Raw genomic sequence first — 51686 nt, forward strand, 5'->3', positions numbered from 1 at the left:
AATTTTATTTTCTGAAATAGTTTTTTTTAATGGAGACAATTATATTTTTGTTTTAAAATTATATTAGATATTTTTTTATGTGAGAAGCAATTCTTAAAATTATTTATTTTTGCTCTTGCAATTTATGTCATAAATGTGAACAATGTTGGCTTATGTGCCATAATATCTCACTTGCTATGCGTCTTAAGGATCTCGTTTAGAAATATTAAGGTTTTGGAAATGGAAAAAATATGACTTTTTCAAATTCATAACGCCAGTGTCGACTTGAATTTAAGTATTAAAAAATTGAATTGTTTAAAAAAATTATGAACCCAGAGGGACCAATGTTTGCATTTACCCGCAATTATTGCAATTCCTTGTCAAAATCACAGTCTTATGTTTGAGTTCTAAAACTTACGGCTTTCTTTAGAATTTCCGTAATAATCAGTATAAAATGCATTTTTAACATCATAGATCAGTATAAAATCAGTAATCAGTTTAATATCAGCATAAAAAAAGCGATATACAAATTTTAATTAATATATTTAATGAAATTGCGATTTCATTTTTAAAAGTTCCTTATATTGAGGTTCGAAGTGAGATGTACTTCTTCTAAGGAACGAGGCTAAATGCTTGTCTGTTAGTCTACTTCAGAAATGATCTTTTTCTAAGGTTCGATAGTTGAAGACACTTGTTCACATACATAAGATGCGGGAAGCGAAAAGTTCTTTTCTTTTTTTTAAAAAAAAGGAAATAAAATAGAAATCTTAATTTTCTAATTCAATCCTAATTCAAGCCATTCCGAAACTTCATCCTTTTTCCTTAAAGAAAAAGAACGTAAAGTTTACGTTCTTGATTTGGGTTTACGTCGTAAACCCAAATCTGAAATGCTGCAAGCGAAACAAGACAAGTGCAGGATAACAAAATAAAGGCAAAAAGGACTAGTTCTAAGTTTAACTAAAACTTGAACATTATGTATTCCAAGTTATCTACTTAATTGTATCATTTAAGAATTAAGTATAAAGTTTCAGTGTTGTATTATTTGTAATTTAGTACTTTCATCTAAAAGTTAAATTTTTCTAATAGTAAATTTTTGTATAATTTTATTATATATAAACATTAAAATTGCACTAATTTTATTCTGTAAATGCATATTTTACTGAATTATCCTACTTCTGATAGAAAGTTGGCACCTCTGGTATTCATTTAAGGTATTGAATCTTGGGCTATTGAGAATTTTTGATATTTTTACATTTGTTTATTTATGTTTATTGTATATTTCTTATATCAATCAAAAAAAAAATTATATCAGATCTCTTCACTAATGGAAAAAAAACAGACCAAAACAGCGATAACTCGATTCTGTGAATCAGATTTAAAAGTAAATTGGATTTGACTGTCAGTCCAAATCAAAACAAATAGGTTTTCCTTAAGGAAACTTCAACAGAAGGTCCACCCGGGACATTTGATGACTACAGCTACTCTACCAAACAATTAACATCTACCGAAAAAGAGGTCAAAAGATACTTGATTGAATAGTTCATAAAAATGTGTGACTTTACAATGCTCCTTAAGTTGTTGAAAATCTAAATAAATTTAAAAAACCCACTTTTAATAGGAATGTAGGATGTGTGATATTTGAATAATCATTTTTCACATATGTATATATATATTTGCTAAATCAATTATTGATAAAAGGGAAAATTATATTGAAAAGTATGTTTTTTTTTTAAAATAAAGTCTTTTTTGATGAAATTCTAGTAATTAAAATATTTAATTTTCCTTATATATACAATTTTTTTACTTAAAAATTTATTGCTAGAACCCTTATAGGAGAATTTTCATATTTGGAACAAACTTGATTAAATGGATCATGTTATATGACAGTTAAGTCATTTAATAAAATTTTACTAATATTATTGAAAAAAAATTGCTCTTATTTTGGCAACTATTTTCATGCTTTAGGCTACCAAGAACAACTATTTTGCTAATTTTATTCTGTGGCAACCCTGTGTTTGTTGTAAATATATTTCTCATTGATAATTTGAATTTTTTACTTAATTTGTTTATATATTTCATAAAAGATTTAAATCTGCAGATTAAACTTTCTGGTATTCAAGCAACTTTTCCAAAAAAAAAAAAATTTCTGATAAATATTGAGCATGAATTATGTGATTCTTCTCTCTAATCGATGCTTTACTTCAAAATAAATATGGTGTAATAGATAATGTTTAGCCAGCAATATGAATATTAAGGATTCACAGTGAATATTAAGGATTCACAGATGTCCATTTCTGCATAGAGGTCAACTTCACATTATACTCATGATTAAGTATGGAGTTTAAAATTAAAATTTCGAGGATTTTCAATTCAATAAAAATGTTCAATTGAATTTAAATTTGTTCGATTCATCAAAACCAACAGGAATGAATCTTTACTTTAAATAAATATGATAAAAGGAAATGAAATGTTTTTCTGAAAAAAAGTTGCTTAGAAACTTGTACTTTGAATGCATGCATACTCCATACAACGAGTACTGTCAGATTAGTACTGTACAACACTGAAAAGTAAATACACCCGGTAAAAAAATAAAGAGAGTTAGGCGAATAAGAGACTTATATAAAGCAAATAATTATGAAGTGTGATTTATGCATCCAAAGTAAGCATTCAAACTTTTACTAAGGTAAAAGAAATCAGTATCGAAGGATAATTTCTTTTAGGAGAAATATCCTTTCAAAGTAAATAAAACCTATCTTTTTACTAAATGAAATATTAATAAATATTGTAACTAGCAAAACATCTAATGAATCTAATTTGCAGAATATTTCAACGAATAAAAACTTTGATAACTTTCAGTTTCTGAACTTTCGCTAATATAATTCCAAATTTAAGTCAAAAATATTAAAAAATTAGCATAACTTCATCTAATAAAACAAATAGTTAAAATCATCACACGGCGAGAGATTTTCAAATGTGAGTCGAATAAGCCACTTAAAAGTTAACATTTATGCAGAGTAAAAAAAAACATTTTGGAAACATAAATATTGAGATCTCAATCTTTTGTTAATTAATCCTTTTCAACGCGTTGTCCACATTTAAGAGAATGTTGAATATCCTTTATTTGAATTCATTATTGATTATTTCATTTTGGAAATCAAAGAAAACTTCTTTTTTTACGATTTTCACCTTTAAAAAAAAGGGTCCCGCAGTGGACTGATCGTTAAGACACGGTTCTCATCAGATCACCGCAGTCAAGCATCACTGGCTGCTGTCAGTGTGCGGGTGGGTGACCCACTTGGATCAGTCTGCGTAGGGACCGAGGGTGTGCGGTATGGGTCCTCGTTAAACTGTGCTACCGTAAAGTGCTCGACTTCGCGCGCAGGTCGTCGGGCTACCGAAGCGGGGGTGCCATCCCCTCCGCAGAGGATCAAAATTGTGATGGCATGTCTCCGGATCATCCTCCGGGATGTTTCCCAGACCGTCGCCAATAGCCCATCGTGCAGCTCTAGTGCGACGTAAATTAACAACAACCTAAAAAAAAGGAACGAATCAATGTTTCTTTAGGAGCTGTGTATCAAACCCAATGATGTTAATCATTTATACTGGGTATCTGCGCACCTGGAAACTCATGAAAAAAGTGATGAATTTCGGTACTGAACAAAATTTGTCGTGATTTCAACTTTTTTAAAAAAAAAAAAAAAACATGGAAAGTCGAATTTAGAAATCTAGTTTTTAAAATGGAATTTACCATTTCATGGTGTTCCGAATATCTGAATTTGTAACAAACTCCCCACTCAGAGTCATATTTTATTAAAATGTTTTTTATCATGTTCTTTGAAAATTATGGTCAGATTCACTTTTCAAAATCTTTGCTTTAAATAATGCCCATTTAAACCACCTATTTTTAATACTATTCAGCCTAATTACTTAATTAAAATCAGTCACATATAGAATGGAAGACATATAGATATAGGGGTGGATGATTTTAGTCCCAAATGAGTTCTTCTGTTCCACCAAGTCCGTTTTGGCCATACGGATATCAGAAAAATATTTTGAGATATAATTATGAAATTAATGCCTCTGGGCCTAATTTGAAACTCCTCATAAACATTGGAATGTTATCAAATTTTGGACAAAAAATAATACTCCCAATGGTGACTGATGCACGTTAAATCTGTCGAGTCGCAAAGTCCTCCATGTTCCCATAACAAATCAAAACCTCTGGGGGTACTGAATTTGAGATGGATCGTTCTCTGATTCAGGTCAAAATTACGATCTGTGGATGAATGAATGGGTCCGCCCTGTAAACGGGTGTGACGTATGGGTGTGGCAGAAGTCGAATTCTAGGACATAGATGGTTTCACTGGAAAACAAAAACAATCGCACCAGAGAGAGAGCACTGTAAAGAAAATGATACATATTTTTAGAAATAGGAAATAAAATAGGAATCATATCGGTTTGCACTGTGAATGTATCATTTTCCTGGGAAAACACTTGATACCAAGCAGTTCTATAAATTTTCTAATGTAGAAGTACAACACGAAAATTCAAATTTATGGAGACTATCAAAGATTATTTTTTAGGACCTAGCGTAGACGTAACGGATTCCAATATTTATAAGCTAAAGAATACTAACTGATTGAGCTTATAGAGACAGAATGTTTTTTTTTTTTTAAAGTTTTAGTTCGGGAGTTTAATAATAATAATAAATCTTTATTCGCGAATAAACAAACCGAAAAAAAGCTATTATTTTGAAAAGATTTAATGTGAAGAATAAAACATTTTGAATTGTTAATTTGTTCTGCAAATAAATAATTAAAATCATGAATTAAAGTGTATACTGGAAAATGGTTATAATAGAAATATCCTGGTAAAACGTCTTGGGGTCGGCTTCCATACATTATCAATTGAGTTTTAAATTATTGAAAATTAGGATTATTACTATCTTAAATTGATACCAAGTTTGACCAAGTAAGCCAATTGACACCAAGTCAGAGTTTTAAGGTGCAGCCTTCGTATTCTTATAAAAGCTGGCTCTTATCAGAGAGAAAATGGTCTGTTAAGTTTAAAATTTTACCAATGCATAAAATGTCCCTTTTTGCAAGCGCATATGCAATAACCTTTCATAAAATTTAAGAAGCATAAAAAAATTATGTGACCAACATTATTATCGAAACAATACAAAATAAGAACTCCCTTGAACAAAAATTCTCAATTCTGATTTTGTTTTTCTTTCATTTTAAAGCAACATCTGGCAAATTGCCAAAGTAATTTAGAATCACCTGCAAGTTTTATTTTTGAAATCTTAAATTCTTTGACTACTATTCCTTTTAGATTGCCACGCTATCATCTTTATCGTTTAATGTCATTTGGCTTCTTTTGCGTTTATTCACATGCTCACTTTAATTTAATTGTTTTCATTTTGTTTAATTTTACCAAGGTTTTCTTTTTGAATAAGTACGATTTAATATCAATTAAAGATATAATTTTCATAAAATGAAAAATTAACAGTTCAATTGCGGCCGGGATAGCCTGTTCGGTAGGGAGCTGGGCCCATGTCCGAGAGTTCGTGGTTTCGAACCCCGCCTGCCGAAGACTCCCCATGTAGTAAATGGTGACTGATGCACGTTAAATCTGTCGAGTCGCAAAGTCCTCCATGTTCCCATAACAAATCAAAACCTCTGGGGGTACTGAATTGGAGATGGATCGTTCTCTGATTCAGGTCAAAATTACGATCTGTGGATGAATGAATGGGTCCGCCCTGTAAACGGGTGTGACGTATGGGTGTGGCAGAAGTCGAATTCTTGGCTATAGAGGGCGCCACTGGAAAACAAGAACAATCGCACCCTTCTGCCTTAACTATAAATGTAAGTTTTCATGTTTGCGTATCTTAAGTCAATTCTTGTCAATTTAAAAATTTTTTAAAAAAGTATTTCTGGTTATTAAGAGCAAACACTTTTTAGAATACGATCGATGAAGAATACTTTTTAGAATACTACACTCGCCGGCCAGGTGGCCGAGCGGTTAGCGTGCCTGACTGCGAAGCCATAGGCTGCGGATTCGAATCCCGCTCTGGGCATGGATGTTTCTCTCTCTCTCTTTGTGCTGTCCTCTGCTGTGTGTATGATGAGTGAATGTGGCCCACCCTATAAACGGGTTTGTGGCAGTGTGGCGTGGGCAATGTTGCTCGCCTCCGTGACTTTGGTTCACAGGTGCCCACTGGGTAACGCGAAATGAGCAACAATTCTGGCATAGTATAGGCAAAGATTCAAATTCAGTGTCTGCCATTGGAAAAAAAAAAAAGAATACTACACTCGACTATCGATTCCTCGTTTTGAAGAAGAGAAGTTCTAGAATAAATAAAGGGACTAACTCATATTCGTGGTGAACTCACTTTCATTTGCGTTACGCAGTGAAGAAAAGCACGAAAATCTTGTTGTAGCCGGTATGTATGTTGTACTAGTAGCGCCACCTACATTAATTAGAACAAAAAGTTACTTTTTAGTTGGGTTTCATTGTGTCTACAGAGATAGAGGCTGTTCTTAATAAACATATTAATCCGCAGTTCACTATTTTAGTTGTCATTTATCCAAAATCCGATCAACATTATTTTCACGAGCTCGTTATATACGAACCGCGCAAATCCAATAAAAAATATTAATAAAACTGTCGCGTTAATACAAAGAGACTCGCTATCCCTTCAGACTTTATCAGAGTGTCCATCATCTATGTGATTTCACCTGACCGGTCCGGCAAAGTAACGAACTCTTTTTAGAGGTGCCGTCGTACAAAAAGATGTCTAGAAAAGCATAAAAAAAGAAGCTTTCTCTGCTAACATTTAATTTTAAAACCAGAGTTGCATCTTTGGCTCAACTTCTTAGCATTGTAATTTTGACCTCAACGCAGAAGACAAGAGAACTCTTGGATCAAGCATTAGGATAAATTAGCCTTCATGGCAGAACTTTCGATAACCGCATTTGCGTTATATGAAAAGGAATATGACGGAAATTACCCACCGTTACCCATAGGGGATTCTAATTCATGAACTGTCTACCACAGCACTGTGGTCAGAAGTCAGCCAGCCATCACTGGGATTGGAACCTGAGTCAACATATCATCAACTGATAAGTGAGCGCTGTATCTCCTGATTTGCACATAGCTGCGGGGACTCTAATTGTCATAAACTATATATATATGTCATCACTAATATTTCAATTTAATAATTCTCCTTTTAATATTTTAGCCACTGGATGGCGCTGTTTAATTATGAAATGCATAACTTTTTTTCTTTCACTTCACTATTCATCTATCCTTCTTGCTAAGAGAATTATGTTTATTTAATAATAAGTCTTAAAAGGCGACCTTTTTCACTGAATGCCTTAGTTATCTTGAGTAAGGTGAACACAGCACTATTGAACACAAGTGACCATACAGCAACCAAAGGTAAGCAATATTTTCACCTTTTATACGCCAACACTAATCTTGACAAACAATCGTCTGTTCAACCTTACCAGTTTCACCTTTTTTCAAGCCAACCATACAGGCCCGTAGCCTGGGGGGGGGGATTCAAACTTTTTAGTCTTTCTTTGAGCCTCTCAGTAAAAAGAAAAACAAAAACAGTCGAATCAGACCTTTTATTAACTAACTTTATTAAGCATATTTTGGAATATTCTGGTTTGTCCCAAGAAAGTAATCGAAAATTTTTTTTCAAATCCCCGTCGCATGTCTTTGTAAACTTTGTTTACAAATTGATTATAATTATTATGTAATATTAATTGAAAAATAAGTATTATGTAATATTTTTAATTACTAGTTTAACTTTTGCAAACAACAGAATAAACAATATTTGTTACAATGTTTTCCCCCTACTTTGTATGTCTGAAACTGTCCTTGCTTCTTACCATATCCCCCCCCCCAAAAAAAAATATCATGGCTACGGACTTGCAACCATAGTTTATATCATCATTTGATTTCGCTGATTTCAGTATACGTGATGATAACTTTTCTATTTTGCGCAGTATAACTGCTTCTGACACTTCTAGCATTAAACTCTAAATTCAAACAACCTGTTGTTTTTTTTTGGATATGAATAAAATATTACTTATTATATTAATAAGCTGTTCATTATGTTTTATAAGTTAATCCTTTTTAATAAGCTGTTCATCACCGGGTGATCATGCAGGGTGTTTGATAAGGATCCATCTTTTTTCTTAAACTTGTCGGAAACTAAATAAATAATTACACGTTTTAAACCTAGGAACCTAGTATTACTTTTATAAAATAATTCAAATGACATAGGTCAAGTTATCTGGAATGTCAATTTATCCGAGGGTACTGCGTTTTTTAAATGAATCAAATATGACGTTTGCCAGTTCTACAATCAAGTCAATGATTTACAGGCTTCTGCGCAGAAATCTGAAATAGGTTTTCCATTTAGGTAGATGTTCATAATTACGTTTAACGCTTCTTGTTTAAGACCAGTACGTAATGTGTTTTTTTGGAAGTTCATTGCTGAAAAGCCCCTTTCAACCGCTGCAGTATTCCCAGACAGAGAAAACATCAATTCCACCTGTATTGTGGGTCATTTTAGAAGTGAGGCACTACTAGACTCTTGTAAGATAACAAAAATTGAAATTGTATCACGAACATTAACGGGAAAATGGCCGTCCGCGCGGACGTCGGATTCGAGAAATTCGTTGTCCGCGGGGAATTTTTGACTGCCGAGGACGGGCGGACGGATGGTTTTTCGAGCCCTGAATAAATGCATATAACGGTAAATATTTTGAGTTAAGGCTGTCGGTTTTCATCATTTGATGTTTTAAATATCGTCTGAAAGCTTCCGAACTTTAAACTTAATTTGTTTAAAATAAATATTTAAATTAAAATAAATTTTAATTACATATTTCCTAGCCGGGAATAAAATTTCAAGAATTTTATGCATTGCCAATATTTATCAATTGCATTTGCTCCAAAAATTATTTTGATTTTTATGTAAAGATACTGTGGTTCGAAGGTTAAAGATATTCATAGTTCGAAGCAATCATTTTCTTCTTTTATTTAATATCGTTTGATAGTAATTTCAAAAGTTTTATGCATTTAAATAAAAATAAGCTATGCCTGAATTTGTACTTAGTTATTATTGTAAGCTATTCATGCTACTTGTAGGCATGTTTTTAATGTATGTGGTTAGTTGCTATCTATTCTATAATTCCAGTCATAGTTATCTATTATCAGATAAAAGATTGTTATTTGTAACTAATATGAAAGTATATTTCCATGCTAAAGCTAATGTTAGAAATTATCGGGAATTGAATTAAAAATTAATGTATATATGAGCAAGTGACTAATCATTTAACAGCGATAAATAAAAGAAAACAAAGAGACATATTTTAATTAACATCCCGCAGTAGACTGATCGTTAAGACACGGTCCCCTGCCGATCACCGAAGACAAGCATCACTGGCTACGGTCAGTGTACGGGTGGGTGACCAATTGGATAAGTCTGCGTAGGGACTGAGGATGTGCGGTATTGGTCCTCGTTAAAATGTTCTACCGTAAAGTGTTCGATTTCACGTGCAGGTTGTCGGGCTCCCGAAGCGGGGGGTGCCATCCCCTCTGCAGAGGATCAAAATTGTGATGTCTTCGGATCATCCTCAAGGACGTCGTTTCCCAGACCTTTGCCAATATTGTAGAGCTCTAGTGCGACACGTAAATGAACTACTGTTAAGATACTGATTAGGACTGGGTGATAAATCGATCTATTACGAAAAATCGATTTAACGCATAAATCGTCATGCCGATATAACGTTCTTAAAATGATTAGTATAATAATGTTCAAAGTTCTTATTTGCAATCAGAGTTGCTATTTCGTCAGGAATAAACCTGTTTCTTTCAAAACGCTGAAAAGTGGAAAAAAATGGAGGAAACTAAATGTTGAGACATAAAATTTCTTAATGATAACCAATGTATGAATCATTCATATTTATAAATTTTTTAAAAAAATATTTTGTAACCAAAAAAAATGTTTTAAATTTTTTAAAATAATTTATATTTTAATTTCTCTGGAGAAGATGGCCGAGCGGTTGGCGTGTCTGACTGAAAATTGTAAAAGTTAGATAAGAACCGACACAATGAAACGTGAACCTAAAAAGGTATAAACTAAAGAGTAGGACTGGGCGATATTAGAAATTATATATCGTGATATATCGTCAGTTTTGCATCGCGATATAGCGATGTATCGCGATATAGTATTTTTGAATTTCATTTACTTTAAGGCACAGAAAGTCAGATTTCTATCAAGACTTCATACGCATATTGATTTAAATCAATTTATAAATTTGAAAATATATATATTTTGCTAAAGAAAGATATTAAATAAATTGACTAAGATGTACAAATCTTACTTAAAATATTTATTGAAAAAATGTGTGTAGATACAGAATGAAATATTTGCACTTCTTTATCGCTTATAAGGTATAAGCAGTCTTAATTTAAGTTAACCCCTAAAACACCCTTAATGAAAAAAAATATTGTTATTAAACAAAAGCTGATTTTAAAATTTCAAAATATATTTTAATTAAAATAAAAGTTAGATTGACTAAAAGCCGAAGTTTAAAATTAAAAATGTTCGAATTTTAAACTGAAAAGTAACATAAGATTTGTAATAATTTCTTAAAATTTTCGTTCTCTGAAAGATTTCTCAGTTTAAAAATAAAAAGGGAATTTTATAAAGATATCTAGAAAGGGAATTTTATAAAGATATCTATTGAAAGAAAATTTAAAAAATTAAAAAAAAATTTTGTTAAGAAATTCATTATACACTTAAAACAAAGTGTTAAAAATATTTTTTTTTTTTTTTAAAAAGAAACTTTTTTTAACAAATCAATATTTGCTTGTACTATCATGCGTAAATAATTACGGAATTATTAAGTTCGATCGTAATGTTCAAATTCTTAATGAAGAAGTAAACACAAGTTTTGTTATATTTTCTAAAAATGATCACGCAAATAACATAAGATTTCTTAGTTTAAAAATAAAAAAATAAATAAGAGTGAAATTTATGAATATATTTACCTAACAGCATAGGAACAAAATTTAAAAAATAAGTTCGTTAAAAAATTATTTGGATGCTTAAAACAAAGAGCTAAATAAGTTTTAGCAAAAAAATGCTTGTTAAACACTATTTTTATTATTATTTCATATAAATAATTAAATTAAATTAAATAATGACCGAATTATGAACGAAAAACAAAGTAAGGCAAAGTTTCTTAATTAAATTCTTAAAAATAAAAACAAAAGAATTGTGATATTCGGTAATATATTTAGCTAATTAACTAATAATATAAAACGAAAATTAAAAAAAAATAATGATTTTACTCTCTAATAAAACGAAGTAGTAATTGATAAAAAAAAAAAAAGAAATGAATAAAATTCGCAAACTTTTCAAATTCTTTTTAACAAATAAAGTTTATTGACTTATGTCCAAAAAATAAGTTTTGTTTTAACTTTATTTCTAAAAATAAAAACAACTCACGATTTATAAATTTAAAATCAGTAATAGAAGCCCATTAAATTATTAGAAGTTTTATCCGAAAGGTTTTTAATAAATTAAAAGAAAGTAAAAAAATAACCTAACAAATTTATTTACTTTGTAATTTAATTCCTTATAGGTGCCTTAAATTAGATTTCCGATAATTTTCACATTTAAAAATATAAAAAAAGTTTTGTCAGAAAATAAATAAAAAACTTACCTAATTAATGAAGAAACTTTTCTTTATAAATTCTTTTCAATAATAGATTGCGTTCAGAACAAGGTTACGACGGCGATCACGAAGTTAATCCCATTGAAAATAATCTACAAGAAACGATTTCAAATCGCGAAGGTGCGAAAACGAAAATGTGATATAACGATATAAGGTCTCAAAAGTGATTCTGATTCTACCGCTCATCAGTCAAGGCCGTCTCAACATAACGAAACAATATCGTCTTCCACAGCGCGAGTTGGCATCGGAACGTAAGAGAAAGTCCTTGCGTGTATCGCTATATCGCTATATCGTTATATCGTCTTCTTCACTCGACGGCTTAAATCAGATTTCTGATGCATCGCTTGGAATGAAGTTGCTGTATCGGTTTGCCGATATAGGCGTTAAATCGATATGTCGCGATATATCGATTTATAGCCCAGTCCTACTAAAGAGTCACTATAAGGAGAGCCCCCCTCATCATCCACCAGTTGTAAAAACACAGTTGAAAAAAATTACTGAAACAATTATGCAAAACAACTTATTGGCATTGCATCACAACTGGCATGGGACACAATCGTTCCATGGACATGCAGCGGCCAGCGTCACATACAAACGCATCACCATAACACTCATCATACGTGTACCAATAAGAATTTTAAAATGTTAAATTTACAACCAAAAATTATTTGTTTCTCAAATTATAAGGACAAGCCTTAGGAAAAGTGATACTTGCATCAGTTACATTATCCGAGGTATCAACAGGGGGTTGAAACAACAAGTTTTGTCTCCTATGAGGACACAGACGTAATCTATCAATATGTACAGTTTGTTTAGGTGCATTGGGGGTTGTCTAAAATTTGAATAACATAATCGACATCATTAAATTTGGAAACAATGGTGAAAGGACCGTCAAATTTCGGTTTAAAAACATTAGTGTGCTTTAAATAAACAATATCACCTATATCAAGTGATCTTAACTTGGCTTTTGTAATTTGTTTAGAATTTTGCTTAACTTGAGCCCTTTCTGAATTACTATAAGCATTTTCATATGCGATATTTAGTTGATTTAATGTATCCAACAAATAATGGAATTTATCTAAATGTACAGGTTCTATGCTAGACTCAAAACAATCAAAAATTAATGCCAAATTACGGCCAAAATGCAACATATTAGGGGTGAATTTTGTTGCAGAGTGAATTGTGCCATTATAAATATTTTGATGAATTACTAAACTGGTTGCAAAAGATACACCCTTTTCATGCAAAGTCAAAACAGAAGATTTTATTGCTTGATTAATTCGTTCACTCATTCCATTACTTTGGGGATGAGCTGCACTACTATGTGCTAATTTAATTCCTAACTTTTTATTTATTAACTCAAACACTTCAGCCTTGAACTGAGTACCAAGATCGGTTAAAAGATATAGCATTCTACCATAATGTGAAATGTAATTAATTAAGTGTTTAGAAACTGTTTCCGAAGTTAAATTTAGTAGTTGATTTAAGATTAAATGACGAGAAAAGTGATCAATAATTGTTAGGATGTAGCCACAATTTTTGATAGGCCCGACAATGTCCATTGAGACAAATTGACCTGGTCTTTGCGGTAACCACATAGATTTTAAAGGAGCAGGCTTGCTTGAAGACTGTTTATGTTTAATACATAATTCACAAGATTTAACATAATTAAGAGTATCAGTATAACATCCTTTCCAAAAGTATCTGTTAGAGACCAGTTCATACGTTTTTTGAATTCCAGTGTGAGAAACATGACAAATATTTAAGACCTTAGATTTTAAAGAATTAGGAACCACTATTCTATGATTGTGGGGAGAAGTCTGGGTGGCATACATTAAAATATTATCAATTAAAAAGAAATTTTCAGTTTTTGACTGATTGACTAGGGTTTGTTTATTTAAAAGAGAGATAATTTCTAGAATATATTGATCTTTGCTTTGCTCATGCTTGAATGTATCTAAAGAAATTTCTAGGGGAGAATCATTACAAGTTAAATTATTAAGAACATGATCATCATCAATATCCGTAAAGGGTAAAATTAATGCAGACTCCTTATTATCAATTGCATTTTGATGAAAATTAGGATCCGGAGACCGACTGAACCAGTCTGCTAACACATTGTCAGGACCAGGTACATAAATAAAATCAAAAGAATGTTCACTTAAGGCTAAAAGCCACCGAGTAATTATATCTGCAGGGGAAGTAATTTTCCGATAATGTGCCAGAGGTTTACTGTCACTTCAAATGGTGAATCGTCTATTGTACAAATATGATTTGAAGGCAGTAACACCTTTAAATATAGCAAATAACTCAAGTTTAATTGCTGGATAATTCCGTTCAGACTTAGATAGGGATTTACTAAAAAATGATACCGGGTGAAGAGATTCTTCATGCTCCTGCATTAATACAGCCGAAATGCCAAGTTTGCTGGCATCAGTATTTAGAAAGAAAGGTTTTTCAAAATCCGGTAACCTAACAAATGGTTTTGAGAAAAATGCCTGTTGTAAAGCATCAAATGCTTGTTGTTGCTCTTCCGTCCATTTAAATTTTGATTGCTTTGTAGCAACCTTGGTTAAGACTGCAATTAATTGAGCAAAATTAGGGATTAAGGGGCGATAAAATCCACAGACACCTATAAACTTTTTGACTTGTTTAGCGGTACGTGGAGTGGCAAAAGAAGTAATTTTAGAAATATTAGAATCAGTTGGTTAAATTAGAAATTACAAATCCTAAGTATTCCACATAATCTTTAAAAAAAGAACATTTATTCGGAACCAAAGTTAAATTATACTTGATTAAAATTTTAAGTAAAGCTGATAACCTAGATTGCATTTCCTCAAGCGAATTTGCTCCAATTAAGAAATCATCTTGGTATGCATGGATACCTTTTACACCATCAGCATTTAATTCTTCGATGATTAAATCTACAAGGGCTTGGAAAGTACTTGCTGCCGTTTTAAGGCCAAAAACAAGTCTTCTGTTAGCAAACGTACCAAAAGGAGTGGTAAAAGTTAAAATATCCTGTAAATGCTCAGGCAACATGATCTGTCTATATGCCTCTCGAATATCATATTTAGTGAAAAATTTATACTGAGATATTTAATTGATTATTGTACTAATTTTTGGTAATGGATAGATGGAGCTTTCAACCACAGCATTTAATAGTCGTAAATCAAGGGCAAGTCGAAATTTAGGTTTACCTTGATGATTTTCAGTATTCTTTATCTTAACTCGAACTAATGGAGCAGCCCAATGGCTAACATGCCTATGAATAATACCGGCTTCCACTAATTCATCTAACTCCTGCTTTATATCTTCTCTTAATGCATAAGGTATCTCAAAAGGTAAAGTTTTAATCGCGTTGTCATTTTTAAGTGTCAAAGATGGAATTACCCTATCTGTACAGCCTAACGTCTTAATAGTTTTAGAAAATGCAGCAAAATTAGTCATTAAAACATTTTGAAGAATTAGTTTTCGATCATTAGTTAAGTGTTCTAGGTCAAAATCAGTTGCTTTTAAGTCTTCCTTTCTTAAATTTAAAATTTCTTCAGAGGCAGTAATTAAATTACACACTTCTATGTCATTATCATTAGGTAAATTCAAATTATCACACTTAATGTCACTTAGAGTCAAAAATTACAGTACCTATCTTAAAATTTTTGTTTGAATGAACAGTTTGGTCAGAGTTATTTTGGATAATAGTATTAAAGGAATTACAATTATTTACAACATTAATGGAGGGATGTATAACAATATCAGAATTGGAAGTGGGGGTAAAATACACTTCACTGCCTGTTTTCTTCTTAAAAGTATTAAAACCTAACTGAGCAATGGCAGTCTCGCCTGGCTCGATGCTGATTTTATTCCTCAAAACAACATGAACCTGTTCATTATTGTTATCATTACAAGTTAAGTCATGAAAATTATTTAAGGGAATACTAAAATTACTAAATTGTGCAGATTCATTCTTATAATTTAGAACAACATTCTTCAAAAAATCACAGCCGAGAATGCCCTGAAAGGAATTATTCGTAATATCTGCCACAAAAAATTGGTGTCTAAAAAACTGGTTATTGATTTTAAATGAAATTTCAGCACAAGCTGTAAATTGAAGTTGAGAGTTTACCGTTCTAATCTGGACTTTCCTAGATAAAAATGTAACTTTATTACTTTCCCTGATTTGATTGAAAGTATCTAGAGTCAACAATGACACTGACGAACCACTGTCTAACAAGAAATTAACTTTAACATTACTGAAATTAGATGCAATGGTTGGAAGACTAATCTCATCTGACACAATATTTATGTGCTCAATATTTTCTTTATAGTCACAATTAGTTAAAAACTCCCGAATGGTTACGTTTGAGTTATGCATAGATTTTGACATGAAATCTTTGATATCAAAAATTTTGGATGGTTTGGTGGATGAGGAGACAGGGCCATCCCTTACTGTCTCCTGCGAGAGTTTAAAGGGTTATTTCCCCTGTTAATATTTACATTAACCCTGGGTGGAAATGGTTCATTTTGAACCGGAATAGGTGGTGGTGGATACTGCGGTGCAGTGAATCGGGGAGGCGCCATGAACTGTGGCGGAAAAGAATGCATCACCATGTTTGGGCCCATTGAACATTGTCTCAATTGCCTCTGATATGTGCGACAATTACTCGTGATGTGGCCAGAGCGTCCACAGAAAGCACAGGTAAGGTGTGGGGTTGTTCTTGTCTAACCTGACCCTGTACAGGTGTACGTAAAAGGGGACATGTTTTTGTATCGTGGGACTCTTGACAAATGTTGCAGTTAGACTGCATGGTCTCAATTTTGGTAGTCAACAACTCTAGCTGTTTAGCAATAAAGGTGAGCTGATCAGGTGCAGCAGAAGTGCACTGAGTTACTGAATGAGCAGCGACTAACGAAGTAGTCGAACCAGCCAAAAACTGTTGAATTGACACAACGTGATTTGACTAAAATTTAAAATCTCGTGTTTACACAGAGTCTGTATTGATCCGGAAAATAAACACATTATAGTTCACTAAAAAAATTCACTTTATTTATTCTGTTGAGCATCAGAGAAATTCCATTCTTAACAGGTATGAACGGGGAGCATTCCACCAGGCTTTTTCTTTCATTACCGTGACCGGTAAGTGGAACTGGAGACGGCTCACAATTTTTTTTAAAAGGTATGGGGGATGATTATCGAGCACTACTTTTTACATTAGTTATTAACTGGATGCGGGAAACTCATCATCAACAACATCATAATTTGTTGGGAAAAATCCAACGTCCTCAGTGCACAAAATCACCACGTAGCTCGTCGAGACAGATGCAATGGCGGAGAGAAAAAAACGGCCATGATCACTATAGCTCCTTCTCCGGAAGGAGAGGAGGGGGTGGAAAAATGAAAAATCCCTGTTAAGGGATCGTAGAGTATTGATACAGAAGTTAATTCGAATGCCGCGTGCTCCCAAAAATGGGCAGTATTTATAGAAACAGCAAGAAGTGGAAGTTAAACTCCCTAAAATGGGACTTGAAGTGAATAGACTAACTGCGAAAAATCAAATTACAATTATTCACAAACTGTGACTGCAGCTAACCACCCTCCATGGGCTAACATCAAAGGCTGCCGAAGGTCGACAGACAGTTAGGCGTCACATGAGAGGGGTCAGGGGGTCGGCCTAATTTTTAGGTCACAATCCCAACAGAATATTGAGAATTCGGTGACTCAATGTCACATTCACGTTCTAAGATTCGATCTTAATTGGTTCAGAGAGGTGACCTTTTACTTTTTGCGTATTTTCTGGAGGACGGATTGTGGTCATGACGGCGGGTCAGCTCTCCGAATTCCCAACTGAGGCTATTGATGGCTTTGTGAATCTTTTTGCACATTTCGCCATATCTCGAGAACTTTTCCAGTGAATTGAAAAATGTTAGCTCACAATTATAAAAAAATTCGTACATCAAAAGCTAATTCCATGCAAGAACAAAAATTTCTGTAAATATTTATTATTTTATTTAATAATTGTCGAAAATTTTATAATTTTAAGCTCTAAAGTTTATTTTTATTTTATTTTATTTTTTTTTTTAAAAAAAAGAACGTAATTTTGAGTCGCAAAATATAAAATTTGAGCGATAGCCTATTCGTTTATTGTCATCCAATCTTCTTAATTGAGTTTTTCGAAGTTATACGACTTCCAACAAGATTGCGTTAAACGTTTAACGCTACATTTTTATTGGGCGGGAAATCACGTGGTAGGATCCAGTTTTCCCTCATTTATTTCCATATTGTTTTGGTTCTCACTAGCATAAAAATAATAAAAGTCATAAAAGTATTGTTTTTCTATAAATATTTTTTTAGTTTGTTTTGATACACATATAATTTAATTGGGTAGTATTTTTTTCATTTTCAAACTTAGTGGATATCAATTGTAAAAAATGAGTGAAAACAATCCCACGGACAATGCGACGGATTTAAGGTTATATCAAGGTACGTCTCCTGTGAATTAGGTTTTCTCTTCTGAAATTACATTATGACGCATTCACATACATTATTAATACAAATACATTTTCCAGGGCGAGACGATGAGGCAACCACAAGCACTGGTTCAAGAGGTCCACGAGGGAAAAATATAGTGATCCTTCTACGACTACTGATTCTTCTACAATTAACGTCGCAGGTTGCAAAGCTTAACTTCTTCCGCGCGGAGGGACTCCACGCACTATTTTTTTTTATTAGCGTTTTATCATGGCACAACATTTTTTAAAGAGCGCTTACATCAAACTTTATAGCAATTCTTTTCGAAAAATACGGCAATGCAAAATTTAAATTGAGAATTTCATTATTAGAGTTTCAAACTTGCTTTTATTAACTTCTTTATTATAACGCGACAATTTTTAGGAGCATTTTCGTTCGACTTTTTCTTTACTTTCTTTTGTTGAAAATACGGTAATTGGTAACCTGAGATGTTCAGCTTATCAAAATTTTTCTTTTCTTTGTTTCTCTTTTGTATATAATCTTTACTTTCTATGGACCATTTCTGTGAGAGTGCGGCATTTTCAAAAGCTTTTCTTATGCTGTATCTTTAACATTGTTTTATGAATACGTTTTCCAAACAAATATTAGCATTAAAATTTCGGTTTAAATGTTGCTTTGCTGTTAGAAAAATGTTGCCATCTGGCAACGAAGATAGGGAATTCGGCCGATTTTTATTTTCGAATATTCGGTTATTCCACCAAATCACTTTCGTCACCGAGAAAACAATGGAAAAGTAACTCAGATTTACGATGCAATTGAACGAAATTAAATTGTGTCAAAAAGTGATTATTTAAATGCGCGATTAGAAAATCGCGTGACGTAATAACATTGTAATTACAATAACGGGATCGTGAAAATCACGTGAAAAAACATAGATATAATAATAAAAGTATGAAAAAAATAATAATACTTAAATTTACGATGAAATCAGCACACGTATAAAGTGCGTCAATGATACGCGATTTAAAATCCGCTTGTCGTAATAAAAACATCAAATTTTAAAAATTGTGGGAATGTATATAATAATACTTAAATTTACGAGTCCTTTTATTTTATAACCGTCGTTGATTAGCCGGCTCAATTTTTTGGGTTTACGACTACTAATAACAAGCTTAAGCCCGTCCCGCCCCCGTAAGGGGGCATCCGGGGGCACTCCGAAAGTTCGAAGTGAGCGTAACAATTCAATTACATGAGCAAACATATTCAAAATTTTCAAATTAGAGTTTTAACAAATAGGGGGAATATTTAATATGAAATCCAGAAAACGGTGCTACTTGGAAATAAACTAAGGAAACAAACATTACAAAGAAAATAAACAGTAACAATCAGAAGAGATATTGATGTCGCATCTTCAGTAGGGGTGCAAAGTTAATAAAAGGAAACAATTTCACATGGAATATATAGGATGTTTGTAACTCAGAATATAATTATGGCTGGCACAACAGTACTAAAGTTATCAAATTCCAGTAATTATTATTATTTTTTTGTAAACAGAAAGGACATATATATACCATATATAAAAACTCTAGGAACACAAGTGATTAAAATTTTCAAAATGAGGAATCACATAGGGGCAGAGATTGACAAAGCATGAGACTAAAGCTCCAAAAAAACATTTTAAGAGAAAATTCAAGTAATAATCAAACCATAACAGGTAAATTAATAAGCCGTGATTTAGGTGTATTTTTCCTAACAAGAGGCAGCAAAAGGCCATCAGGATTCAGGGAGATGCCTTGTTACTAAACAATTTTCTTATTATTTCCTCAATTCCCTTTTTTATTTTAGGGTTTGACCAATGCTGCTTTATAAACTCGTAGGTGGTTTTTGAATGAAAAAATTTCTCTCTAATGTGCTTAAAATTTGTACACTGGATTAAAATATGTTCCCAATCCTCAACAAGCTGACAGGTACTGCACAGCTGAGCTCCCCCAAAAAACCTGGCTTGATGTTGTCCTTTACGACTACTAATGTTCAACTCCGTAGCCTTGTACTTTTGAACCCAATCCAGAAGATAATGGAACTTCTGCATCAAATATTGGGAGAAATTTGCCTTCGTGGAGGACTTTTTGATGGAACTAACCCGCATTTGCGTTACATGGAGAGGAAGAACACGAGAACCTCCCACGGTTAGCCTAACGACAAAGGGACTCTAACCCTCTGATCTGTCTACCACTGAGGATATTTCATGTCAGCACTGTGGTTGGTGCAAGCCGGATTCGTTTGGATCTGTCATCGAACTGGTTCACCTTAATCAAAGACGAAAGCCCTAAGAGTTACAGGCAGCCCTAACCTTTTACTTTTTATACTAATATCTACTTTGTCAAAAGCTCATTGTGGTGGTGTAAGATGGCGTCCCACTAGGGAAGCCCAAGGAGTTACAGGCAGCCCTAACCTTTTACTTTTTATACTAATATCTACTTTGTCTAAAGCTCATTGTGGTGGTGTAAGATGGCGTCCCGCTAGGGAAGCCCAAGGAGTTACAGGCAGCCCTAACCTTTTACTTTTTATACTAATATCTACTTTGTCAAAAGCTCATTGTGGTGGTGTAAGATGGCGTCCCGCTAGGGAAGCCCAAGGAGTTACAGGCAGCCCTAACCTTTTACTTTTTATACTAATATCTACTTTGTCTAAAGCTCATTGTGGTGGTGTAAGATGGCGTCCCGCTAGGGAAGCCCAAGGAGTTACAGGCAGCCCTAACCTTTTACTTTTTATACTAATATCTACTTTGTCTAAAGCTCATTGTGGTGGTGTAAGATGGCGTCCCGCTAGGGAAGCCCAAAGAGTTACAGGCAGCTCTAACCTTTTACTTTTTATACTAATATCTATTACTTTTTATACTAATATAATAATTGTGGTGGTGTAAGATGGCGTCCCGCTAGGGAAGCCCAAGGAGTTACAGGCAGCCCTAACCTTTTACTTTTTATACTAATATCTACTTTGTCTAAAGCTCATTGTGGTGGTGTAAGATGGCGCCCCGCTAGGGAAGCCCTAAGAGTTACAGGCAGCCCTAACCTTTTACTTTTTATACTAATATCTACTTTGTCTAAAGCTCATTGTGGTGGTGTAAGATGGCGTCCCGCTAGGGAAGCCCAAAGAGTTACAGGCAGCCCTAACCTTTTACTTTTTATACTAATATCTACTTTGTCAAAAGCTCATTGTGGTGGTGTAAGATGGCGTCCCGCTAGGGAAGCCCAAAGAGTTACAGGCAGCCCTAACCTTTTACTTTTTATACTAATATCTACTTTGTCTAAAGCTCATTGTGGTGGTGTAAGATGGCGTCCCGCTAGGGAAGCCCAAAGAGTTACAGGCAGCCCTAACCTTTTACTTTTTATACTAATATCTACTTTGTCAAAAGCTCATTGTGGTGGTGTAAGATGGCGTCCCGCTAGGGAAGCCCAAGGAGTTACAGGCAGCCCTAACCTTTTACTTTTTATACTAATATCTACTTTGTCTAAAGCTCATTGTGGTGGTGTAAGATGGCGTCCCGCTAGGGAAGCCCAAGGAGTTACAGGCAGCCCTAACCTTTTACTTTTTATACTAATATCTATTACTTTTTATACTAATATAATAATTGTGGTGGTGTAAGATGGCGTCCCGCTAGGGAAGCCCAAGGAGTTACAGGCAGCCCTAACCTTTTACTTTTTATACTAATATCTACTTTGTCTAAAGCTCATTGTGGTGGTGTAAGATGGCGCCCCGCTAGGGAAACCCTAAGAGTTACAGGCAGCCCTAACCTTTTACTTTTTATACTAATATCTACTTTGTCTAAAGCTCATTGTGGTGGTGTAAGATGGCGTCCCGCTAGGGAAGCCCAAAGAGTTACAGGCAGCCCTAACCTTTTACTTTTTATACTAATATCTACTTTGTCAAAAGCTCATTGTGGTGGTGTAAGATGGCGTCCCGCTAGGGAAGCCCAAAGAGTTACAGGCAGCCCTAACCTTTTACTTTTTATACTAATATCTACTTTGTCTAAAGCTCATTGTGGTGGTGTAAGATGGCGTCCCGCTAGGGAAGCCCAAGGAGTTACAGGCAGCCCTAACCTTTTACTTTTTATACTAATATCTACTTTGTCTAAAGCTCATTGTGGTGGTGTAAGATGGCGTCCCGCTAGGGAAGCCCAAAGAGTTACAGGCAGCTCTAACCTTTTACTTTTTATACTAATATCTATTACTTTTTATACTAATATAATAATTGTGGTGGTGTAAGATGGCGTCCCGCTAGGGAAGCCCAAGGAGTTACAGGCAGCCCTAACCTTTTACTTTTTATACTAATATCTACTTTGTCTAAAGCTCATTGTGGTGGTGTAAGATGGCGCCCCGCTAGGGAAGCCCTAAGAGTTACAGGCAGCCCTAACCTTTTACTTTTTATACTAATATCTACTTTGTCTAAAGCTCATTAGGGTGGTGTAAGATGGCGTCCCGCTAGGGAAGCCCAAAGAGTTACAGGCAGCCCTAACCTTTTACTTTTTATACTAATATCTACTTTGTCAAAAGCTCATTGTGGTGGTGTAAGATGGCGTCCCGCTAGGGAAGCCCAAAGAGTTACAGGCAGCCCTAACCTTTTACTTTTTATACTAATATCTACTTTGTCTAAACCTCATTGTGGTGGTGTAAGATGGCGTCCCGCTAGGGAAGCCCAAAGAGTTACAGGCAGCCCTAACCTTTTACTTTTTATACTAATATCTACTTTGTCAAAAGCTCATTGTGGTGGTGTAAGATGGCGTCCCGCTAGGGAAGCCCAAGGAGTTACAGGCAGCCCTAACCTTTTACTTTTTATACTAATATCTACTTTGTCTAAAGCTCATTGTGGTGGTGTAAGATGGCGTCCCGCTAGGGAAGCCCAAGGAGTTACAGGCAGCCCTAACCTTTTACTTTTTATACTAATATCTATTACTTTTTATACTAATATAATAATTGTGGTGGTGTAAGATGGCGTCCCGCTAGGGAAGCCCAAGGAGTTACAGGCAGCCCTAACCTTTTACTTTTTATACTAATATCTACTTTGTCTAAAGCTCATTGTGGTGGTGTAAGATGGCGCCCCGCTAGGGAAGCCCTAAGAGTTACAGGCAGCCCTAACCTTTTACTTTTTATACTAATATCTACTTTGTCTAAAGCTCATTGTGGTGGTGTAAGATGGCGTCCCGCTAGGGAAGCCCAAAGAGTTACAGGCAGCCCTAACCTTTTACTTTTTATACTAATATCTACTTTGTCAAAAGCTCATTGTGGTGGTGTAAGATGGCGTCCCGCTAGGGAAGCCCAAAGAGTTACAGGCAGCCCTAACCTTTTACTTTTTATACTAATATCTACTTTGTCTAAAGCTCATTGTGGTGGTGTAAGATGGCGTCCCGCTAGGGAAGCCCAAAGAGTTACAGGCAGCCCTAACCTTTTACTTTTTATACTAATATCTACTTTGTCAAAAGCTCATTGTGGTGGTGTAAGATGGCGTCCCGCTAGGGAAGCCCAAGGAGTTACAGGCAGCCCTAACCTTTTACTTTTTATACTAATATCTACTTTGTCTAAAGCTCATTGTGGTGGTGTAAGATGGCGTCCCGCTAGGGAAGCCCAAGGAGTTACAGGCAGCCCTAACCTTTTACTTTTTATACTAATATCTACTTTGTCTAAAGCTCATTGTGGTGGTGTAAGATGGCGTCCCGCTAGGGAAGCCCTAAGAGTTACAGGCAGCCCTAACCTTTTACTTTTTATACTAATATCTACTTTGTCTAAAGCTCATTGTGGCGATGTAAGATGGCGTCCCGCTAGGGAAGCCCAAAGAGTTACAGGCAGCCCTAATTTTTTACTTTTTATACTAATATCTACTTTGTCTAAAGCTCATTGTGGTGGTGTAAGATGGCGTCCCGCTAGGGAAGCCCAAGGAGTTACAGGCAGCCCTAACCTTTTACTTTTTATACTAATATCTACTTTGTCTAAAGCTCATTGTGGCGATGTAAGATGGCGTCCCGCTAGGGAAGCCCAAAGAGTTACAGGCAGCCCTAACCTTTTACTTTTTATACTAATATCTACTTTGTCTAAAGCTCATTGTGGTGGTGTAAGATGGCGTCCCGCTAGGGAAGCCCTAAGAGTTACAGGCAGCCCTAACCTTTTACTTTTTATACTAATATCTACTTTGTCTAAAGTTCATTGTGGCGATGTAAGATGGCGTCCCGCTAGGGAAGCCCTAAGAGTTACAGGCAGCCCTAACCTTTTACTTTTTATACTAATATCTACTTTGTCTAAAGCTCATTGTGGTGGTGTAAGATGGCGTCCCGCTAGGGAAGCTCTAAGAGTTACAGGCAGCCCTAACCTTTTACTTTTTATACTAATATCTACTTTGTCTAAAGCTCATTGTGGCGATGTAAGATGGCGTCCCGCTAGGGAAGCCCAAAGAGTTACAGGCAGCCCTAATTTTTTACTTTTTATACTAATATCTACTTTGTCAAAAGCTCATTGTGGTGGTGTAAGATGGCGTCCCGCTAGGGAAGCCCAAGGAGTTACAGGCAGCCCTAACCTTTTACTTTTTATACTAATATCTACTTTGTCTAAAGCTCATTGTGGTGGTGTAAGATGGCGTCCCGCTAGGGAAGCCCTAAGAGTTACAGGCAGCCCTAACCTTTTACTTTTTATACTAATATCTACTTTGTCTAAAGCTCATTGTGGCGATGTAAGATGGCGTCCCGCTAGGGAAGCCCAAAGAGTTACAGGCAGCCCTAATTTTTTACTTTTTATACTAATATCTACTTTGTCTAAAGCCCATTGTGGTGGTGTAGGATGGCGCACCGCAAGGGAAGCCCATTGAGTTACATGCAGTCCTAATCCTTTTAATGTAACCAGTGGCGTAGCTAGGTAACCAGGGCCCTGGGGCAAATAAAAAAATGGGGCCCCACTGCTATGTAAACTGATTAGGTTTTATCAAATAAAAATATGAAATATACAAATACTTTAAAAATGCTTAAGCTACTTAAGCTCTTTTTTGTGCACTGCAGGGCAGGTAATAAAAATATTAAACAGTAACAACATAAATTACAATTAATACTTGGTGTAGGTTTGGCTAATAAAACGAAATAGAGAAGATATAAGGGTTTATTATATAAAGGTCGGGTCTACCAACTGACTAAATAACAATTATATTTACAATTTTTTCTTAGCTTTAGTTTTCGAAAAAATATCCTTGACTTCGTTTAAATCCAGGCTTTATGCGGTTTTGTTTTCAATTGCTATTAGCGATAAATGTCGGAGTCGAGTTTGGCCCATATTATTTCTTAAATAATTTTTTATTATTTTTAATTTGCTAAACGATCTTTTATCTGCTGCAGAAGTGACAGGAATTGTAAAGAATAATAACATTGCTGTAAATACTTCCGTTAGGTCGCATTCTAGCCCTCAATATTTGCTCATTATTTCCTTACATAATTGGTGAACAGTCCATGCTTGAGTTAGTTGAGGTAAAACTGGGTGGTAAATATTAATAAATTGAAGTGAAAAACTAGGGCCTATTATATCTGAATATTTTCTTTGGAATTCGTCACACTTTTGTTATAAAGTTGCTTCATCAACATGTAATAAAAATGTTGGTGTTAGAAAATCGAACATATGACAGACTGCACTCATACCAATAAAACGTGTACCTAATTGAGATATTACTGTGTCTAGTACATTATTGAAAATCTCAATTTTAAATATTTTTTCTCGGTTTTGGAAATCTGTGATCAGCAGCTAATTCATCAAAATGTTTTTTAACTTTTCTTTGCCTTTTTTCCTGAAAATGGGTATCAATACCATATTTTCTTGCAGTTTCACTGTCTTAGAACTTGAATAATTCGAAATGATTTCTATAAATTTGCAACTTTGCTTTTAGTCTCTGCTAAAACTTTACTCGCCTCGCCCAAATTCGCATTTTTGTAAGTTCGCATTTGCCCAAGTCGCATTTTTGTAAAGTTTTGGATGCATAATTGATGTCGTTCAATATACGGTGCATACATTCGCAAAGCAACACGAACTCGAAATTTAGCATTTTTGTTTTAATACTCTCTGCTTCACTACGCTCATCTTTATTAGGACTCTTTAGAACTATTTCTGATAATGCTTTGATGATATCAAAATAACGAAGTTTTATTGCAGATATCGTATTGACCCTACTGGACCATCTAGTCGGATTTAGTTTTTTTAGAGTGGTGTCCGATTCGCCAGAGAATTTTGACAGTAGATCCCAACGTTTGATGCTGTTTCCGAAAAAGTTATACAAATCTTGCAACGTTGCGAAAAAAATCTGTATTTCCACACAACTGCTAACGGCATCATTTATCACCAAATTTAAATTATGAGTGGCACAATGTACGTACTCTGCGTTAGGCTGGATATCCTTAATATGTTTTTGTACACCATTATACACACCACCCATCACACTGGCTCCATCATAGCCTTGCTCCACACATTTTTTTTAAGTCAATATTTTTGTCGATGAATAATGTTGTCACTTGGTTGACTAAATCTACTGCGCCATTTTTGATGGCTGCATAAAAGCCTAAAAACACTTCTTTTACTTCTATATCAATTGGCTGTCCATTTTCCGATCTGGTTATTACTGCATACCTCACAACAATGCTTAGCTGATCTACCTTCGATATGTCCTGTGTCGTATCCATTATGATGACAAAAAACGGTGACGCTCTAATTTGTTCTAGTAGATGGGTTTCGAGTTTGGTCCCCAAGCTCGCAATCATTTCATTTTGAATTGTTGCACTCAGATATCTTGTAGATCCTAAAAACATAAAAAAACACAATTTCAAAAAAGTCCTGACATTAAATAGTTAATAATTATAAACAAAATAAAACGATAAAAAAAACTTAAAAATAATTATTATTACCTTTGGGCATATCCAAAACTTGCCGCAAAATGTGATCATATCGGGCGACAAGCTCTACAAAGGACAGAAAATTTCCGTGGTATACTTTCTGACTTAGTCTTCTTGATGTCCTCTCAAAGCCAAAGAACTCTTTGCTAGGGTAAGTATGATATCGAATAACCTTTGAAGAACCATTTTCCAAAATGATGCTTCTTTGCGAATTTCATTTTCAAGTTCCTTGTCGATAGTATTAGTATCGTCTTTTTTTTCAAAATTCTTACACAGCACATGCTTCCGAATGGCCACTCGAACAACTGTGTTGTTTAATTCTTTCTGATAAATGCTTCCAATCTCAAATTCCCGTACACCAAACATTATTCCTTTGTGAAGCAAATAACCAGCAGAGTTGACAATAGGCAGCGTCTAGTATTTTGGAATAACACAACCAAAACCGATTAACTGGCCCATATTTAGAACACGAAACGTAGTATGATTTTGATGTTGTTGTTGTTCATTTACGTCGCGCTAGAGCTGCACAATGGGCTATTGGCGACGGTCTGGGAAACATCCCTGAGGATGATCCGAAGACATGCCATCACAATTTTGATCCTCTGTGGAGGGGATGGCTCCCCCGCTTTGGTAGTCCGACGACCTGCGCGCGAAGTCGAGCACTTTACGGTAGCACAGTTTAATGAGGACCAATACCGCACACCCTCGCTGATCCAAGTGGTCACCCACCCGCACACTGACCGTAGCCAGTGATGCTTGACTTCGGTGATCTGCTGGGAACCGTGTCGTAACGATCAGTCCACTGCTTGACAGTACGATTTTGAAAAACTATTGTTCTGGTTGATGTCTGTTGGAAAAGGTCCTGAAGGCTGTAAAGGCCCCATATCAAGAATTTGACGTTTTTCATTATCACTTTAAATCTTGTTCGTGAAGTTTCCCAAGTCATAAGAAGATTTGTCGTACACATTTTCGAAAAATGTAGAGGTCTGTGGCTCATCCAAACCCTCCGCTCTTATGTGTGTCATGCAAACATCATCCACGCTCACATGATCTGCAGCGGAGGTATCTCCAACTGCAATAATTGTCGAATCTTCTTCAGTAGGCTTCTCAACCAACACTGCAGTTACCACATTATTTGAGTCACTATTAATAGAAATATTTCGGCCAGATGTACTTGCAGAAGGCTGCCTAAAAAATTTGCCAATTTTGGGCAATTTTTGTTTACTATCTTCTCTTTCTTGGCGTTGTTTGCGTTTAAATGCACCACTGGGTTTCTTTTTATCCGTAATTTTAGTTTTCTAATTTATTTAAACAATACAATATTAGATTGTGCTCGAGTAGGTAGGTACTCACTGTTCACTGACGACGTTAAAAGTAAAATAAAAGGAAAGAGAAACACAATGATACGCTACAAGTGTCGTTGGGGAATCCCCGGGAAAAAAATTATCACCGTTAGTGTTACCACATTTAACGGTGGAGACTGTAATGGTTGGCAACTGTTTGACGACCTTTTAGGCGCACTTGGCGCATTTTGTCATCCCGTCGGAGGGATGCGAGAGAGAGAAAGGTAGATGTATGTTTGAAATAATCGGGAGAGGGTCTCCCTTGGTATTCTAAGAGCTGAAAGCTCTTACTGGAAAACAATGCCTATTTCTTTTGTTTTTAAATAAAGTTAAGTTTTATTGTTTTAAAAATCTGGTCTGCTTATTTATTGGAAAGGAAAGGCATTACAGAGACCATGAACGATCTCCTGCCCGCGGACTTGAATTAATGTACCTACTGCCGGTGACTTGTATTTTTTCACGATATTTTACGTTATACAATGAGTTGTAGCCGAAATCTATAGATTTGATACGATTTATTGACTTAACGAACATCAATATGAGTGGTAAAATCAAATAAAATTGAACTACTATATTGACCAGTACAAAAAAGTTTATAGACATTAGCTTACTTACTCCTGATACAGCATTATTTTTTAACCGATCTCGAAAAAAAAATCTTTACTCGAATTCACAATAAAACGCACATCGATGAATAATAAAACGCACCAACGCACCAACCACGCATAAAACGCACTGCCAACCTACAGAAAGAATTTAGGGGAATTCCCTAGGCATAACTTTTGAATTTCTCTCAACTGAGTTGTCATGATTAAAGTGGGGTTGCAACCTGTCATATTTATTTTGAAAATGGGATAAATTTCCAAAAGTTCAGTTCGATCGAGATTTCTGGTAAGGATTCGAGGGCCCCCTGAGCTTGAGGGCCCCGGGGCACTGCCCCGCCTAGCCCCTACGTAGCTACGCCACTGAATGTAACCCATATTGTAGAATAACATGTAAAGATAGCTTCTGAGCCCGTTTCACATACAATGCTGCTTCCAGCACTCAGTTCTACAGTTTAATTCAATTTACGCTAACAGCGCCATCTATATGTTGGATGGGAATTAACAAGTACTTAATAGTATAAATACTCAGTTAACAATGTTAAATAATTAAATATTTATAATAGTGATTTCAGGTGACAAGTGTTTATTAACTATTTTAAGCAAATTTTGTAACCTATTTTGTAAGGTTTTGTTTTGTTTCACTGTTCGTCTCTTTCATGTATGCCTGCTGCTGCATTTTTAACAGCAGTTCCTTTTTTAAAAAAACGTGGCCTTTAAAAAAATGGAAAGTTTTAAACGATTAAAAAAAAAATTTTTTTGTTTATAAATTAAGGCATTTCGTTTGAACTTTTTTCTCAAAATATAATAGACAGTACAAGGATCATTTTTGAAATAAAGAAAAATGTTGAGAATCAAACATGAAATAAAATAAATATGAAAATGCTGTAAACAATTTATAATAATTCCATAAATTTTAATAATAATAAAAGATCCGTCTTCGACGAAAAGAGTGGCAGACACTGCTGTCTTAAATCAACCTACGACTAAAAGCGACCATTAATTAAGCGACCCTATTCGGTTCAGAATTGATAAAATCAAACTGGAAACTTTAAAACTTTTTTGTTCCAAACAAAGTACAGTGCACTCCCGATTATCCGGGTTAATCACCGGGATAGGTCGCACGGACAATCGAAAAACCCGGATAATCCGAAAACTCCTTTTATTAAAGAAAAATTCAATATCAGTACAAAAAATATAAAAATTACTGACATTTACATGCATAACATCAAACTAGGAATTTTCCTTATTAAAAAATGTGTAATGCGTCTTCGCCATATATGGATACACATATTTTACGAACCGCATTAATGTCACCATAATCAAATCCTCCCATATAATCTAATAAAGTTTCCACAGAGCAGCAGAATGAGAAATTGTATTTCATTCATTTACTACATCTTCGGCATCAGTTACTATCATCACTATTTTATTTAACAGCATAACGATGTCTTCATCAGTCAAATACTGGAAGCCAGGCTCACATGCATCACTTTAAAACCAATCTTTTAAATTTTCTTCATAAAGAATTTCGAAACCTTAGATTTCTTTTGCTTGTTCGAGAATAATGTTATCACATTTTTCTTGAACATCTGAGGAGGATTGTTCATCAAGCGGTATCATCTTTCTCCACGATCGTGATAACGTAGACGATTTTCCATATCATCCATAACGATTTGTTTCATATGCTGCAATCCAATAACGAATATTGCTTTCCAAAAATTTGGTAGTGTTATAACTTCATGAATCAAATTTTTTTAATCTTGAAAAAGTTTCTCTTTATATTTTTTGTGTGACTCCGGAGTGAGCACGGATAATCGAGAGTGCACTGTAGTTCCGAAATTAAAAGTAATACTATATTTTATTATTCTTTTGTGATAAAATTAGCGTTTATTGTGCTGGGGTAGAGAAAAGATTTAGTTTGCCTCCTTTTTTAATGAGATGTAATGTTAAATACTATGTTCATGTAGAATTAAGAGCAAAAAATAAGTTTTTTCTTTCTTCCGAATAAGCACCATATTAATAAAAAAAATTGCTTTCTAAATTTATACACCGTTTATTGCGTATAAAAGAGGTAATGCTTTTGTAAAATTAAAATGCCAACAATATAAAATGTGCACTGTAGTCTACAAAAATGATCTGAGCTTTATTTTACTTATGTTATTTTCTATATTTTTGTATTTTATAATCGGAGATTAATTCTAAGTTCAGTCAGAGAAGCATTAAAATATGACTACCCGCACAATTCGAATCTCGAAACGAAAATCAAATATAGACCAACAAAACGGTAAAATTAAAATTTTATAAAAATATAGTTGGCTTTTGAAAGAGCTCTTCAATTATTTTTTAAAATTTTTTTAAAGGATTAAAATAAAATCGAGAAAATTAGCGTCAATGCAACGATTTGTTTATAAATATTGCTGTAAGCGACAGTAAGGAGACAATGTGTGATTGGTTGGATTGACGGAGGAAAAAATAATTCTAGGATTCTATTGGATTAGAGTACGAAAGCCAGAGTGCGGAGTAAAATCTATTGTTATTAAATTATGACCAAATAGTTTTTTGAAAACTTTATAAAATTGAAAATTTTAAAACATTCTTAATCGTTTTGTCAATAGAAAAAATTACCCCTAAGGTATCGGAACTAACTTGAGCGATGAATTTTTTCGGCCCCCGAACTATAAGCAGACCTCCGTATTTCTCCTGTGACGTCACGGCGGAGCAAAGCTTGCACTTATACTTCAAGAACGGAGCGTTCGGTATAACTATCTCTAACTAATACTGGAACATTCCTTTTGGTGACATATTCCAAGACATTTGTTGTTTTCTATAATGATTTTCCTCAGTTTTTTGAAGTGAATTACAAAAATTTAAAATTATTAACGACCAGTTTGCGCGATTGCAACTTGCAAAAATTCTGATAGAATCAAAAATGGAAAAAATATAATTTTCCTCGTATTACCTAAAGTACATGAGCTATATAAAGAAGATTCAAAATTGCAAACGAAATGACCCAGTTAATGTAAAACAGCAATACGTTTATTCCCGGAAATATAGTATATTTATAATATATTACTTTTTTTAAACTCGTTTTACAATATTTTCACGACAGTTTAGCATACGAAAGGTGCTATATGTGTAAATTCAATTGTCTTTCTTCGTGAAAGAACGCATAATGGAATAAAAAATAAAATAAAATAAAATGGCGGGAAACAGTTTGAAATTTCAAGACCGACAAACTCCCTTTAATATTAAGTTATAATTTTAAAACTCGGACTGAAGGTGGGCCTCTACAAGCCGAAACACCCCTCCAAAGTAAATATTTATAGATAAATTAGGGGGTTCGCTATGGCTCCTTAAATCTTTTGTTTAGAAAGCCGGGAGAGGGTACTTGAAGCTTTGTAGTAGCACGATCGCCGTATAAGTGTGGTCCAACGGTTAAGACCATGGGCTAGTTTCTTACGCCTGAAGAGGCAAGGGTTCGAACCCCGATCGTGGTCATTTTTTAAGTTTTATTCTTTTTTTTCTCTTCTGTTCATTTTACATTATATTATTTATTTAATGTGTTCTTCGATATATTAAAGGATCCTCGATAAAAAAATAATTTTCTTTTATTTGGAAATCTTCAAATAATGCTTAAAAACTGGAAAAATCCCGGAAAATTAGTATATTTATAATATATATTTTTTTTTAAACTCGTTTTACATTATTATCACGACAGTTTAGCATACGAAAGGTGCTATATGTGTAAATTCAATTGTCTTTCTTCGTGAAAGAACGCATAATGGAATAAAAAATAAAATAAAATGAAATGGCGGGAAACAGTTTGAAATTTCAAGACCGACAAACTCCCTTTAATATTAGATTGACGGAGGAAAAAATAATTCTAGGATTCTATTGGATTAGAGTACGAAAGCCAGAGTGCGGAGTAAAGTCTATTGTTATTAAATTATGACCAAATAGTTTTTTGAAAACTTTATAAAATTGAAAATTTTAAAACATTCTTAATCGTTTTGTCAATAGAAAAAATTACCCCTAAGGTATCGGAACTAACTTGAGCGATGAATTTTTTCGGCCCCCGAACTATAAGCAGACCTCCGTATTTCTCCTGTGACGTCACGGCGGAGCAAAGCTTGCACTTATACTTCAAGAACGGAGCGTTCGGTATAACTATCTCTAACTAATACTGGAACATTCCTTTTGGTGACATATTCCAAGACATTTGTTGTTTTCTATAATGATTTTCCTCAGTTTTTTGAAGTGAATTACAAAAATTTAAAATTATTAACGACCAGTTTGCGCGATTGCAACATGCAAAAATTCTGATAGAATCAAAAATGGAAAAAATATAATTTTCCTCGTATTACCTAAAGTACATGAGCTATATAAAGAAGATTCAAAATTGCAAACGAAATGACCCAGTTAATGTAAAACAGCAATACGTTTATTCTTTCGTTTAAGAACTTTTATAAGAATTCGCCATCTGAATAGAAACAGCCCCGTTATTACAAAAAGAAAGGCAGGCAAAAAAAATAAAAAAATGGATTACGTGAAAGAAAATTAAAAACTTAAATGAAAAGTATAAATAATTAATAGTTAAAATTCTCCTAGTTTCATAACATAATTTTCAATGCAATTATTCTAAATACTTATAATTTTTTTAATTATATTCTCTTAAATTTAAATATCTGTAAATTATACTCTCTTAAATTTAACTATCTATAAGCAATTGTAAAATTTCTAATATTATTATGAACCTAAATTATTATTTTGTTCCAGTAACTAGGGTTTAAAGTTGATGTTTCCTAATGATTAAGTATGAAGAAATTGCCATTAACAGCCTATTTTAAAATCCGGATTCTAAATTGAACCCGACTTATTGTTATCAAGCAATATGTAGCTAAAAAAGTGTCGATATATACTTAAATGTTTTTTAATAATGAAAGTTAATTCTGAACTTCTTAAAATAAAGTATTTATAGTATCATTTACGACACCAATAATTTTATTAGTTTAAAATCTTATTTTTTTTAATATTATGGCCAGGAAAATGCTTCGAACGAAAATAATGTGTTAGCTGTAAGCGGTTCGAAAGCTAATATCAAGAAAAAGTTATTCTTAGAGAGAGAATGATGTAAAGTTTTCATAATCTCCGAGATTTGAGTGCGGCGTGACGTCATGTGGAGAGAAATCATAGCTCTAAGAGAGGAATGAACCTCCTCTCTTTTCTTTAGCCCTAAGTATGTTATTTTTCTCCTTCAAGAAACTTCCGGAACAATTTAAAAATGGGTGTTATATTGCCTTCAATTTAAAAAAGGCAAATTAGTTCAAAACCAAACTAAACCCAAATCTATCTTCCATTATAAATTCTTACTTGAAATAATAGTAAATGAATAATTTTTATCTTACATTTACTTCTAATGATATTCTTTCTTGTCTGCATATTAAACATGTTTACAGATACATGAGTATTATAAGCATTGGCGCAACTGTAAGCGTAAAGTTTAGAACTAATAATATTTTTTGTAATGATTTTATGTATAAAACTTTGGAACTTAAAGAGAGGTTATAAAACACACTACAAAAATGTCCTAGTAACTCCAACGCAGGTTATTGTACACACTGCAGGTTATTGTAGGTTATTGTATACATTGATATTTATAAGATTTGTTGATTCACTTTTCTGGAAGGATATGTATTTTTATTATGTAAACGTAAATGTAATCAATTTCATTGCAAGAAGATATACATGTAGTTTAGAATAAAATGCCTTTTCTAATCATATTTCTTTATTAATAAAAATTAAAGATTTGAATGCAAACGTCTAGTCACTATGCTACTCAAACTCTTACCACTAAGAGCTAAAAAATCAAGAGATTTCAATTATGTCCTTTAGCTGCCAACCTCCTCTAAATTCTCAATAATTTTGAAATTTATTTACAGTACATTTAGATCATTACATTAGGATTTATTTACAGTACAATCAGGCCTCACCTTCGAATAAGTCTATTATAAAGAAATTTTGAATAGTGTATAGAAACGTTTTTTCAATAACTGTGGTTAAATTTCAAAATTATAGGTAAGTATTGCGGAAAATACCTTTTATTTATGGCCACATAATATTGAGTCAATAACTACATATTACATAATGTTAAATTTTAAACATTCTTTAATATATGTCCACTTTTATAAAGGCAAAATTGCCTGCAGTGCTGGCTGCATATTATAGTTCTACTTATTTTATAGAATCCAAAAATGTTTCAGTGACTTACAGCAAGGAGCCACATAACATATGAGTAACGTATAGCCTTTTCTATAGAACAACATATACAGTCCATCATATAGAGCCACATGTAGGCCACATCGACTAATATAGTAGCCTGAACTTTTCCTCTACTCGGTGTACTATAGTACCACCTCTTTGCTTGAAGAATTAAATAGAGCGAATAAATTCTGAAGCACTTTTCACATGAAGATCCAAGCAGATGAATGAAATCACTGTGTACCTGCGTTGAGTTTTTATTAAGTGAATCAGTTTTGTAAATTTTTTAACATCTTGCGTGATATACTAGAAATACTATAATATACATATTAGTCATTACATCATTTATTTGTTAATAAAGTTATTCTGTTACATTCTATTTGTTTCTTTGATTGTTTGAGGCTTGGAATAACACTTTGTTTAAAACGTCACGTAATTGCAGCGATACCAACTTGATTCGGACAGCAGATAAATATTTTCGGTCTTTTAATGTACAATTCTTATTTTAATAAATTCGATTTATTGGGTTTTTACTCACAACTGTTTCTAAACAATTCAATAGCTTAACTGGTATCCTCGATTTTGTTACAGTAAGCCGTGTTTTAAACAGTCGGCAAAAGGAACTAAAAATCTGAAAATTTTTGTTTGCTGTTCCCTTTTTTAATATACATTGTCCTGTCCGGAGTAGTTGGCATATCTGTATTAATTGCCGAAATAACACATTGCATACAGCCTACCGATATTATTTAAGAGCAACGTACCACCTTTAACTATTGAACACCTAATAAAAACTGTACTTCACCCAAACTGTTGAAAAGTGAAGGAAAACTATTTATAAATCAAATTTCAACCAATGCTGAATTTCTCAACTCGCGAGTAAGGCTTAACATAAGACAGAGACAATTAAGAAAAATTCTAATGCATCAATCTTTAATTTAATTGAGGGTATCACATGGAGGGCAATTTATTATCCTGTTTTAACATGAGGTAGATATTAAACTATTAGAGGTGGAAAGAATGCAAGAACATAAATTATTTAATACTATTATTTAAAAAAAATACTTCAATATGATTTAATATGGGAGCAAATATTTCCCTAAACACTTACAAATTGTTCTCCTATGCTTTCTAATTATTATGACCTGTGACAGAAAGGGACATTAGGAGAGGAATTAAAAAATTTTTTGGTTTAAATGTAAACTTTAGCACGTTGGGGGTCACCGGCGAAGTCAAGATTATTAGAAACACATAATTCGAGGAAATTTAGAATGCTTTTTATTCCTTATATCATTATCGTAACTAAAATAGTTTGAAGAAAATAATGCAATGCATACTGAGAAAATCATTTTGGCCAGATGGGCAAGTCATGTAAGATTAGCGTGGCATTCAAAGTGTTGATATTAATACGAAGTCAGAGAAAAGGTGTCAAAATTTCTAATATATAAGCTAAAAAATGCTTATAAAACATTTTTAAATTTTTTTTTTGTTTCGTCCATGTCACTCTACATGATTAGCGCAATTGTCGCAACAAAGGATAATAATGGAAATATTATATAAGGAGGGTCAAAAACATTATGTGCAACCTACATTTAGTGTATTCTATTGTTTACATCCGTTGAAAGGCGTTGCTGTCGTTTACTTTCTAATTCTTATTAATAACTGCATTTGAGTGGGTTATTCGGTGGACTCTTTAACAATTTTTTATAATTTTTTGGTTCAAATGAGTACTTTGATCATGATACCAAGTCAAAGGACGTGCGTCAAAATTTCTAAAAACATATACATATGTTAAAAAATATATTTTAAAGACATTTTTTAAATTTTTTTTCAGCCCATGTTGCTCTACATGATTAGCGCAATTGTCGCAAAAAAGGATAATAATGGAAATATTATATAAGGAGGGTCAAAAACATTCTGTGCAACCTACATTTAGTGTATTCTATCGTTTACTTCCGTTGGAAAGCGTTGCTGTCGTTTACTTTCGAATTCTTATTAATAGCTGCATTTGAGTGGGTCATTTGGCGGACACTTTAACAATTTTTTATAATTTTTTGGTTCTAATGAGAACTTTGATCTTGATACCAAGTCAAAGGACGTGCGTCAAAATTTCTAAAAACATATACATATGTTAAAAAAAATATTTTAAAGACATTTTTTAAATTTTTTTATTTAGTCCATGTCACTCTACATGATTAGCGCAATTGTCGCAACAAAGGATAATAATGGAAATATTATATTAGGAGGGTCTAAGACATTCTGTGCAACCTACATTTAGTGTATTCTATCGTTTAGTGTATCTATATTCTATCGCGATAGTTTAGCATACGAAAGGTGTTCTATGTGTAAAATCAATTGTCTTTCTTTGTGAAAGAACGCATAATGGAATAAAAAATAAAATGGCGGGAAACAGTTTGAAATTTCTAGATCGACTAACTCCCTTTAATATTAAGTTATAATTTTAAAACTCGGACTGAAGGTGGGCCTCTACAAGCCCAAACGCCCCTCCAAAACATATATTTATAGATCAATTAGGGGGGCCGCTATGGCTCCTTAAATCTTTTTTTTAGCTAGCCGGGAGAGGGTACTTGAAGCTATGTAGTAGCACGATCGCCGTATAAGCGTGGTCCAACGGTTAAGACCATGGGCTATTTTCTTACGCCTGGAGGGAGGGGACAAGGTTTCAAACCCCAGCCGTGGTCAATTTTTAATTTTTTTTTATTTTTTTTTCTCTTCTGTTTATTTTACATTATATTATTTATTTAATGTGTTCTTCGATATATTAAAGGATCCTAGACAAAAAATTAATTTTCTTTTAGTTGGAAATCTTCAAATAATGCTTCAAAACTGGAAAAATCCCGGAAAATTAGTTCATTAATAATATATTAATTTTCTTAGAACTCGTTTAACAATATTTTCGCGATAGTTTAGCATACGAAAGGTGTTCTATGTGTGAAATCAATTGTCTTTCTTTGTGAAAGAACGCATAATGGAATAAAAAATAAAATAAAATAAAATGGCGGGAAACAGTTTGAAATTTCTAGACAGACTAACTCCCTTTAATATTAAGTTATAATTTTAAAACTCGGACTGAAGGTGGGCCTCTACAAGCCCAAACACCCCTCCAAAACATATATTTATAGATCAATTAGGGGGGTCGCTATGGCTCCTTAAATCTTTTGTTTAGCCATCCGGGAGAGGGTACTTGAAGCTATGTAGTAGCACGATCGCCGTATAAGTGTGGTCCAACAGTTAAGACCATGGGCTAGTTTCTTACGCCTGGAGAGGCAAGGGTTCGAACCCATGCCGTGGTCATTTTTTAAATTTTATTCTTTTTTTTCTCTTCTGTTCATTTTACATTATATTAATTGTTTAATGTGTTCTTCGATATATTGAAGGATCCTAGATAAAAAAAATAATTTTGTTTTATTCGGAAATCTTCAAGAAACGCTTAAAAACTGGAAAAATCCCGGAAAATTAGTATATTTATAATATAGTATTTTTTTAAAACTCGTTTTACAATATTTTCACGACAGTTTAGCATACGAAAGTTGTTCTATGTGTAAATTCAATTCTCTTTCTTTGTGAAAGAACGCATAATGGAATAAAAAATAAAATAAAATAAAATGGCTGGAAACAGTTTGTAATTTCTAGACCGACTAACTCCCTTTAATATTAAGTTATAATTTTGAAACTCGGACTCAAGGTGTGCCTCTGCAAGCCGAAACACCCCTCCAAAGTATATATTTATACATCAATTAGGGGGCCGCTATGGCTCCTTAAATCTTTTGTTTAGCCAGCTGGGAGAGGGTACTTGAAGCTATGTAGTAGCACGATCGCCGTATAAGTGTGGTCCAACGGTTAAGACCATGGGCTAGTTTCTTACGCCTGGAGAGGCAAGGGTTCGAACCCCGGCCGTGGTCATTTTTTAAATTTTATTCTTTTTTGTATATTTTACATTATATTAATTGTTTAATGTGTTCATCGATATATTGAAGGATACTAGGTAAAAAAATAATTTTCTTTTATTTGGAAATCTTCAAGAAACGCTTAAAAACTGGAAAAATCCCGGAAAATTAGTTTATTTATAATATATTAATTTTCTTAGAACTCGTTTAACAATATTTTCGCGATAGTTTAGCATACGAAAGGTGTTCTATGTGTAAAATCAATTGTCTTTCTTTGTGAAAGAACGCATAATGGAATAAAAAATAAAATGGCGGGAAACAGTTTGAAATTTCAAGACCGACAAACTCCCTTTAATATTAAGTTATAATTTTAAAACTCGGACTGAAGGTGGGCCTCTACAAGCCCAAACACCCCTCCAAAACATATATTTATAGATCAATTAGGGGGGTCGCTATGTCTCCTTAAATCTTTTGTTTAGCCAACCGGGAGATGGTACTTGAAGCTATGTAGTAGCAAGATCGTCGTATAAGTGTGGTCCAACGGCTCAGACCATGGGCTAGTTTCTTACGCCTGGAGAGGCAAGGGTTCGAATCCCGGCCGTGGTCATTTTTTAAATTTTATTCTTTTTTGTATATTTTACATTATATTATTTATTTAATGTGTTTTTCGATACATTGAAGGATCCTATATAAAAATAAAAATTTTCTTTTATTCGGAAATCTTCAAGAAACGCTTAAAAACTGGAAAAATCCCGGAAAATTAGTTTATTTATAATATATTAATTTTCTTAGAACTCGTTTAACAATATTTTCGCGATAGTTTAGCATACGAAAGGTGTTCTATGTGTAAAATCAATTGTCTTTCTTTGTGAAAGAACGCATAATGGAATAAAAATAAAATTAAATAAAATGGCGGGAAACAGTTTGAAATTTCAAGACCGACAAACTCCCTTTAATATTAAGTTATAATTTTAAAACTCGGACTGAAGGTGGGCCTCTACAAGCCCAAACACCCCTCCAAAACATATATTTATAGATCAATTAGGGGGTTCGCTATGTCTCCTTAAATCTTTTGTTTAGCCAGCCGGGAGAGGGTACTTGAAGCTATGTAGTAGCAAGATCGTCGTATAAGTGTGGTCCAACGGCTAAGACCATGGGCTAGTTTCTTACGCCTGGAGAGGCAAGGGTTCGAATCCCGGCAGTGGTCATTTTTAAATTTTATTCTTTTTTGTATATTTTACATTATATTATTTATTTAATGTGTTTTTCGATACATTGAAGGATCCTATATAAAAATAAAAATTTTCTTTTATTCGGAAATCTTCAAGAAACGCTTAAAAACTGGAAAAATCCCGGAAAATTAGTTTATTTATAATATATTAATTTTCTTAGAACTCGTTTAACAATATTTTCGCGATAGTTTAGCATACGAAAGGTGTTCTATGTGTAAAATCAATTGTCTTTCTTTGTGAAAGAACGCATAATGGAATAAAAATAAAATTAAATAAAATGGCGGGAAACAGTTTGAAATTTCAAGACCGACAAACTCCCTTTAATATTAAGTTATAAATTTAAAACTCGGACTGAAGGTGGGCCTCTACAAGCCCAAACACCCCTCCAAAACATATATTTATAGATCAATTAGGGGGGTCGCTATGTCTCCTTAAATCTTTTGTTTAGCCAGCCGGGAGAGGGTACTTGAAGCTATGTAGTAGCAAGATCGTCGTATAAGTGTGGTCCAACGGCTAAGACCATGGGCTAGTTTCTTACGCCTGGAGAGGCAAGGGTTCGAATCCCGGCCGTGGTCATTTTTAAATTTTATTCTTTTTTGTATATTTTACATTATATTAATTGTTTAATGTGTTCATCGATATATTGAAGGATACTAGGTAAAAAAATAATTTTCTTTTATTTGGAAATCTTCAAGAAACGCTTAAAAACTGGAAAAATCCCGGAAAATTAGTTTATTTATAATATATTAATTTTCTTAGAACTCGTTTAACAATATTTTCGCGATAGTTTAGCATACGAAAGGTGTTCTATGTGTAAAATCAATTGTCTTTCTTTGTGAAAGAACGCATAATGGAATAAAAAATAAAATAAAATAAAATGGCGGGAAACAGTTTGAAATTTCAAGACCGACAAACTCCCTTTAATATTAAGTTATAATTTTAAAACTCGGACTGAAGGTGGGCCTCTACAAGCCCAAACACCCCTCCAAAACATATATTTATAGATCAATTAGGGGGGTCGCTATGTCTCCTTAAATCTTTTGTTTAGCCAACCGGGAGATGGTACTTGAAGCTATGTAGTAGCAAGATCGTCGTATAAGTGTGGTCCAACGGCTAAGACCATGGGCTAGTTTCTTACGCCTGGAGAGGCAAGGGTTCGAATCCCGGCCGTGGTCATTTTTTAAATTTTATTCTTTTTTGTATATTTTACATTATATTAATTGTTTAATGTGTTCATCGATATATTGAAGGATACTAGGTAAAAAAATAATTTTCTTTTATTTGGAAATCTTCAAGAAACGCTTAAAAACTGGAAAAATCCCGGAAAATTAGTTTATTTATAATATATTAATTTTCTTAGAACTCGTTTAACAATATTTTCGCGATAGTTTAGCATACGAAAGGTGTTCTATGTGTAAAATCAATTGTCTTTCTTTGTGAAAGAACGCATAATGGAATAAAAAATAAAATAAAATAAAATGGCGGGAAACAGTTTGAAATTTCAAGACCGACAAACTCCCTTTAATATTAAGTTATAATTTTAAAACTCGGACTGAAGGTGGGCCTCTACAAGCCCAAACACCCCTCCAAAACATATATTTATAGATCAATTAGGGGGGTCGCTATGTCTCCTTAAATCTTTTGTTTAGCCAACCGGGAGATGGTACTTGAAGCTATGTAGTAGCAAGATCGTCGTATAAGTGTGGTCCAACGGCTCAGACCATGGGCTAGTTTCTTACGCCTGGAGAGGCAAGGGTTCGAATCCCGGCCGTGGTCATTTTTTAAATTTTATTCTTTTTTGTATATTTTACATTATATTATTTATTTAATGTGTTTTTCGATACATTGAAGGATCCTATATAAAAATAAAAATTTTCTTTTATTCGGAAATCTTCAAGAAACGCTTAAAAACTGGAAAAATCCCGGAAAATTAGTTTATTTATAATATATTAATTTTCTTAGAACTCGTTTAACAATATTTTCGCGATAGTTTAGCATACGAAAGGTGTTCTATGTGTAAAATCAATTGTCTTTCTTTGTGAAAGAACGCATAATGGAATAAAAAATAAAATAAAATAAAATGGCGGGAAACAGTTTGAAATTTCAAGACCGACTAACTCCCTTTAATATTAAGTTATAATTTTAAAACTCGGACTGAAGGTGGGCCTCTACAAGCCCAAACACCCCTCCAAAACATATATTGATAGATCAATTAGGGGGGTCACTATGTCTCCTTAAATCTTTTGTTTAGCTAGCCGGGAGAGGGTACTTGAAGCTATGTAGTAGCACGATCGCCGTATAAGCGTGATCCAACGGCTAAGACCATGGGCAAAATTATTACGCCTGGAGAGAGGGGGCAAGGGTTCGAACCCCAGCTGTGGTCAATTTTTAAATTTTTTTCTCTTTTGTATATTTTACATTATATTATTTATTTAATGTGTTTTTCGATATATTAAAGGATCCTATATAAAAATAATAATTTTCTTTTATTTGAAAATCTTCAAGAAACGCCTAAAAACTGGAAAAATCCCGGAAAATTAGTTTATTTATAATATATTAATTTTCTTAGAACTCGTTTAACAATATTTTCGCGATAGTTTAGCATACGAAAGGTGTTCTATGTGTAAAATCAATTGTCTTTCTTTGTGAAAGAACGCATAATGGAATAAAAAATAAAATAAAATAAAATGGCGGGAAACAGTTTGAAATTTCTAGACCGACTAACTCCCTTTAAAATTAAGTTATAATTTTAAAACTCGGACTGAAGGTGGTTCTCTACAAACCAAAACATCCCTCCAAAGTATATATTTATAGATCAATTAGGGGGGTCGCTATGGCTCCTTAAATCTTTTCTTTAGCTAGCCGGGAGAGGGTACTTGAAGCTATGTAGTAGCACGATCGCCGTATAAGCGTGGTCCAGCGGTTAATACCATGGGCTAGTTTTTTACGCCTGGAGGGAGGAGGAGAGGGTTCGAACCCCGGCCGTGTTCAATTTTTAAAATTTTTTCTTTTTTCTTCTCTTCTGTTTATTTTGCATTATATTATTTATTTAATGTGTTCTTCGATATATTAAAGGATCGTATGCAAAAAAAATGATTTTCTTTTATTCGGGAATCTTCAAAAAACGCTCAAAAACTGGAAAAATCCCGGAAATTAGCTTATTTATTATATATATATTTTTTTAATCAGATCATGGGTTCTGATCCTGATGCTTGTCTAATCCCGGTGATTATCTTCTCTGGTCAGTTAAGTTTTTGTATCCCATTTGATTTTCTTCGTTAGGTTTTTCCATTCAATTATATCAATGTTTTAAATTTTTCCTCTTGCCTGAACTTGGTTGCTTAGTAACAGAGTAAAATCAGTTATTGCTCTCTAGAATTAGTCTATGGATTATTTTAAATTATTCCCTTGCGGCACGATTTTACGTGGCGAGTTTTTTTTGGGGACTTTCACCTAATATATATAACTTCTTAGCCCCCTGCCACAGTTTATGATTCAATTTCTTTAACATTTTGTCTACCCTACTATTTTGTAGTTTAGTAATCGAAATATGGAAAGAAAACTACTTCAATTCACTGAAAATACGTTTGTGTGTCTGATCTCGTAACTTAAAAGTTAGCACTAATTAAATTTTAATTGCATCTATTTATAATTTTTATTATATAATATAAAATTATAATTTTTACTTATAATTATAATTTTTACTTATTTAGATTCACTATGAATCTTGTATTTTTAGAGCTTACATTACACACGAAATCCAGTATGCACACACAAATTCTTTATTTTATTGTATATATAGATTAGTTGTCGTCCTACCTGATGACTTTTCATTGTTAGATGAAGCAAAGCACATTTTTATTTGTTCATTCTATTAAAGATTGACTGTAATCCGCGTTATTTGGCATAATGCGTTGCTCAAGGCAACTCAGGATATTTAAAATATTCCACTGTCAGGCTACTTTTTCCTGCACTTATCTATCTTATGTATCGAAATGTATTATAAACATGTACAATATAGGTACAACTGTATTCGGCTCCAAATTTACCCAAAATGCGTTGTACCTATATACGAGTATATTTAGTACTGTTACTAATTTAAAAGATTTTGTTTTCTTGGAAACCTAGAGTAATTCATAAAGTCTCTGAAAAAATTAAAAAAGATCAAAATGCAAACAAATTATTGGAAGAGAATTTCTCCATTGCGTAGTTATCCTTTCATTCTTCTGATATTTTCAGAATTTCGAAGCTTCATGGTTTGTCTCAACTCATTTTAAATTTTTAATTAGTTATGAAGGTGAATCTCCCGTCTTCTGATAACTCATGATTCAATTTGATTGTACATGTAAATCTGGCCATTTGATCAAAAGTTATTCGGAGTTTCCCGTTTTTTTTTTCTATCTGCGCTGTACTACTTGTTATTTGAATTTTCTTTACTTAAAAATACACTCATATTGGTGGTGCTACATATTTTTTCAAAAGTTTTCTCTCAGCTCTTGAAGTTAGCTCTTTCAGCAATGTTTATATCGCTTTGAATATCATGTACTTATCTTAGTAATATGTAAGAATATTTACTAACTTCTTCAGAAAAACATTAATATTAATAAAAGAAAGTAAAAGTTTCAAATGAAAAAAAAATTTAAAAATTGGAATTTCTTAGTGCAACTGTGCTTTAAAGGGGAAAAATAATCTTAAGTTCTGAGAATTTAAAGCTTATCTCTTAAATCCATAGCTGCAGAATTTTTTTCCAACAAAAAACTTATTTTATCATGAAATAAATATATTTTTCTCTCTACGTACTTCAAGAGTAACCAAAATCTGCAAAAACGTCCATGCTGTCTTGGGATTTCCGCATAGTTGGGAAAACCTATAGTTATCTACGATGTTAATTTAAGCAGAAAAAGGAACTTTAGATTTTAAAACCAAAGCTAGGGAAACCCTTGCAACAAATATGGAAAATAACCTCTCTCAAAATTCAATGAAACGATAAGTAATCCATAAATTATGAAATAAATAAATTTATACCTATCTTGAATTTCAAATTTTTGCTTATTTATTTTTCTAAGAATTTAAATAGCCCCAAAATTTAAAATTTAAATTTATCATGACTTTAAAATTTCTTTTTTTAAAACTTCTTAAGTTATTAGGTATGCATAGATTTTTTTAAATGCATTTTTTATATACATAGAATTATATTCACATTAGTTTCATAAGAGTGAGACTCTAAAACTAAAGATGTAAGTGCTTAGAATATTAATAAAAGATAAAATAAATAGAAATAAGTTTATGTTAGAGTATCAACTCTTTTTCATTTTAAATATTTTAACATTGCGACTATTTTTCAATTATTGAAACTAAAATGTCTTGGGGAATCTTAATCTGTTCTGATTCTTTCTAAATCTTAGGTTTTGTTATGAGAAATGTAGATACGTTATCAAAAAAGAATATAAACATAATATAAATAATAAAAATTAGTATAAATAATATAAGCATAAGATAACAAATGTAAACATAGTTCAAAGAATAATATAAAGTATTATAACCTAGTAATAGTTTAAAAAGAACCGGGACAGCCTGGTCGGTAGGGAGCTAGGCCCATGTCCGAGTGTCCGTGGGTTCGAACCCCGCCGGCCGAAGACTCCCTTGTAGTAAAGTGACTGATGCTCGTTAAATCTGTCGAGTCGCAAAAGTCCTCCATGTTCCCATAACAAATCAATACCTCTGGGGGTACTAGATTGGAGATCGATCGTTCTCTGATTCAGGTCAAAATTACGATCTGAGACTGAATGAATGGATGTATGAATGGGTCCGCCCTATAAACGGGTGTGACGTATGGTGTGGCAGAAGTCGAATTCTTGGCCATAGATGGCGCCACTGGAAAACAAGAACAAACGCACCCCCTTTGCCTAAACAGGCATACGTCAACAATAGTTTAAAAGAGAAGTTACACATTATAGATTTGATTCTGAAAATTAATATATTCTTCGTCTTATAATTTATCTGAATGCTTCTTAAAATTTTCTGTAATTGCATTTTAAAAAGTCATTCTCTTACAGTTATCTTGAAGATAAAGGTGATCAAATGAAAATTATGAATGCTAATGATATATCTATATCGTCTGTGCAATACACTGGATGATAGGACAAGTTCTGTAAGACAAGTTTAAAGATAGTAATGCAATGTGCGAGAGATCTTTATTTGAAGTTATACAAGCTAATTTCTTACATGCTCTGAATGAAATATACCAAGAAAAGGTAGTTTTAAAAATCTCTTAAAAGTTGCTATTATAAGGATCGTTAAAATATAACACATTACTTTGGCTAATTTCTTATGTGCTCTGAATGAATTATGTCTATAAAAGGTACTAAAATGGTGTCCTAACGTCATTTTGGAGTTGTAATTTTTGATAGTTAAAAACTCATTTACTATGTAAGCCGATTTCTTTTTGCTCTGAATGCATTATAAAGTATAGATTCGATAATAGTCTCTAAGAGTTATTTTATTATAATGTCTTATAAGTAATAAAATAATACTGGTTACTTAAAAGTTTTTTAAAAATGTTACAAATTTATTGATTTTTGTAGAAAAACTATTTTTTCCCCTTTAAAGTATACATTTAATTAGGATTAGTTAAAATTTTCCTAAATATTTCAAGTTTTGTAAAGCAAATTACGGTTTGTTTGAATAGATACAATTGAATAAACAAGGCAATATTCAAATTGAATTGGAAAAGTATTTTCTTTAACATTGTGTATATTTAGTTACAAAACTTAATATTACTTGTTAATATGCATATCATAAGTAATATATATATATATTAGTATTTAATATATATATATATATATATATATATATATATATATATATATATATATATATATATATATATATATATATATATATATATATATATATATATATATATATATATATATATATATATATATACTAGCTGTACCCTGCGTGCGTTGCAACGCTTTCAGTTTGAATTTAAATTTTGTATTTAAGTGTGTAAATGAGATTTGCGGATTTGTGATTATGATTTGAATAGAGAATTTTATTTAATGGTGAAAAAACCCGTGATAGTTTCAACAGTTAATTATCCAGGATATCGTTAGTGCATTTTCAAACAGACATGTATGGTGATGCACACCGACCATGAAACATATTTTGGATGATGATCTGAAATAATTCTGGATCAATGGCGTCATGAATATTTCTGCTGATATGAGCTGACCAATTTGTCCTGGTGTGAGTTTTTCAATAAGCCAAATCATGTGGCAATTCTCTTTTTCTGCCGTTCAATAAAATGCATCAAACACCGTGTCTCTCTAAAAACATGACTTTTCGCAATAAAACCAAGTTTAGAGCTTAATATTTGTTTTAACTCACGTGTGATAATGTATCATGAAGATCCGATGATGTTTGCCTAAGTTACTAAAGCTCTTTAATTTTAGCTCAAGCAGGATTGCATGTGAATGTAATAAATAACTCTAGCTGTCCATATGCGCACCGATACTTGTAGCAGCACCAAATGAAGTCATTTGGAAACACGAATGTACTGACCTATATTCGCCAAGAAAAGTTTCTATTGATTTGCTTGACCCGATAACAACGTTGATAATGGCTCGGCTGGTGACGTTAAATCTGGTAGTTACACTTTGCCTCCAGAACAGCAAATTCCAGCTGTTTCATTCTTAAATTTGAGAGCACTACAAAACATACATAATTGATCCATTTTTCCGATGATGACGCCTGGGTGAAAGACTATAGTTGGTTGTCGGATCATAGTGAAATGCACTCAGATTCAAATCAGAGTATTGGCAGCGTCTGAATAGCGAAGTGCGTTCTTGATTGATTTTTATTCTTGCATCCCGTTGCTCTGATGTTTCCGACAAACGGGCTTGATAAGTGCGTAGTTGATTTGTTAACAGTCTTCTTTCCCGTTGCTCTGATGTTTCCAAGGAACAGGCTTGAGTAGTGCGTAGTTGATTTGTTAACAGTCTTCTTTCCTGTTTCTCAGACGTTTCTAAGGAACGGGCTAAAGCATTGTGTTCTCGATTAGTTTCAAGTCTTTCTTCCCGTTGCTCCGATTTTTCTGAAACACGGTTAGTTCTCTTCTTGCGTGCTTGAGATGTTGATCGACTAAGAGCGATTCGTTTAGGCGGCATATTTTTGCAAATATTCTCTTTCAAACAAAAAGAAATGTAAAAGTTGACAGTGGTCGCAAATTTGCTAATTCGAAAATTCACGTATTTATTTTAAATAATAAAAAAGCAATAAAAATGAAATAAATTAAATAAGAAATATAATAATGATAAAATTTAAAACAAAAATCTATTTTTGGTAAAAATATACTTGTGGGTGCCCCTTGACGAAATTGGTAACTTATGTTTATCACCATTCCTGTTTGCGTGGAACACCGCGGTAACAGGAATGGCTGCCGAAACATAATGATATTTTAATAATACATTGGAAAATTTCAGCAAGACATCAGCCAAAACTTTATAAAATTGCAATGAACCCAATGTAAGCAAAATTAATAAACCCAATAAAATGCATTTTGAATCGAAATAAAAATTAATGGAGTAAGCACAGAAAGAAAAGGAAAAAAAAACATCTCACTTATTCATTAAGCTTGAATTTCCTCAGTTTTAGGTGCACAGAATTCTCTAATAGCAGTTAGATACTGTCGAAATTTATCATGAATAGAATCTGTGTTCCTCCATCGCCACATAAATTCGGCGAAATACGAATTGAAAATGGCGTCTGTGGTATCGGAATGGCGGTGACATTTTTTTCTAAAGTCCTTTTTTTATGACTGCCCACATACCTTCGATCCTATTGATCAGAAGCAAAAGTAACCTAATCAGCCGGTATCCAACATAGAACTAACGGACTTCTGAAATTACATATACCGTTGAACATTTAAAAATAACGCTGAAATTTAAACGAATCAGAATCACGATTGGGATTCAACATCGGCCAGCTTGGAGATCAACCGCTATCACAACTTGGTGAGAGTCAAGGGGCACCCTCAAATATAGTCTACTCCTATTTTTTAAATGAAAAAATTAAAATGAATGTGAATTCGCAAACTTTGTAATAATAAACAATCTAATAGTTTTCAAATGACAACTGTCAGCAATGAAAAATTGCATACTGAATTGAGCTAAAATTGCATACTAAATATAAATAATTATTAAAAGCGTGCAAGATGAATAAAATTTGCTTTTGCCTTGATTTTTATTAAACAGTTTTCACAATACTAAATCCGTGATACGACCAATAATTACGAAACTTATTCTCGTTGATTTTACGTGCTTGTGCTCACCTGAAATAAAGAACCGAATTATGATTAAATATTAAAGTATATGTAATTTACTTTTCTAAAAGAATAGAGCTATAAGATAGAAAATATCACTGTTGTTATCTTCAAGATATTTGAAAACTGATTCGTATACAGCAAAATTTAAAACAATGGCTAACTTTTAACCAATCAGAAAATTCCATTTCGATTTTCGCTGATACCGCTGGAACGGTTTGTGGCAGAATGTTCTATTGTGAATCTAAACCATTCTCGAATCCTTCTGAAGGTACACAGAAAATTTCATTTAAATCAGTCCAGCCGTTTAGGAGGAGTTCAGTGACATACACACGAACAGTCGAAATATATATATAAAGATATATATATATATATATATATATATATATATATATATATATATATATATATATATATATATATATATATATATATATATATATATATATATATATATATATATATATATATATATATATATATATATATATATATATATATATATATATATATAATTATTTTTAAAAAAAAGGTTTGATCAGATGTGTATGTAGTTTGTTTTTTGATGTTTGCTTGATCAGGTTATTATTACATCCAAGCATATTGTTTAGTACAATTTGCTTCACAAATATGTATTTAGTTCATGCTATGCATCACCAAATAAATAATATCATTGTAGGATACTTACGAAAAATATGTATTTTATTCATATATCTCTGATTAATAATTGAATAAACAAATCTTTAAAAAAAAAATTAATCTTTTATTGCTTGTTAAAAATTACTTAACAGCATGATTTGTAAAATTTGCTCAGATGTAAAATTTAAATATTTATTTTTTGCCAGAATTGTAGTTTTTAAGAAAAAAATGGGTCTGCAAAATTATTATTCTGCTAATGTAAATTTGTGTTACATTATTTTTTTTAATTTCAGATTATTAAGTCATGACAAGAAATTCGATTGATAGAATAATGCTAAAGAGAACTTAAAAAGAGCACATCGGTGTGAAGAAAGGAAGTTCACTTTTATTTTCTAACTTTTTGTTTGATTGAGATTAGAGTATTATTGCCTAAATATAATTTGTTCAAGTAACCATGTGATTTTTATGCTCATAGTTTTCATTTTAATTGCAGATTGTGGTATTCTTTATAATTTAATGTTAGTTTCTACAGAGCGAACATTAATGGAACACAATATTTGCTCGTTTCAAACAGAGTGTTTGTGAGAAATATTTTCATGAAATAATCATTAGAGATCATGCATACTTATTAAGTTAGAGGTCGGAGTTGCCACTCCACGGGGAGAATATGGAGAACGTGGAAAATAGAATAAATTTAAAAATCACCAAAAAATAACAGGGGAAGGCAGGGAACTTAGAGTTTTTCCTTACAAACTGAGAAAATACAAGAAACTTATTTCTCGTTTTTGTTTTTTAAAAAGTGGTGACCACTCAAAGCAGACTCTTAAGAGATATTTAAGATGCATATTTCAGCTATATCAAACTATTTCATTTACTGTAGCATTATTTGTTTTTAGTATGTTTAGCTGCTTCTTATTTCTTTAAGTTTTTCCAGCAATTAAAACTGGTATAGTTAGCCTATTATAGCTCACAGAAGAGTACAGTGATTGCTGGTCTCCTCTTAATGTATCATGCACAATTAATTTGAAATTCTTCACATCTGTAGTTATTGCTTTCATTATTTATCAATTTTTTTTTCATTTGCTATAGCTTAACTTTCAGCTACAATGTTCTCAAGAATAGGGATAGTTATTAAATGAGAGCTAATAAAACTGTATGAATGCTAATTTAATTATAGTAAGTGAAAAAAAACTTCGTGATATCCCCTTATTTTTAAGCTTTTTTTCTTGATACTTTTATGATAATTGTTAGTCTTATATTA

At 33.0% G+C, this 51686-nt stretch overlaps 1 protein-coding gene across 1 annotated transcript; it reads right to left on the reverse strand.

Moving 5' to 3' along the window:
- Positions 1–26127: 26127 nt before the first annotated feature.
- LOC139427308 (zinc finger MYM-type protein 1-like) lies at positions 26128–26664 on the reverse strand. The gene has a single exon (XM_071188487.2). It carries the CDS (start codon positions 26662–26664, stop codon positions 26128–26130), a length of 537 nt encoding a protein of 178 aa, XP_071044588.2.
- Positions 26665–51686: the final 25022 nt, after the last annotated feature.

Source organism: Parasteatoda tepidariorum, chromosome 1 (genome assembly GCF_982258835.1).
Source record: "Parasteatoda tepidariorum strain Cologne lab strain chromosome 1, Ptep-v5.0, whole genome shotgun sequence".
In the NCBI taxonomy this organism is placed as follows: Eukaryota; Metazoa; Arthropoda; class Arachnida; order Araneae; family Theridiidae; genus Parasteatoda; species Parasteatoda tepidariorum.

What these genes read in the sequence shown, in the direction of transcription:
- LOC139427308 (XM_071188487.2), bottom strand. Translation starts at nt 26,664, where the DNA reads ATGGGTGGTGTGTATAATGGTGTACAAAAACATATTAAGGATATCCAG.